At 40.3% G+C, this 59,436-nt stretch overlaps 1 protein-coding gene across 1 annotated transcript; it reads left to right on the forward strand.

The window, feature by feature from the left end:
• The first annotated feature begins 428 nt into the window (after positions 1–428).
• IL31RA (interleukin 31 receptor A) lies at positions 429–58,760 on the forward strand. The gene is given in 9 exon segments (XM_060146305.1): positions 429–741; positions 45,321–45,503; positions 46,494–46,595; positions 47,541–47,610; positions 47,612–47,685; positions 49,693–49,833; positions 55,643–55,736; positions 56,920–57,001; positions 58,311–58,760. Coding segments are annotated over 9 exon segments (1,509 nt in total).
• Positions 58,761–59,436: the final 676 nt, after the last annotated feature.

Here is a 59,436-nt window from a genome sequence, read left to right on the forward strand (position 1 = left end):
AAGAATGGTCCTGATTTCGTATTGGGTACATGACTTACTGCATCTGTCTGTTAGGGTCTTGGGGTAAAATAGTCCTCGTTTTCTGGTTTAACTTTTCAGCATTGATAACATTTCATCATAGGGCAGCAGCATAAGTTTACCCTCCCACATTTCCCCTAGCTTTACACTTTGAGCTGTTTTTATAATCTCTTTATTGGTCCCCTAATTCGGGAGAAGACAGCTCTTCATGTTGTTTGGTTTGTGTGCTCTTTATAGATTTTTAAATATGTTTAAAATGGCACTATTAAAATTTCAGCCACACAACAGCGTGCATGATGGTCGACAGGGGTTGTCTGTGTTCAATGTCGGCTTTAGATTTCCCCGCTGTATCCCAAGCAGAACAGGAAACCTAGTACCTCCTTTGTAAAAGTCCAGAATGGACTCGTATTATGTCCCAGGGTGCTGGTGGTGAGATAAGGCGCTCGTTTTACGATCCGGCCAGCAGAGAGCCAAGCCTCGGCGGCCAGACGGCTGTGTGCGGCCGTGGCCACCTCGAAGCAGCCAGTGCTGGAAAGCAGCTTCGTCTGCATCCCGCCTCCGGTTTGTGGAGGCGGCCCCCGGGGGCGGCCCTGACCTGGTGGTCCTTCCTCTCCCGGACCTGGCAGCGTTCTCTCCGTTCTCTCCGCGGCCTCGGCTGGGGAATGCCAACTAGTACTGGGGGCGTGGGGCGGCAGGAGCCTTCCCCCCGGGGCGGAGCCGGAGGTTGGCCTCAAGGGATCTGAGGGACTGCGATGAGCAGCTGTTAGGAAGGCGTCCCTGCCGCCGGGAGCTCTGGCTGACCAAGTCCAGGTGAGTGTGGGGCGTGCGCGCGTGGTGGGCTGGCACCGCGGGGCTTTCCTCCGGCCTTCCCTTTAGAATCGCAGCTCCTAAATCACTTTGGACCGCGTAGGTTATCGACCCAAGTTTTACTTCAAATCTCGGGGGATTTATCAACCTATGTAAAACCCATTCGTAGACCCAGCGAAAGGCCCCAGAACCGAAGATTAAATGACTCCTGCTTTAGAGACAGTTGGTGGTGCCCCGAGGAATTCCTCGTGAAGAGAGAATGGGGGTGGGTGGGTGTGGGTTGGAGTGGGGGAAACAGCAGGGTTAGTGTGCTGAAACACTGCGGAGGCTGGAAATTGCGGTGAGCAAATGATTTGTCTTAGAGCTTGGGGTCTGGCGATTCAGGTTAATCCTTTAAGCGACTCATTACTTGTTTTACTGTAATTTAGGAGACTGCCAAATTGTCAGCGTAGGGCATTGAAATCTTTTCTGTGGGGGATTTTGCATGTGAGAATTCCTTGAAAGATTTTTTTCTGCTGTCAGTATTTTCTGGATTTGGAGTCTCATGTGTTTGTAGAATTCTTTTTCAGCATTCAGGAACAAAACCCAACTTTTTCTCCCCTTCTTTGTATATGAACTTGTTAATTCTCCTAAAGTCTTGGCTATATCTATTTAACCTGATTTTCTCCTTAGTTTTGGGAGGGGGTTACCATGTGGGGGGTAAATTCTCAACAGAGGTAAGAGCAGTTTAAAATACTCAAAAAGTTGTATGTGTAGGATGAGAAGCTCCTGTGTGACAAGGTAGGTATGATGCTTTATTATAAAGAACTAGTTGGAGTAACCTTAACACTGGCTTTAATGTTGACTTGGTGTTGCCTAGCACTATCAGTGATCTGCTTTATGCCTCAGTTTGCTTTTATGTAAAAGAAAGACAGTAACTGGATTTTTCTTCATTTGGTGTTCACCCAGTGAAGATGCACACAGTCAGTGCATGCAGTTACAATAAAATACTTTTAAAGAGGCAGCTTTGTGTAAGAATGCAGGGTATCATAGCCAAATGCTGGTGCACTTGTATTTTTATGTTCATATTCTAATATTGAATTAGCTGATATATCTTTTTAAAAAATTTTTTTTAAAAATTTATTTTTTGGCTGCGTTGGGTCTTCATTGCAGCATGTGGGCTACTCTTTGTTGCAGTGTGCGGGCTTCTCATTGCGGTGGCTTCTCTTGTTGCAGAGCACGGGCTCTAGGTGCATGGGCTTCAGTAGTTGTGGTGCACGGGCTCAGTAGTTGTGGCTCACGTCAGTAGTTGTGGCGCATGGGCTTACTTGCTCTGCCACATGTGGGGTCTTCCCAGACCAGGGATCGAACCCATGTCCCCTGCATTGGCAGGCAGATTCTTAACCACTGCGCCACCAGGGAAGTCCCTAGTTGATATATCAACGTTCAATAAATAGTTGATTCTCGAGAAATATGTCAGAGATCACATTTGCAACTATAGTGCTTGAATTGCTTATAAATATCACAGGGGCATGAGTGACGCTTGTTAATTGACTATTTCTGCATCTTACTATATATCTCATCTATCGATTGTTTCATCAGTCATAGGATGCTCCACCACCGGAGCATCTACAGATACTAATCAACTAATGCATTTGTACCAGTTAAATGCAGTGCAGGTTCTGACAATTTTAACATGTTTGTTCTTCAGCTGAATTATCTTACTATATTACTAGTCATGGGGGATGGTGGAAAGTTTGGATTCAGTCATTTATTTCAATTCTGTAGACAGAATTACTGCTGCTATAGTGCAACAAAGTTAAAACCAGCATTTGAAGTACAGAATGTTTTGGTGCCAAAATAAGTACAGTTTATCATAATATGGATATTATGAATGAAATATGTAGAGAGAATGATGCTAATCACATTTAAAATAAGTAGTAACAGTCTTCTTGTAGTTTTCTCTGTATATAATTGGGTAGGAAAGTGAACCCTACTCAAGTCAGAAGACGCAGATTGACCTAAGTTTGAACCCGAGCTCAACATCTTACTATTTGTGTGCTTTGGGACAGGTTAACTTTTTAATCTTTTTATTTGAAATAAGATTTTCATATTATAAAATGCACAGATATTTAGTGTATGGCTTAAATTTTTACCTACATATACTTAAAACCATTGTGTGAATCAAGGTGGGTAACATTTCTATCACCTTCTTGTCCCTTTGCACTCAACTCCCTTGCCCAGAGGTAACCACTATTCTGATTTTTATAACCATAAATTATATTTGTTCCTGAATTCTATATAAATGGAATCATAGAGTACGCTCTCTTTTGTGTTTGGTTTTGTTTAGGATAGTATTTGTGAGATTCATCCATGTTGTGTGTATCAGTAGGTCTCTTTTATTGTGTGGTGTTCTGTCATGTGAATATACTATAAATTGTTTTTCCAGTTTCTTGTTGATGAGCATTTGAGTTGTTCCCAGTTTTTAACTACTATAAATAAAGCTTCTGTGAGTATTCTACTACAAGTCTTTCGGTGAACACAGCCCTCAGTTCTCTTAGGCATGTACCTAGGAGTGGAATTGCTGGATCATGGGGTAGGTATGTGTTTAACTTTATTAGAAACAGACAAAGACTTTTCCAAAATGGTTGAATCATTTATTATAGCTACCAGCATTGTAAGAGTGTTCCATTTGCTTCACATCCTCACCATTTTTTGGTATTGCTGGCTTTTAAAATTCTAACCGTTTACTGTGGTTTTAATTTATGTTTACCTGATGATTAGTGATGTCGAGCACCTTTTCATGTGTCGGTCATTTATTTCATTCTTTCTTCACCTGTTTACATGTCTACCTGGTCACAGTCTTGGCAACAGTACACCTGGGAGTGGTAAAAGGGGTGGAGAAAAGGTGGAATCAAGGGGTGGGGTGCTATCTTGCTGCTTGGTGGTGACACCAAGAATTGTGAAATGGTTTATCTTTTTTTGAGTCACTGATTATATCTACTAGAATGACACTAGCTGCTTTTACAACTCCCAAAACTTCAGTGACTTAATAAGATAGAAGGAGGTTTTTGCTCACCTAACTATCCAAGGAGGGTGTTCCTGCAAGGTAGGTGGCCTCTCAAATTGTTACTTAGGACTTCAGGCTTCTTCCATCATGTGGCTCTGTGATCTTTGGTACATGACTTCCAAGGTCTTTATGCTTCTCTTCATCAAACCAGGAAAAGGGGAAGAGGTGGGTGGGGGAAGGCAGAGGTGCACATACGGAAGATATTTATGGATTAGGCAAGGAAATGGCATATACACCTCTTCTCACATTCCACTGTTGAGAATTTAGTCACATCTAATTGTAAGGGAGACTAGGTAAAGTAGCCTTTTCTGTACACCCAGGAAACTGGGAATCAGCTAGCAGTCTCTGCCAATACTGGTGAAATGGGATGTTCTTAGGAAAAGTCACTGGATTTCTGTACTAAACTCAGGACAAAGACTAAATTCTTGATTTGTTTCAAGTAGCAAAGAACCTGTGTAAACTGCTAAGAAGATATTAAATAAGATACCTCCCCATTCTGTGTTTTTGCAACCTGCCTGTGCTGTAGGAGTTGGAGAGTGACCATAAAAGATAATGATAACTTAATAAATCCACTTTGTGCTGGCTTAAAATGCTTTGGTGAAAGCTGTTATCCAGTGTAATTTTATTTATGTAATATCTTACATTTATGAAATGTAATTTAGGATAAGGTAATAAAATGTATCTTTCATTAATATTTCAGGACTTTTTGATATTAAAACTTTAAAAAAGTGTTTAAGTATTTTTTAGTGACTTATTAGAACACTACTTCTAAGACTGTCCATGGGGAAATGCGAAGTTGTTTCTTTCACACCTTTCCCTTGAGCTACTAAGATACTCCTAATATATTGTAGTTGCCAAGTCATTCCACTGATCTTTTGTAATTAAAATCGTCAACGAATAAGCAGTTGCCTTGAATTATTTAAACCTTGGGTCAGCAATCTTTCTAGCTCTTGAGTCCAGTGCACATCATTGTTAGAAGGAAGAGAGGGAGAAGAAAACAAAGGAAGAAAGAAGGGAACAGAAAGAAAATGAGTGTGAGGTGAGGTGCAGTAGAGCTTCCTAAGTAGCCCTGCTTTTAAGCCTTCCTTGGGCAAATCATTGCTCTAGAGCAGTACTGTCTGATAGAAGTATATTGTGAGCTACATATGTGATCAGTATATCCCAAATATCATTTCAGTATGTAATCAATATAAAAATTAAGGTACTTTACATTTTTGTACTAAATCTTTGAAATCCAGTATATATTTTATAATTACCTCATATCTCAATTTGGATGCTGTTTTCATTGCAAATACTTAGGATCGATATTTAGATTTTATAAACTATACTGAATATAGCAAATTATGATTCATGTACCCAATATAGATTCACATACTCAAGTTGTTCCAGACATACTTAAGTTTTCCAGTAGCTGAATCATGTCTCAGGTTTTAAATTTAGATTAAGTAAAATAAAATTTTTAAAAATTCAGTTTTTCAGTTGCACTAGCTGTGTTTCAAGTGCTTAGTAGCCATATGTGGTTAGTGGCTATGGCTACTTTAGTGACAGTGCAACTCTAAAGTCTAGACTAAGTTAACTGTAAGCTCTAGGAAGGCAGGGACTTCTGCCTGGCACTGAGAAAGTGCTCAGGAAATATTTGTGGTTTGCAAATAATATCCTATTTTAAAGTTGGTAGAGTTGAAAGTGAGACTTAATAAATAAACTAATTTAATTAATTGAATAGCTGGAGGGAAGCCAGGCTTCCAAAGCTATGTCTTTGTTTCCAAAATTTAATTATTCCTAATAAGCATTTAGTGTGGAGCTATTTAGGCCAGAATGGCTATACATTTTTGGAGCATGCCTCTTTCCACTCCAGTGGCTGACAACTCTGGTCAAATTGCATATTAACTGCCACATAGTGGATTAGCTAAACAACTATGAGGGAAAGTAGTCAGTCTGATCTTTCTGTACTTCACTGGTTTGAATTTGGGGAATATGAACTAAAGGAAAATGAATGAAGTCAAAATAATTAAGGTTTTAATTCTGAAAAATAATCATACATCCTATTCTATGTTGCTCGGCAGAGGAAACTATTTTGTTGTTACGGGGCAGACACATCTAATTTAACAACAACAACAACAAAAATCTAACTTACACAATGTTCCATAGTGTGAAAAAAGGACTATATTCTTTGAGAATGGGAGTTTTATGTTTTAACATCCCTATGTTTTTTCCCACTAATTACGCAAATTTTACTAGTTTGGTGCTCTACTCACACTTCTTCCACAAAGCCTTCCTTGGTTACTATAGTTCATAATGCTTCCTCCCATTCCTGGATTCTTTTCTCATAGACCCCAATATTTTGTCATCCAAATATATATCTATAGTGTTGTGAATTGTTTCCCATTTGACTCATGTCATATCATATCTAGCCATGCCAACTCAGTGTTCTCAGTGTTTAATGAGTAGCAGTTCCTCAACATTTGCTTGAGTACACAGAAAACAAGTGGAAATCCTGGCTGATAGACTTCTTTTTTTTTTTTTTTTTTTTGATAGACTTCTTAAGAACCTGACTGTTCCCATGGTTTGTGTTCAAATTGCTTTACCGCATTCTGTTTGACTTGAGTAGTGGCAGCAGCTTGGCTGAGATGGAGAGAGAGAGCTGAACTGCCAGGTATTGGGAGTACTGGATTAAACAACAAGCCAAAGTGAAAGTGACAGTCAAGTCATTAATCACTTACTGAGTTTGTATAAACAAGGGTCTAAACTAAAGAAAGACTCCCTCTGTTCCACTTTTCCCTATGGAATGGCCTACTGGTTGAGGGTCAGGTGGATCAGCACAGATGTTGGGGGTTGTTTCACTCTTCAGGGAGCCCTGAACAAAAGGCACCTGCAGATTTATGGACCTAGGGGCTGGGAGAAGGAAGAAGGAAGAGCTAGGAGTGGGAAAGTACTGAGTCGGGTGAAGAAAATTGTCTTCAAGTTTTCCACCATAGGAAGACTTCCAAATAGAGACGCCTGGGCCAGGAATGCAGATGTGTGTAAGAGCATGGCCATCCATGGGGACCTGAGTCCTTGTATGCAACAACTTTCAGAAATGGCAATGCATTGTGTATTGATTTTGTACCAAATCTGATATGGAGAAGGCCTCTTTCTCCTGTGAAGCCTGCCAGGGAAAGCCTTTGTAATTGCCTATGGTCAGCCTGAAAAGTCAGGTTTTTTGGGCTGGGAGGTGGACTCCTTACATATGAAATCTAAATACTTCTATTCTCAGGACCTGAAACTACTCTCATCTATTCTAGGATGGACATTTCCTCACGTTTTAATATCTTTGAAATCAGAATGCATTTTACAGTTGACATCATCCAGGTAACAGCTGTGATCTAACTGATGCTTTTGGATAAAAATCAAGAAAAGTACCAGCAGATAGAGAGCAAGAAGGCCAAGAAGGAGAATATGGAGCTCACCTCCCCTGATGAACACATAGAAATACATCTACATGTGGAGCAATTCTCATAGAAAACAAACTGGAGACTGGCAGACTTACGTAACCAAGGCTGTAAGATCCACATGGAGTTGAGTAGGAAGGAAAGAAAAGTGGTCAGGTCAGGACCTGTGTCCCTGGGAGGAGAGACAGAAGAGGAGCAGGATTATGTGGGCTCAGATCCTCCCTGGGGAGTGAACAGTTCAAACCGTGTATTGGGTGCCTTAGCCCTGAGGTCTGACACTGGGAAGACAAGTCCTTTTAGCTGGTGTGAAAACCAGTGGGACTAACAATAGAACTCTTAGGAAACTAGACTTGGCTCACGAAGAGCATGCACATGCTTGCTTACTCCTGAAACAGGGCAGAGGACGTAGACTGAAACTGCCTGGGACTTAGGCTGGTTTCCCTCGACCACTCAGTGCATGCCCCGGCCGATGCCAAGCACCTGCTCCAGCTCCTCTTGCTCTGCAGTGCAGCTTCCCACTAGGGTGAAGGCTGCTGTTTCTGAGGAGAGTACACAGTTGTGGGGGATGGAGTGGCTCAGACCCAGCACAGCACCCATATAGGGTGAGGGCAGGCATTACTGGCATTTATGGGGGCAACAGATCGGGAGTGGTGTGGAACTCTGGTGTGCTGGGACTGCCCCAGTGTGCACCCTGGCCTGCACCAGTCACCAACTCCCATCACTCACTTGAGTCCCTCTTGCTCCAGCACTGCTCCCCTCTGGGGTAAAGGTGCTGATGCTGGGAGGAGGAAAGCACAGACTTAGAAGGAACAGAAACAGCTCAGACCTGACCCTCAGGCCTTTCGTTCCAGCAGTTTGGGACCTGCCCCTGACCCCAATAGAATGATGTTGGTCATTGAGCAGAGGAGATACCCTGGCTCACACCTGGCTCTGACTCTAACCCCTCCATCTCCAGCCCCACCTCCCACCAAGGTTATAGCTGCCAGCACACCCTGGGGTAAGACGTGACTCATGATCACTTCAGGTCCAGCTCTCCCAGGAAAGGCACCGGGCACATGCAGACAGTATAGGCATGCTCCCACACAAGGACACCCTTGCAAGACTGGGATAGGTAACTGGTTCACCTAATTTCAAAAGAGAAAGTTAAGCAAAATGAGAAAGAGGCTTTTTTTTTTTTCAAATGAAAGAACAAGAACAAGAAAAAACCCTGAAAAAACTAATGAAAACGATAATTTATCAGGTAAAGAGTTAAAAGCATTAGTAATAAATGCTAACTGAATTAGGCAAAAGAATAGATGAACACAGTGAGAATTTTAATAAGGAAGTAGAAATGTAAAAAAGAACCAGTCAAAACTGAAGAATACAATAACAAATGAAAAACACACTTGAAGAAATGAACAGCAGACTAAAGTGATACAGAAGGACACATAATTGATCTGGAAGATAGAATAAGGGAAATCACCCAATCAGAACAGCAAAAAGAAAAAAAATGAGAACAGATTAAGGGACCTGTGGGAAAACACCAAGTATACTAATAGTCACATTATAGGCATCTCAGAAGAGAGAGAAAAAGGTACTGAAAATGTAACTTGATTAAACTGTGGCTGAAAAATTCCTGAAACTGAAGAAGGAAATAGATATCCAGATATAGGAAGCACAGAGTCCCCCAAAAGATATGAACACAAAGAGACCCACAATAAGACATAATTAAAATGGCAAAAAGTTAGAATTCTAAAGGCAGCAAGAGAAAAACAAGAGTCACTTAAAAGGGAGCTCCCATAAGGCCATCAGCTGATTTTTCTGCAGAAACTTTGCAGGCCAGAGGGGAGTGGCATGATTTATTTAAAGTGCTGAAGGGAAAAAGCCTGAAACTTAGGATACTCTACTGCGTAAGGTTATAATTCAGAATTGGAAGATAGATAAAGAACTTCTTAGACAAGTAAAAAAATGAAAAGAATTCATCAACACTAAACCAACCCTAAAAGAAATGTTGAAGGATTTTCTATAAGTGGAAAAGAAGGCTACAACAAGAAGTAAGAATTTATAGGAAAGGAAAAATCCAATTAGTAAAGGCAAATACATAGTAAAGGCTGTGAATCACTTTAAATAACCTAATACAAAGATTAAAAGATAAAAAAATTGTAAAATCAACTATAACTACTAAAAAGGGATAAACATGAATATGTAAAATATGACATCAAAAATACAAAAATGCAGGGGTGGGGAGTAAAAAAATGTAAGTCTTTTAGAATGTGTGTGAACTTAATGACTACCAGTTTAATTAAAACAGGTAGATATAGGTCAACATATGAACTCCATGGTAACTGCAAATCAAAAACCTACAATAGATACACAAAAGCTAGAGAAAAAAGAACAAGCATACCACTAAAGCAAATAATCAAACCACAAGGGAAGAAACTAAAAAAGAAGAAAACAGAACTACAAAACAACCAGAAAACAAGTAGCAAAATGGAAATAAGTATATTTAAATGTCCGTGGACCAAATGTTCCAATCAAAAGACATAGAGTGCCTAATTGGATAAAACAGTAAGACCCATGTATATGCTGCTTACAAGATACTCACTTCAGAGCTAAAGACACACATGGAATTAAAGTGAGGGTATGGAAAAGAATATTTCATGCAAGTAGAAACGACAAGAAAGCTGGGGTAGCAATACTCATATAAGACAAGATAGACTTTAATTTTTGAATTTTACTTTATTTACTTTTTTATACAGTAGGTTCTTCTTAGTCATCAATTTTATACACATTAGTGTATACATGTCAATCCCAATTGCCCAATTCATCACACCACCATCCCCACCCCACTGTGGCTTTCCCCCCTTGGTGCCCATACATTTGTTCTCTATGTCTGTGTCTCAAGTTCTGCCCTGCAAACCAGTTCATCTGTACCATTTTTCTAGGTTCCACATACATGCGTTAATATACGATATTTGTTTTTCTCTTTCTGACTTACTTCACTCTGTATACAGTCTCTAGATCGATCCACGTCTCAACAAATGACCCAATTTCGTTCCTTTTTATGGCTGAGTAATATTCCATTATATATATGTACATCTTCTTTATCCATTCGTCTGTCGATGGGCATTTATGTTGCTTCCATGACCTGGCTGTTGTAAATAGTGCTGCAATGAACATTGGGGTGCGTGTGTCTTTTTGAATTATGGTTTTCTCTGGGTATATGCCCAGTAGTGGGATTGCTGGATCATATGGAAATTCTATTTTTAATTTTTTAAGGAACCTCCATACTGTTCTCCACAGTGGCTGTATCAATTTACACCCCCACCAACAGTGCAAGAAGGTTCCCTTTTCTCCACACCCTCTTCAGCATTTGTTGTTTGTAGATTTTCTGATGATGCCCATTCTAATTGGTGTGAGGTGGTATCTCATTGTAGTTTTGGTTTGCATTTCTCTAATAATTAGTGATGTTGAGCAGCTTTTCATGTGCTTCTTGGCCATCTGTATGTCTTCTTTGGAGAAATGTCTATTTAGGTCTTCTGCCCATTTTTGGATTGGGTTGTTTGTTTTGTAAATATTGAGCTGCATGAGCTGTTTATATATTTTGGAGATTAATCCTTTGTCCGTTGATTCATTTGCAAATATTTTCTCCCATTCTGAGGGTTGTCTTTTTGTCTTGTTTATGGTTTCCTTTGCTGTGCAAAAGCTTTTGAGTTTCATTAGGTCCCATTTGTTTATTTTTGTTTTTATTTCCATTACTCTAGGAGGTAGATCAAAAAAGATCTTGCTGTGATTTATGTCAAAGGGTGTTCTTCCTATGTTTTCCTCTAAGTGTTTTATAGTGTCTGGTCTTACATTTAGGTCTGTAATCCATTTTGATTTTATTTTTGTGTTTGGTGTTAGGGAGTATTCTAATTCCATTCTTTTACATGTAGCTGTCCAGTTTTCCAAGCACCACTTATTGAAGAGACTGTCTTTTCTCCATTGTATATCCTTGCCTCCTTTGTCATAGATTAGTTGACCATAGGTGCGTGGGTTTATCTCTGGGCTTTCTATCTTCTTACATTGATCTGTGTTTCTGTTTTTGTAAGATAAGATAGACTTTAAAACAAAGTCTATAACAAAAGACAAATAAGGTCATTATATATTGATAAAGGGATCAATACAATAAGAGGATATAACATTTGTTAACATGTATGCACCTTACATAGGAGCACCAAAATGTATAAAGCAAATGTTAACAGATGTAAAGGGAGAAATTAACATTAATAATAGGTGACTTTAACACCCCACTTACATCAGTGGACAGATCATCCAGACAGAAAATCAACAAGGAAACAGTAGTATTAAGTGATACATTAGATCAGTTGGACTTAATAGATATCTATAGGATATTCCACCCCAAACCAGCAGAATACACGTTCTTTTCAAGTGCACATGGAACCTTCTCCAAGGTAGATCATATGCTAGGCCACAACACAAGTCTCAACAAATTTAAGAGGATAGAAATTATATCAAGCATTTTTTCTGACCACAACAGTATGAAACTAGAGATCAGCTACAATAAGAAAAATAGGGAAAAAACCCCAAACACATGGAGACTAAACAACAAGCTACTAAAAAACCAATGGGCCAATGAAGAAATAAAAAGAAAATCAGAAAATACCTTGAGACAAAATAAAAGCACAACTTTCCAAAATCTATGGGACACAGCAAAAACAGGTCTATAAAGGGAAGCTTATAGCGATACAGGTCTACCTCAGGAAACAAGAAAAATCTCAAACAACCTAACCTACCATCTAAAGGAATTAGAAAAAGAAGAACAAACAAAGCCCAAACTCAGTAGAAGGAAGGAAATAGTAAAGATCAACAAGGAGGGCTTCCCTGGTGACGCAGTGGTTGAGAGTCCGCCTGCTGATGCAGGGGACACGGGTTCGTGCTCTGGTACAGGAAGATCCCACATGCTGTGGAGCGGCCAGGCCCATGAGCCATAGCTGCTGAGCCTGCACGTCCGGAGCCTGTGCTCCACAACAGGAGAGGCCACAACAGTGAGAGGCCCACGTATCGCAAAAAAAAAAAAAAAAAAAAGATCAACAAGGAAATGAAAAAGAGCCCCTCCCCCCCCCAAAAAAAACCAATGGAAAAGATCAGTGAAGCCAAGAGCTGTTTTTTTGAAAAACAAAACAAAACAAAATTGATAAGTCTTTAGCCAGGCCCATCAAGAAAAAAATAGAGGACCCAAATAAAATAAGAAGTGAAAGAGGAGAAATAACAGCTGGTACCACAGAGCTACAAAAAATCGTAAGAGAATACTATGAACAGTTATACACCAACAAATTGGACAAGCTAGAAGAAATGGACACATTTCTTTAAGCATACAGTCTTCCAAGACTGAATCAGGAAGAAATAGACAATCTGAACAGACCAATCACTAGTGAAATTGAATTTGTAATTTTAAAAACTTCCAGTAAACAAAAGTCCAGGACTGGAAGACTTCACAGGGGAATTCTATCAAACACATAAAGAAGCACTAATACCTGTACTTCTCAAACTATTCCAAAAAAGTTGAAGAGGAGGGAACACCCCCCAATTCATTTCTGTGAGGCTTGTATTACTCTGATACCAAAACCAGACAAAGACACTACAGAAAAAAAACAAAATCACAAGCCAGCATCTCTGCTGAACATAGATGCAAAAATCCTCAACAAAATATTAGCAAACCAAATCCAACAATATATAAAAAGGATCATACACAATGATCAGGTAGGATTTATTCCAGGGCTGCAAGGATGGTTCAATATTTGCAAATCAATCAGTGTGATACACCACCTTAACAAAAGGAAGGATAAAAAAATCACATGATCATCTCAATAGACTCAGAAAAAGCATTTGACAAAATTCACCATCCAATCACAATAAAAAAACCTCTCATTGAAGTTGGTATATAGGGAACATACCTCAACATAATAAAGGGCATTTATGACAAACTCATAGCTAACATCATTCTCAATAGTGAAAAGCTGAAAGCTTTTCCTCTCAAATCTGGAATAAGACAAGAATGTCCACTCTCGCCACTTTAATTTAACATAGTATTGGAAGTCCTAGCCACAGCAAACAAGAAAAAGAAAAGTCATCCAAATTGGAAGGGAAGAAGTAAAACTGTCTCTATTTGCAGATGATGTGATACTATATATGTAGAAAACCCTAAAGTCTCCACCAAACTCTATCAGGAGTAATAAATGAATTCATTAAAGTTGCAAGATACAAGATTACTATACAGAAATCTGTTGTTTTTCTAGCCACTAGTAATGAACTTTCAGAAAGAGAAAGCAAGAAATCAATTCTATTTAAAATCACATCAAAAGAATAAAATACCTAATAATAAACATAACCAAGGAGGTGAAAGACCTGTGCTCTGAAAACTTTTTTTTTTAGGCCATGTGTGAGGGCATGTGGGATCTTAGTTCCCTGACCAGGAATTGAAACTGCATACTCTGCATTGGAAGCGTGGAGTCTTAACCACTGGACCGCCAGGGAAGTCCCTGAATACTATGAAACATTGATGAAGGAAATTGAAGATGATACAAAGAAATGGAAAGGTATCCCATGTTCATGGATTGGAATAATTTTGTTAACATACCCATACTACCCAAAGCAATCTACAGATTTAATGCAATCCTTGTTTAAAATACTCATGACATTTTTCACAGTAGAACAAATAATCCTAAAATATATATGGGACCACAAAAGACTCTGAATACCCAAAGCAATCTTGAGAAAAAAAGAACAAAGCTGTAGGTGTTACGCTTCCTGACTTCAGACTGTACTACAAATCTACAGTAATCAAAACAGTATGGTACTTGCACAAAAACAGACTCACAGATCAATGGGACAGAATAGAGAGCCCAGAAATAAACCCACACACTTATGATCAATTAGTCTTTGACAAAGGAGGCAAGAATATACAATGGAGAAAAGATAATCACTTCAACAAGTGGTGCTGGGAAAACTGGACAGCTACATGTAAAGCAATGAGATTAGAACATTTCCTCACACCATATGTAAAAATAAACTCAAAATGGGTTAAAGACCTAAATATAAAACTTGAAGCCTTAGAACTCCTAGAGGAAAACAAAAGCAGAACACCATTTGACATAAAGTGTAGCAATATTCTTTTGGATCTGTTTCCTAAGGCAAAAGAAATAAAAGCAAAAATAAACAAATGGGGCCTAATTAGACTAAAAGCTTTTGCACAACAAAGGAACCCATCAACAAAGAAAAGACAACCTACTGAATGGGAGAAAATATTTGCAAATGATATGACCAACAAGGAGTTAATATCCAATATATATAAATAGCTCATACAACTTAGCATCAGAAAAACCCAATAGCCCAATTAAAAAATGGGCAGAAGACCTGAATAGACATTTTTCCAAAGAAGACATACAGATGGTCAACAGGCACAAGAAAAGATGTTCAGCGTTGCTAATCATTAGGGAAATGCAAATCAAAACCCAGTGAGATATCACCTCACACATGTCATGGCTATCATTAAAAAGTCTACAAATAACAAGTGTTGGTGAGGATGTGGAGAAAAGGGAACCCTCCTATGCTGTTGGTGGGAATGTAAATTGGTGCAGCCACTATGGAAAACAGTATGTAAGTTCCTCAAAAAACTAAAAACTAGAGATACCATATGATCCAGCAATTCCACTCCTGGGTATGTAAAAGGAAAACACTAATTTGAAAAGACATATGCACTCCAGTGTTCAAAGCAGCATTATTTGCAGTAACCGAGTTATGGAAACAACCTAATTGTCCATCAACAGCTGTGTGGATAAAGAAGTTGTGGTATATATATACAATGGGATATCACTTGGCCATAAAAAAGAATGAAATTATGCCATTTGCAACAACATATATGGACCTGGAATATATTATGCTTAGTGAAATAATTGAAACAGAGAAAGACAAATACTGTATGTTATCATTTATATGTGGAATCTGAAAAATAAATGAACGAATATAACAAAACAGACTCACAGTTATAGAGAACAAATTAGTGATTACCAGTGGGGAGAGACGGGGGTAGAAGATTAAGAAATACAAACTATTATGTATAAAATAAGCTACAAGGTTATATTGTACAGCACAGGGAACATAGCCAATATTTTGTAATAACTTTAAATGGAGTATAATCTATAAAAATGTTAATCACTATGTTGTACACCTGAAACTAATATAATCGTGTAAATCAACTATACTTCAATTTTAAAAAAAAGCAAGTACAGAATCAAAAAGTCTTAATCTTGGTGAGATACAATATCTTTTTATATTTTCTTACCTATCTTTCTTTTAAACATTTCCTACATAAGATCTTGAATTTGGCAGTTTATGTCTTTGGCATCTGTGTTGTAGACTGTCCTAACATGTTCTGTTGAGATAGATTGAGGTGTAGGGTATAGAATCAGAAGGGAATACAGTGGACATTCTGAAGCAGAGAGGCCAATGTCTAATTTTTCTTTGATGATTGTTCCTCCGTATTTAATTATGAGAGCTTCCCATGGCTAAGTAAATTATTTCTCAGTCACCTGAGAAGAGTAAGTTTTCCTTTTTCTTTTTTTGGCCCAAAGTCCTTATCTTGTAAAGGTCAAAGTAGTAAAACACCTAACTGTCAAATCTTATGTCCTCTTTTTTCCCCCACTCACTAGTGTTTTCTAGGGATTGTTAGCACCTCTAACCACGCCAAGGTTTTCTGGGAATGACTTGAAATCTTGCTTAGTAGTTTTGGGAAACATGATATGACTGAAAATGAGACTTTACTAATTTCAGTAGCTCATGGGTCTCACTAACTGGAGGGAGTCCTGAAGAGACTACACATATGAAAGGAAACTTTCACTTTACTCTGTGTCAGGACTGCCATGAGCTGTTTCACAACCTCTGCCAGGGCAGAACAAACTAATTAAACTGTGGAATGTTGTAAGGATCCAACTGGAGCCATTTCCCCAAATCTGACTGCTAAGCCTGTCTAGGAATAAGGACTGGGGATAAGATTCTGATGATATCACAACAGTGTTCCTCTTCACTTGCATTTATCTTTTTTTAATTTTTTAAAATTTTTATTTATTTTTGGCTGCATTGGGTCTTTGTTGCTGCGCATGGGCTTTCTCTAATTGTGGCGAGCGGGGGCTACTCTTCATTGTGGTGCTCGGGCTTCTCATTGTGGTGGCTTCTCTTGCTGCGGAGCATGGGCTCTAGGCGTGCAGGCTTCAGCAGTTGTGGCATGTGGGCTTCAGTAGCTGTGGCATGCAGTCTTCAGTAGTTGTGGCTCGCGGGCTCTAGAGTGCAGGCTCAGTAGTTGCGGTGCATGGGCTTAGTTGCTACGCGGCATGTGGGATCTTCCCAGGCCAGGGATTGAACCCCTGTCCCCTGCAAGGGCAGGCAGATTCTTAACTACTGCTCCACCAGGGAAGCCCTTGCATTTATCTTTAATGCAATTTGGAAACCAAATTCAACTGGTAGATAGCAGGAAGCCAAAGGATCCTGAAAGACCACATAAGAAATGTGGTGAACCAAAGCCCTTTTGTAACAAGGAGAGCAAATCCTGAGACAGTGGCTCTGACAGCCTCACCTGCTATGGACTGAACCAGAGGCTTGGGCAGTGGAATCTCATTGGAAAAAAATGGACTTCATTTTCCTTATTTTTTATTACCCCATTTTACCTTTTCTGTATACTTCTGTCTTCTAACACTCCTCTTAGCCCTGAGTTATTCTGATGTGCACCCCTGCTTAAGAAGCACTGGCTAGATTTTACTTTCTATAGAAATATCACCTATAGGTAAATGTATATTAGCACATTCTCTTTTCTACTTTTTCTCTTGAAATCTGTTTTAGTTATCTATTGCTGCATAATAAATTAGCCCCAAACTGAGAGGCATAAATCAACATTTATTATCTCACCATTTCTGTGGGTTAGGAATCTGGGCATGACTTAGCTGGGTCCTCTTGTTCTGTGTGTCTCACAAAGCTGCAATGAAGGTGTTGGCTGGGATGGGCATCTCAGGACTTGGTTAGTAAGGATCTGCTTCCAAGCTCACTCAAGTGGTTGTTGGCAAGATTTAGTTCCTCTCAGGTTGTTGGACTTAAGACCTCAGTTTCTCACGAGCTGTTATCAAAGGTTGCCCTGTGAGTTCCTTGCCATATGTGCCTCTCCATAGCACAGTTTACAATGTGACCACTAGTGTCATCAGGGTGAGCAAGTGAGAGGGCAGGAGAGAGTTGAGAAAGAAAAAAGTTAAAATTTTATAAACTGATCACAGAAGTGACATCCCATCACTTTTGCTGTGTTCTGTTAATTAGAAGTGACTCACCAATTCCAACCTACACTCAAGAGAGCATTACACAGAGCATGAATAACAAAAGGCAAGATGATTGGCAGACATTTTTATTTTTTTAATTGAAGTCTGATTGACATACAACAGTATATTAGTTTCAGGTGTACAACATAATGATACGGTATTTGTATACATTAAGAAATTATCACAATCTGTCTAGTTATGCTCTGTCACCATACAAAGTTATAAGAATTTTTTCTTATAATGAGAAATTTTAAGATTTATTTTCTTAGCAACTTTCAGACTTGCAGCACAATATTGACTATAGTCACTATTCTGTACATTACATTCTCATGACTCATTTTTTTTTTTAAATGTTGAGCCTTCTTTTAATTTATTTATTTTTATTTTTGGCTGTGTTGGGTCTTCGTTTCTGTGCGGGGGCTTTCTCTAGTTGTGGCAAGCGGAGGCCACTCTTCATCGTGGTGCGTGGGCCTCTCACTGTCGTGGCCTCTCTTGTTGCGGAGCACAGGCTCCAGACGTGCAGGCTCAGTAGTTGTGGCTCACGGGCCTAGTTGCTCCGTGGCATGTGGGATCTTCCCAGACCAGGGCTCGAACCCGTGTCCCCTGCATTGGCAGGCAGATTCTCAACCACTGCACCACCAGGGAAACCCGACTCCTTTCTTTTATAACTTGAAGTTTGTACCTTTTGATCCCCTTCTCCCATTTTGCCCTCCCCTTAACTCCTCTCCACTCTGGCAACCATCAGTCTGTTCTCTGTATCTGTGAATTTTGTTTGTTTTGTTTTTAGATTTCACGTGCAAGTGAAATCATGCAGTATGTATCTTTCTTTGTCTGACATATTTCACTTAGCATGGTACCCTCAAGGTCCATCCATGTTGTCTCAAATGACAGAATTTCATTCTTTTTCTATGGCTGAGTAGTATTTTACTGTATATTTATACCACATCTTCTTTAACCATTCATCCATTGATGGACACTTAGGGTGCTTCCATATCTTGGCTATTGTAAATAATCCTGCAGTGAACATAGGTGTGCATGTATCCTTTCGAAATACTGTTTTTGTTTTCTCTGGATAAATACTCAGAAGTGGAATTGCTGGATCATATGGTAGTTTTATTTTTAGTTTTTTGAGGAATCTCCATACTGTTTTCCATAGTGGCTGCATCAATTTAAATTCCAATGGGAGACGTTTGAGAATCTGTCTACCACAGAATGTAAATTATTACATGAATGATATACAGTTTGGAAATTGGAACACATAGGGGTGTGACTCCTATTCCATAACTCTTGAAAGTAATATAACAACTTTAAAAATTCAGCCTGAATCTGATAGTCCCTATCCTGTTGGAATGGCAGGAAATTTGATCTCAGGCATTATTAGGGATCACCTTCACCCCAACACATAAACTCATAGTTATGCTGAGGTTCCAGGTTCATGAGCACCACCAAAGTCCTGGGGAAGCCCTTCAGATCAAACTCTTGAAACCTAGAAAATCCTTTACCTCTCCATGGTCTGGGGCTGGGTGGGGGTTTTCTTCCTCTTATTCTCTGCTGCCTCTCTAGACACTCTCTTCTCCCTTCCTTGAGGTACCTCTCCCATTAATCTGAGCCCTCCCTAAAGACTGGAAGAGTCATTGACTTCAAGTGGACATTTCCAGCCTGTTCACATTCCCGAGTAAAAGAAATAACAAGGGTCCTGTCTTCTTGCTTATAATGGGGAAGGAAGGAAACATAAGAGAGTGGAACATTAACATCTCAAAATTAGCCTGTTGGACAAGATGAAACCTCTTAGATACTGTTGAAATATTGTTTCACCAAACTATTAATATGGTTGTTATTTTTAAATCTTTTTATTTTATATTGGAGTATAGTTGATTAACAATGTTGTGTTAGTTTCAGGTATACAGAGAAGTGATTCAGTTATACATATACCTGAATCTATTCTTCTTCAAATTCTTTTCCCATTTAGGTTGCTACCTAATATTGAGCAGAGTTCCCTGTGCTATACAGTAGGTCCTTGTTGGTTATCCATTTTAAATATAGCAGTGTGTATATGTCAATCCCAAACTCCCTAACTATCCCTCCCCTCCCCCCACTTTCCCCCTGGTAACCATAAGTTCATTCTCTAAGTCTGTGAGTCTGTTTCCGTTTTGTAAATAAGTTCATTTGTATCATTTTTTAAGATTATGCATATAAGTGATATCATACAGTATTTCTGTTTCTCTGACTGACTTCACTCAATATGACAATCTCTAGGTCCATCCATGTTGCTGCAAATGGCACTATTTCATTCTTTTTAATGGCTGACTAATATTCCATTGTATATATGTACCACATCTTCTTTATCCATTCCTCTGTCGATAGACATTTAAGTTACTTCCATGTCTTGGGTATTGTAAACAGTGCTGCAGTGAACATTGAGGAGCATGTATTCTTTCAGACTGTGTTTTTCTCCAAATATATGCCCAAGAGTGGGATTGCTGGATCATATGATAGCTCTATTTTAAGTTTTTAAGGAACCTCCATGCTGTTCTCCACAGTGGCTATACCAATTTACATTCCCACTAACAGTGTAGGAGGGTTCCCTTCTCTCCACACCCTGTCCAGGATTTATTGCTTGTGGATTTTTTGATGGTAGCCATGCTGACTGGTGTGAGGTAATATCTCATAGTAGTTTTGATTAGCATTTCTCTAATAATTGGTGATGTTGAACATCTTTTCATGTGCCCCTTGGCCATCTGTATGTTTTCTTTGGAGAAATGTCTATTTAGGTCTTCTGTCATGTTTTGATTGGGTTGTTTGTTTTGATGATATTAAGCCGCATGAGCTGTGTGTAAATTTTAGAGACTAATCCCTCGTCGTTCACATCATTTGCAAGTATTTTCTCCCATTCTGTGGATTCTCTTTTCGTTTTGTTTATGGTTTTCTTTGCTGTGCAAAAGCTTTTGAGTTTAATTAGGTCCCATTTGTTTATTTTTGTTTTTATTTCCATTACTCTGGGAGACAGATTGAAAAAGATATTGCTGTGATTTATGTCAGAGAGTGTTCTGCCTGTTTTACTGTAAGAGTTTATAGTGTCCAGTCTCAAATTTAGGTCTTTAATCCATTTTGAATTTATTTTTGTGTATGGTGTTAAAGAATGTTCTAATTTCATTTTTCTACATGTAGCGGTCAAGTTTTCCCAGCACCATTTATTGAAGAGGCTGTCTTTCCTCCATTGTACAGTCTAGCCTCCATTGTTGTAAATTAATTGACCATAGATTCATGGGTTTATTTCTGGGCTTTGTATCCTGTTCCACTGATCTATATTTCTATTTTTGTGCCAGTAGCATACTGTTTTGTTGACTATAGCTTTGTAGTATAGTCTGAAGCCAGGCATCCTGATTCCTCCTGCTGCATTTTTTTTTTTTTTTTTTTTTACCTCTAGGTTGCTTTGGGTGTTCAGGGTCTTTTGTGTCTACATACAGATTTTATGATTTTTTTTGTTCTAGTTCCATGGAAAATGCCATTGGTAATTTGATAGGGATTGCATTGAATTTGTAGATTGCCTTGGGTAGTATAGTCATTGATTCTGCCAATCCAAGAACATGGTATATCTTTCCATTTGTTTGTGTCATCTTCAATTTCTTTCATCAGTATCTTGTACTTTTCAGAGTACAGGTCTTTTGTCTCTGTAGGTAGGTTTATTCCTAGGTATTTTATTCTTTTTGATGGGATTGTTTCTTTAATTTCTCTTTCTGATCTTTCATTGTTAGTGTATAGAAATGCAAGAGATTTCTGTGTATTAATTTTGTAACCTGCAACTTTACCAGATTCATTGATGAGCTCTGGTAGTTTTCTGGTAGTGTCTTTAGGGTTTTCTATATATAGTATCATGTCTTCTGCAAACAGTGATGGTTTAACTTCTTCTTTTCCAATTTGTATTCCTTTTATTTATTTTTCTTCTCTGATTGCTGTAGCTAGGACTTCCAAAACTATGTTGAATAAAAGTGGTGAGAGTGGGTATCCTTGTCTTGTTCCTGATCTTAGAGGAAATACTTTCAGCTTTTCACCATTGAGTATGATGTTAGCTGTAGGTTTGTCATATATGGCCTTTATTATGTTGAGGTATATTCCCTCTATGCTCACTTTCTGGAGAGTTTTTATCATAAGTGGGTGTTGAATTTTGTCAAAAGCTTTTTCTGCATCCATTAGATGATCATATGGTATGTATTCCTCAATTTGTTGTTGTGGTGTATCTCACTGATTGATTTGCAGATATTGAAAAATCCTCGCATCCCTGGGATAAATCCCACTTGATCATGGTGTATGATCCTTTTAATGTGTTTTTGGATTCTATTTGCTAGTATTTTGTTGAGGATTTTTGCATCTATGTTCATCAGTGATATTGGCCTGTAATTTTCTTTTTGTGGTATCTTTGTCTGGTTTTGGTATCAGGGTGATAGTGGACCCATAGAATAAATTTGGGAGTTTTCTGTCCTCTGCAATTATTTTGGAACAGTTTCAGAAGGATAGTTAGCTCTTCCCTAAATGTTTGATAGAATTCACCTGTGAAGCCATCTGATCCTGGACTTTTGTTTGTTGGGAGTTTAAAACTCAGTTTCAATTTCAGTGCTTGTGATTGGTCTGTTCATATTTTCTATTTCTTCCTGGTTCACTCTTCAGAGATTGTACCTTTCTAAGAATTTGTCCATTTCTTCTAGGTTGTCCATTTTATTGGCATACACTTGCTTGTAGTAGTCTCTCATGGTCCTTTGTATTTCTCTGGTGTCCATTGTAACTTCACCTTTTTCATTTCTAATTTTATTGATTTGAGTCTTCTCCCTTTTTTTCTTCATGAGACTGGCTAAAGTTTTATCAATTTTGTTTATCTTTTCAAAGAACCAGCTTTTAGTTTCATTCGTCTTTGCTATTGTTTTCTTCGTCTCTATTTCATTTGTTTCTGCTCTGATCTTTGTGATTTCTTTCCCTCTACTAACTTTTGGTTTTGCTTGTTCTTCTTTCTCTAGTTGCTTTAGGTGTAAGGTTAGGTTGTTTATCTGAGATTTTTCATGCTTCCTGAGGTAAGATTGAATTGCTATAAACTTCCCTCTTAGAACTTGTTTTGCTGCATCCCATAGGTTTTGGATCATTGTGCCTTTGTTTTCATTTGTCTCTAGGTATTTTTTTATTTCTTCTTTGATTTCTTTAGTGATCCATTGGTTGTTTAGTAGCATAGTGTTTAGCTTCCACATGTTTGTGTTATACAGTTTTTTTCTTGTAGTTTACTTCTTTTTTTAATTTCTTGTAGTTTACTTCTAATCTCATAGTGTTGTTGTCAGAAAAGATGCTTGATATGATATCAGTTTTCTTAAATTTATCAAGCCTCGCTTTGTGGCCCAGCATGTGGTCAATCCTGGAAAATGTTCCACGTGTACACAAGAGGAATGTGTATTCTGCTGCTTTTGGATGGAATGCTGTATAAATATCAGTTAAGTCTATCTGGTCTAATGTATCATTTGAGGTCTGTGTTTCATTACTGATTGTCTGTCTGGATGATCTGTCCATTGATGAAAGTGGGGGTTAAAGTCCCTCACTATTATTGTGTTACTGTCGATTTCTCCCTTTATGGCTATTAGTATTTGCCCTATATATAGAGGTGCTCCTATGTTGGGTACATATACATTTACAATTGTTATGTCTTCTTGGATTGATCCCTTGATAATTATGTAGTGTCCTTCTTCGTCTCTTATAACAGTCTTTATTTTAAAGCTTATTTTATCTGCTATGAGTATTGCTACTCCAGCTTTCTTTTGATTTCTATTTGCATGAAATACCTTTTTCCATCCCTTCACTTTCAGTCTGTATGTGTCCTTAGGTCTGAAGTGGGTCTCTTGTAGACAGTGGGTCTTGTTTTTGTATCCATTCAGCCAGTCTGTGTCTTTTGGTTGGAGCATTTAATCCATTTATATTTAAGGTAGTTATCGATATGTATGTTCCTATTTACATTTTCTTAATTGTTTTGGGTTTGTTTTCATAGGTCCTTTTTCTTCCCTTCTTTTGTTCTCTTGTGGTTTGATGACCATCTTTAGTGTTGTTTGGGTTGCTTTTTCTCTTTTGTGTGTGTATCTATTGTAGCTTTTGGCTTTGCTGTTCCCACTAGCTTTTGATATAGCAATCTTTCTATGTGCAATATTGTTTTAAGTTGCTAGTCTCTTTCTCCCCTAGAGAAGTTTCTTTAACATTTGTTTCAAAGCTGGTCTGGTGGTGCTGAATTCTCTTAGCTTTTGCTTGTCTGTAAAGCTCTTGATCTCTCTGTCAAATCTGAATGAGCGCCTTGCTGGGTAGAGTATTCTTGGTTGTAGGTTCTTCCCTTTCATCACTTTAAATATGTTGTGCCACTCCCTTCTGGCCTGTAGAGTTTTTGCTGAGAAATCAGCTGATAACCTTATGGGAGTTCCCTTGTATATTATTTGTCATTTTTCCCTTGTTGCTTTTAATATTTTTTCTTTGTCTTTAATTTTTGTCAATTTGATTACTATGTCTCTTGGCATGTTCCTCCTTGGGTTTATCCTGCCTGGGACTCTCTGTGCTTCCTGGACTTGAGTGACTGTTTCCTTTCCCATGTTAGGGAAGTTTTCTGCTATTATCTTTTCAAATATTTTCTCAGGTCCCCTCTCTCTTTTCCTTCTGGGACCCCTATAATGCAAGTGTTGATGTGTTTAATGTTGTCCCAGAGGTCTCTTAAACTGTCTTCATTTCTTTTCATTCTTTATTCTGCTCTGCAGCAGTGATTTCCACTATTCTGTTTTTCAGGTCACTTATCTGTTCTTCTGCCTCAGTCATTCTGCTATTGATTCCTTCTAGTGTATTTTTCATTTTAGTTATTGTTTTGTTCATCTCTGTTTGTTCTTTAGTTCTTCTAGGTCTTTGTTAAACATTTCTTGCATCTTCTTGATCCTTGCCTCCATTCTTTTTTCACGGTTCTGGATCATCTTCACTCTCATTATTCTGAATTCTTTTTCTGGAAGGTTGCCTACCTTCACTTCACTTCGTTGTTTTTCTGGGGTTTTATTTTGTTCCTTCATCTGGGACGTATTCCTCTGCTGTTTCATTTTGTCTAACTTTCTGTGATTGTGGTTTCCATTCCACAGTCTTCAGGACTGTAGTTCTTCTTGCTTCTGCTGTGTGCCCTCTGGTGGATAAGGCTGTCTAAGAGGCTTGTGCAAGTTTCCTGTGGGAGGGACTGGTGATGGGTGGAGCTGGGTCTAGTCCCTCTGGTGGGCAGGGCTGTGCTCAGTACAGTTTTAATCTGCTTGTCTGCTGATGGGTGGGGTTGTGTTCCTGCCCTGTTGGTTGTTTGGTCTGAGGTGACCCAGCACTGGAGCCTACAGGCTGTTTGGTGGGGCTGATGGTGGCCTCCAGGAGGGCTCACACCAGTGAGTACTTTCCAGAACTGCTGCTGCCAGTGTCTTTGTCCCCACAGTGAGCCACAGCCACCCCTCACCTCTGCAGGAAAACCTCCAATACTATCAGGTACGTCTGGCCCAGTCTCTTATGGGGTCACTGCTTTTTCCCCCTGGGTCCTGGTGCAGATGAGACTTTGTGTGCACCCTCTAGGAGAGAATTTCTCTTTCCCCCAGTCCTGTGGAAGTCCTGCGATCAAACCCCGCTGGCTTTCAAAGCCAGATTCTCTGGGGACTCCTCCTCTCATTGCTGGACCCCCAGGCTGGGAAGCCTGATGTGGGTCTCAGAACTTTCACTCCTGTGGGATAACTTCTGTGGTGTAATTGCTTTCCAGTTTGTGGGTCGCCAACCCAGTGGATATGGGATTTGATTTGATCATAATTGTGCCCTTCCTACTATGTTGTGTGGCTTCTTCTTTGTCTTTGGATGTAGCGTATCTTTTTTTGGTAGGTTCCAGCATTTTTTTTTTTTTTTTTTTTTTTTTTTGCGGTACGTGGGCCTCTCACTGTTGTAGCCTCTCCCGTTGCTGAGCACAGGCTCCAGACGCGCAGGCTCAACAGCCATGGTTCACGGGCCTAGCTGCTCTGCGGCATGTGGGATCCTCCCAGACCGGGGCATGAACCCACGTCCCCTGCATCGGCAGGCGGACTCTCAACCACTGCGCCACCAGGGAAGCCCAGGTTCCAGCATTTTTTTGGTCAGTGGTTGTTTGGCAGTTAGTTGTGATTTTGGTGTTTTCGTAAGAAGGGGATGAGCTCATGTCCTTCTACTCCTCCATCTTGAGCTAATCCTGGTTGTTATTTTAAAGTTCCTGTTTGATAGTTCAGTATCTAAGTCATCTCTGAGTTTGATTCTGTTAACTATCTCTTGACAAGTTTTGCTCAAATGCTAGTCATGTGTAGAGACTCAGGTAAATAGTATTACCCCTGGAAATAAGTATGCCTGTTCTGGCAGGCTGTTAATGGGATTTTTATGTTTATCAAAATTGAGAGTGGATTTTTAAAAGTTGAGAAATATGACTATAGAAGACACATAATTTGGATATGAAAGATTGCTGTGAGATTTGCAAGACATGGAGACTGGTCTATTCATTCACTTGAGAGATATTTATGGAGTGCCTAATATACTGACATATGCTGATCTGCACAAAAACATGGCAGGCTTTCTCTTGTATTGTGGGAATTTACTGTGGTTGCTTTACTTTGGGGCATAGCATATTTATCAATGCCTGTGAAAGGGAGGGGTAGGAATCAGGATTGGGCAGAGGGAGAACTCAAACTGAGATGCAGTTCCAACAAACTTAAGAATCTGTGTTTCTAAACAAGTTCCTAGTTAATGTTCACGTGGCTGATCCATGGACCATACTTTGAAAAGTCAAGTTCTGGGGCAATTTGACTGGTTCTCAGCTGATAATAAAACAATGAAAGAAGAAATGAGCGATGACTATCTGTGTACATCTGTTTCCCATTTCTTTTTTTTTTTAGTTATAATGATGTGGGAAAAAGCCATTTGGTATTTGTGGGAGGTGCTTAGTTATATGAAAATGCAAATGTTTTCCATTCATGTGTCTTAAACATGTTTTGAATTAATTAATGAGGTAAATGCTTAAAAGGCTTATAAAGTTTCCCGGAGAGCATGGTACATCATTAGTGTTTGGCATAATAATGTAATGGAGTCTACTTGTGAGAGTTTGCTTGGAAGGTTGTTATTTGATTCTATTATATTTCAAGAAAGTAGATTTCAGAAAACCACTTTAAATTGCCTCATTCACATCATTGTTCAAATTGAAGTGGAACTGTGTGCACAGTGGTTTTGCAGTTTTACTGCAGTTTTTCTTTTGTAATTAGTGGAAGTGCAGAAGTGGAATTTTGAGTTAGTGGAATCACAACCACATTCCTTGATTAGCCTATTAAAATCCCAAGCCCTAGAAATGGGGTCATTGCTTCTTGCAGGTATAGAGTTGGGAGTAAGAATTACAGAGGATATAACTATAATAGTTTAGAAATTTGTTTTGGAAATAAGCCAGAATTTGTTAATCTAAAGGAGTGTTATCTTTTACAAGTCAGTTTACAGGATCACAGATGTATTTCAAGGATATTGTAACTGCTCAAAATTCAGTAATTCCAACTACTTTTTGGATATCTACCTCAACTCGCCTTTTTCAGCTGAAGTTATATGAGAGATTTAAGCTTAATGCCCTAAAGGCATCCATTGTATATAATATTGATATTATATTGTATATGATATGAATGAACTTCTGTGCATCTGGATTGGTACTAATTATGTTGCATTCTTTGTAAAATGAAATAGGCATTTAAATTCTTCTCTGTTTGTGGTTCAGATGAGGAACCCAGATGAGAAAGGTTACCAGTGATTCTTATAGTGAATAAGATTATAATGATTAATTAATTTGCAGATATCTATGTAATTGCCTTCCAGTATAATTATTAAAGGAGGAAGAGGGAGAGAGTTAGGAGTTTAAAGAAATGGTAACAGGTTTATAACCTCTTTATGTGCTGTGCCAGGAAAATATTCTTTGATTTAACACCATAGTTCTTGTCTCTTGAGATAATATCAAAGAGCTGAAGTTTTTAGATGAGTGCCATAGAAATATGAAGTTATTTTTTAGCAATGAGTATCTGAGAATAAGAATGTTTCATTTCTCAGTTACGTAGGACCCTGGATGCCACTCAGCTGTCCTTATCCTCAGCAAGATCTAGTCCCTAGTACGTTCTTCTCATTAGCTATTCCAAATGTAATTACTGTCCTTAGATACATTCTCTTAGCAGGTGGCCATTTCTCCTATTTAAGTGGGGCTGTCAGGTGGAAAGGGCTCCAATCTACAAATACATCTACTTTCAAGCCCATTCTTAATTCTAAGAGGACAAATAGACACATCCACAGCACTCTGCTGTGCATACCACAAATGTATCCTTTTTTTTTTTGCAACCTTCATTTCAGAGTTAAGCTTCTTTCAAGAGTCATGCTGCTTCCTCATTTCCCATATACTCCTCCTGTTGCACATAACTCCATTTCAGCCTGCTCCGAGAAGACTCTTCAAAGAGAAAATGAATTTACTTTAAGAAAATGTGTGATGAAGAATTTGAACGATTTTAGTATTAGATGAAAGTATAGGCCCCTCATGTCAGCAAGAAAATAGAAAACAAAAACTTCAGGAAAAATAAAAAGTTCTACTAGAGAGTCATTGTCCAAATAGGAAGAAAAAAGTGGCATAGTTTTGAGGAATCATTAGAGTTTAGAAAAAGATAATCCAATTGACTTTCATTCTTGAAACATAATCTAGCGTTATAGTTCGAGGGACATGGGGTTACATTTCTTTTTCTATGTGTGCAAAGCACTATTTGATTTTGCTGTGGTTACTGATTATATCATCAATATTGTAAATACTATTTATTGATGTTTAAGTTTTAGAATTGAGTACATAGTAGATGCTAATAGATGTTTAGAGATCGAAAGAATCGAGTAATTAATCTGGCATGTAAGATATTCAGTCCTGATCCAAGGCAGAGGGACCACAAGACCTACCCCATGGAGACATGTAAATGGGGGTCAGGAGAGCTGTGCTTGTTAAGTCTCCAGAGCATTTGATACTCTCTCCTTTTTCATCTTCTCCCCTGATGTGAATATCTAGTCTAGGGCCTGAAACAATCATGCTATATTATAAAAGAAAATGTGTTTGCTTTCTATTCAGAGAGCCTTTTTACTGCTAACATTTCCCAACTGTTACCTTTTCTTTCCTGATCAGTTTACACTTTGAATCCATCGGTTTAGATATTACGATTTTATTTCCACCACCTTATATTTTCTTAAAACCAAATTACTCCAAGCATCATTGTTAAATTGGGGCTCATTTGGTTGCAAGGAAAAAAAACTGGTTCAATCTAACTTCAGTCAGTAGCAGATTATTTCAGTTACATAACAGGAAATGTCAGGGACGTCCACAGGCAGGGAATACACCAGGTCTCATGTGTTCCACACAAGCAGCTGGGAAGTCGGTTATCGATCTGTCTTTTATCACATGGACTCTCACCTTTGCTTCTCTCTTTGCTTTTCTTCACTCCCTTCTTAACCTTTCTTTCTTACACATATAAAACATGGCTGCCAGCACCCATATGACCCTGACAGTCCCATTGTCCACCACCATCTAGCTCACTCAGTTCCACATTCCCAGAGGGGAGAATCTGATGGGTCAGCCTGGTCTATGAATCACATGTAACCTGAGATAGGAAGGTATATTCATTTCTTTGAGCTATTGTAACAAACTAGCCCAAACTTGGTGGGTAACAACAATAGATATTTATTCTCTCACAGTCTGGAGGCCAAAAATCCAAAATTGAGCTTTCAGCAGGATTGGTTCCCTCTGCAGGCTCTGAGGGAGAATCTGTTCCATACCTCTTTCTTAGCTTCTGGTGGCTTCGCAATCCTTGGTGTCCTTTGACTTGCAGATGCATCACTCCAATCTCTGCTTCTGTAGTCACATAGCTTTCCTCTTGTGTCTCTCTGTGTTTGACTCTCCTTTTCTGCCTCTTATAAAGATACTGGTCACTGGCGTTAGGGCCCACCTAATCCAGAATAGTCACTTTTAGAGATCCTTACCTTAATTACATCTGCAAAGACCCTTATTCCAAATAAGGTCATATTGCGAGTTCTGGGTGGACTTAACTTCTGAGGGTCCGCTGTTTGACTCACTGAAGGAGGTATAGTCAAGGGCTACCATTGGGTCTTCTAGACCCCATCCCAGGTGCCGTAAATGTCAGGCTCTTAAACATCTCTACCAGGAATATTTATTTTATAATTTTGTACATTTACCTTGAATGTACTGCTAAAATTTCCCTTTCTCTTAATTACTTTCTGGTGTACATTTCCCATAGAGCAGAATTAATGGCTCCTCTTTCTCATTTCCTGTAGCACTTTATACACACCTTTGACAGCACTTGCTACTTTGCTTTATAGCACCTTGTTTACAATTCTGTTTTCCTACCTAAGTTGTGAAGTTTTCCTGGTTGGGGCCTCTGCTTTTCTCAACTTTGTTTCCACAGAGTCAAGCACAGGACCTAACATTGAATTATGTTTGTGGAATCGAGTTGAAAGGCTGCAAGGCATGGACTTCTTCTCTCCCCCTCCAACCTCAGTGTTACTTTCTTCAAGTATATTAATTACCCATTCTAGCCAGCGCTATCTGATATGTGCTCTGTCCCATGCTCTGTTACATGCTCAGATCTGCTTTAGCCCTTATCAACAAATTCCTGCTGACATAGCTTCAGTGGCCCCTGCAGGTCCAATTTGCCCTCCTCCTTCAGTTCACATTTATCTTCCCTATTGTACATGTTATTTGCAGTAATTGTATTCTATGAAGTCACTGTGAGCACTGAATTAGTGAATACTGAACACTTCTCCCTAGGGGAAGCACAGGGTTGAGTTCCTGTGAGACTCTGTTTGCCAGCTATTCAGTACATAACCTTGTTTCATACGTGTTTCCATTTAAAGACACCTAGCTTAATATATATTGTTGGTGCATCAACCTTGAAGTCACAGCCAACAGCAGTGTATGTGTTGTGTAAGTTTTACACTCTGTAAGCAGTGTAAGCTTTGTCAGTGTCTCATGCCTGACAAAGCTTATCTAACACATATATGTTCTGTCAGGCACATCACAGCCTTCTGCTTAGGACCACAGACAGCACTTCAGCGCTATGCTTGGGGGCCATTTTAAACAGAATCACCATCAAAAAGCGCAAAAATGCGAAAACTGTGGCACTAAGTAGACCATGAAAAGGACGTGTGTACAGTACGAGAATAGTGTTGCCTTGTTCAACCTCAGCTGGGAATGTGTACTTCCAGCGACTCAAGGTTTTCAACACGGCTCATGTCTGTGAATGACCACGATACAGCTCAGGTGTTCATTTTGGGGACACAAAGTAAATTTTAGAGAGTAGGCGAATTTGCAGATATGAATCCATGGATAATGAGGGTCGATTGTACCCATCTGGTGTCTCAATTGACCGTTATGAAACTTACAGCATAGGTCTTCTTGGTGGCCTCCCTTTTAGGAGTTTTTAGGTTTCAGCTTTCTCATCTTTCCCAATTCAGTTGCCACTTGATTCACTTCTCATACTCCAAAAGTTTGTTGACCTCTCTTATTGCCGCGACTTGTTGTCTCTCCTCCCATTTGTTTTGTTTTGTGGTTCTGTAGCTTTCCCCTACCTTTACCATAATTTTTGTGGAGTTACCTGATAGAACAGAGATAAATACATACATTCAGTCAACAATGTGGTAACCAGAATTTTATTTCATACATAGATACCATTAGTCAGGTGTTATAATAGGTTTACTAAGTATTGGTTGAATAAATTAAGAAGTGCTATTTTTATGCAAAAATTTAGCTATCCTAGTTAGTACATTATAATGGATGTTTAGTATCTCATACTTATAGTTTACTAGGTAAAAGACCACCTCTCTTTCCCCTCCTTATTTCTGCTAAACTTTCCTACTTAGTAGAACATTGCTTAAGGAAGATGGGAAATAGGTTTAAAATAAGACATATGACGGTGGAGAGCATACCTTGTTTTAAAGCTTAGGTTGGGTTTCTTTCCTTTTGCATCATAATCTCTTCCCTAGAGAAAGATTTCTTTATGATTTTGTCAGTCAGTTACAAAAGGTTGTACAATTATAATGCCCAAAGTGACCCCAGAAATCATCAGATTTAACCCTTTGATTTATAGGAAACTGAGAATCAGGCTGTCTTGGTTCAATTCCTGGCTCTACTACTCGCTTTGTACATTTCTTAATTGTTTGGCCTCAGTTTCCTCATCTGTAAAATGGGAATAAAAATACCACCGATATCATAGAATTGTTGTGAGGATTGAGATAATTAATTTCAAGTTCTTAGTACAGTGCCTGACACATAGTAAGAACTCCATATATTTTTATTTATCATAATAAGCCACTAAGTTAGTAGTTTAGCTGGGCTCTGGCCTCTCAGTTTAGTATGCTTAATACATACTTAGGAATTATAAAACTTTTTCCAAGTTAGCTACCATTATTTTCTCTCCTTCATCTCCTCCTTTGTTTAAAGATGATTGCATGATGATATATAGTCCTCTTTCAAGCTAAATGTACTCTTAGCATTTCACCCATTACCACATTTGTAAGGACTTCCCCTGAATAGAAAATTTTAAATTTAGTCATTCCTTTTAGTTTTTTTATGGCACGTTCAGGTGTCACTTTTCCTGTAAAGTTGAGTGGTCTCACAGAAGTGAATTTTTTTAAGTTACAATAATGCACTCTGCTTCCCAGCATAAGTGGGTTAAGTGCCACCCTGGCTTGGGCTGGGCTTAAAAGCAAAAGAAAAGCCCCTGGACAACCAGAGAGGAAATATTCACATAGCTCTATGTGGATAAATTACAGACTACCCTCCCTGTTCTCACTTGTGCTGTAGGGGACAGAGACGTTTGATTCAGATCCTTTGAACCAGCTGGACATCTGTGGGACACCATCTGATACAGGGAGGTGAGTGCTGCAGAGTTTGATAACCCAAACACTTGCAGATTAGGTCTCTTCTTCTATTATGTAAGGGTGTTTTTCTGCTTTCTTCAGTAAAATTATGGGTCAGAATTAACCTTAGAATTGCTCCTTAGACTGGTTGTTGATGGTTACAGGGAATCTAATCTTTTGGCAGTAAATATTTTAAAATGCTGGGACTGGAGTGGGAAATCATGGAGGACAGTGGTCAGGGGCTGCAGAAAATATATGAACATAATGGATTTAACTTTCTGGAAACTCTAGGCTATAGAAAATTAGACCTAGGAGGTTCAGAGGAAAATCCTTGTGTGTATTGGTGTTTTGTGGCAGGAGGACTGAGGGAGAGTAAATCACTAATAGTTACTGCTTAATTTTGATGGAAAGAGTCTAGGCTTTGGAATAAGACAATCATAGGTTCAAATCCAGCTAAGCCATTTACAAACTATAAGATTTTTGGACTGATTACATAATATTGCTGAGCTTCAACTTCCATATCTGTAAAGTGGAGGTAATAATACCAACTCTGCAGAGATTTTAAGAGGGACAGATGTAATTTGTAATGTAATCAGCACTTTGTAGACTCTCACTATCGTCATGGTTGTGTTTTTGCCAATCTTGCTGTTGGCTGTCTCAAAATGTTCATTGTATGAAAGCACCCTGAACCTCAAATGGGTTTATAGACTTTGAAATTGAATGTAGTTATCTGACAGTTCTTTTAAAAAATAGTTGAGATATAATTGACTTATTATATTAGTTTCAGATGTACAACATGATTTGATATCTGTATGTATTGTGAAATGATCACCACAATAAGTCTAGTTAACATCCATCACTATACATAGTTACAGAATTTTTTTCTTGTAATGAGAACTTTTAAGATCTACTGTCATGGGACTTCCCTGGCAGTCCAGTGGTTAAGACTTCACCTTCTAAGGCGGGGGGTGTGGGTTCAATCCCTGGTCGGGGAGCTAAGATCCCACATGCCTCACAGCCAAAACCAAAACATAAAACAGAAGCAATATTGTAACAAATTCAATAAAGACTTTAAAGATGGTCCACATCAAAAAAAAAAAATCTGTTGTAGCAACTTTCAAATATACGATACAGTATTGCCAACTATCGTCACCATGTTGATAGCTCTTAATCTCATTTTGGGCAAGGTACATAATCCAAAAAGAAAGGATAGTATTATTTATTAGGCTGAAATTGCCAATATTTGACTGTTTTAGACTTATGAAAAGAGCAGTTTTGTATGATTCAACGTAAAAGTGTATTGCTCTCCCTAGAATTTACTACTCCTTTGCTCATCCTTTAAAGACCAATCCCACACTCTGCATAGTTTGTGGCACAGTATGAGTATCAACATACATTAATTGAGTGAATGTATGAATGAATGAATGAATGAGTGAAAGTAAGGTCAGCCCTGGGAAAAATCACATAGTGATACATTTTTATACAAGTGAAATAAGATAAAACAGCATCCAGGACACAGCCTTGAGCGGGAACTGAATTGCCAAAGGACAGCCGAGGTAGGGGGGGTGTTTGTGTGTGTAATGGGAGCCTGCTAGAGAGTGGAACAGCCATTCCATTGCTTTTGCTTCGGTCATATGAGACAGGATGTTGGGAGGCAGGGATAATTTAACATCAACGGGCAGGGGCAGTGTCTCTTCCTTTGTTTTCTCCCTCCTACCTTGTCTCCAGCCACTGCTATAGTCAGCAGTAATTACTTGGATTTATTTCCAGTCATTCTACTCCAAACAGTAGCTCCGACTTTGAAGATAAGACACCACAAATTACTTAAGTGGCATCACTTTATATTCTAAGAGTCCTTTGATTCAGCATGGAATATTCATAGCGTTGTTTGAGAATTCCAGGACTCCATTAAATGCTGTATTCAAATGAGGCACCACTAATGAGAAACTGTATATTTCTAGGAAGTGCCCTCTTAGTGAAGACCAGTCATTCACAGCTGCTGCATTTTAAAAGTTTAGGGCTGATAACCCAGGCAATGAAGGAAATGGTTTGATGGTTCTCCTTAAGAGCACAGGATAATCTTTGTGAATTTTCTGCAGCCCGTAGTCTCGCTGCACCCAGAATTGCTCAGATTTGGGAGGGTTGATTCACCTCATGTAAGACTTCATGATACTGATATATTTAAACAAAGGCGGGATAGTCTTTTCTAATGACTAGAAGAAGGCTTATATCCCTTTTTCAGGGTCTCCCCTTCTGCTAAATTAGTAACCAGAAAGGGCTTCATAGAATCAGAGCAATCATGGAGATTTTGGGTTTTGAGGTATATTTCATCAAGGCCGTGGTGAAGTTTGAGGTCCATAAAGTTGCCCTCTTATAGAGTATAGCTGACGCTTGAACAGCATGGATTTGAAATGTGTGGGTCCACTTATATGTGGACTTTTTTTCAATGGTAAATACTATAGTACTACACTATTCGTGGTTGGTTGAATCCACGAATGCGGAACCTTGGATGGCGAGGAACCACATATATGGACGGAAGTTATGTGAGTGGATTTCTGACTGTGTGGAGAGCCAGCACCCCTAAAGCCCACATTTTTCAAGGTCAACTGTATATTGCTCCAGCAACAGAAAACTTCATCATTTCCTCCCACGGATCATACTGGATGAACACTGCCAACTTTTGTCTTCTTTAACCATCAATGTTTTACATTCTGTGGTGACCTCTCTTTTCTGTTCCCAAAATCTCCTTCCATTTAGGATACAATTAGTTGAATAGATTCATGCAGCTAAATGGCAATGTTGATTTTCCAGATCCAACTCTCTTGAGTTTATTCCCAGGCTTCCTTGGATGGAGTTTGGAGAGAATTCAAGTTCTTCAATTACCCTTTTACCAGTACATTCTTGATTTACTCCCACAGTTAACTAGGATAGCCTCTGTGCACAGATTTTGCTGGTTGAACTCTCAATTGAACTTATTTCTGAGTTCCTGGGAGGCACCTCACATTTGTTCGCACTTACTACCAACAAGCAGTCACATGTGGTGGTTCTCTGCTGTGTGAGGGGAAGTGGAAAAGGCACTGGAGGACAAACAGGCATTATCATCATCCTAGCAACGCTTGTTGGCTTTCCCCAGTCGTCAGCTCTTTCCTCTCCATGGACACTCTGTGCTCTCCTTGTACTACTGTAATTACAACACTTACCAGGTGATATTTTCTATTACTGTCCATGCTTCTGTCTCTGCAAGTAGATCACTGGTCCTCAAGCCTTTTATCTTCTGCAATTTTTCCAGCTTTGTCTCTGGGTATAACTTAGTACTGTTGCTTTTTCTTTTTTCCTTTAAATTTATTTATTTATTTATTTTTGGCTGCGTTGGGTCTTTGTTGCTGCATGTGCGCTTTCTCTAGTTGCGGTGAGCGGGGGCTACTCTTCCTTGTGGTGCGCGGGCTTCTCATTGCGGTGGCTTCTCTTGTCGTGGAACATGGGCTCTAGGTGCGTGGGCTTCAGTAGTTGTGGCACATGGGCTTCAGGAGTTGTGGTGTGTAGGCTTAATAGTTGTGGCTCGCGGGCTCTAGAGCGCAGGCTCAGTAGTTGTGGCGCATGGGCTTAGTTGCTCTGTGGCACATGGGATCTTCCCGGACCAGGGCTCGGACCCGTGTCCCCTGCATTGGCAGGTGGATTCCTAACCACTGAGTCACCAAGGAAACCCTGTTGCTTTTTCTTAAGGCCTAAAAAAAATTCACAAATAATAGGTTAGTGTTCTCACTATAAAGGAAGAAAGCAATAGCTACAATTAATTAAAATATTTTATATACATAAAATATTCAATATTTAATATTGATAAGATTTTTAAATGCAAAATCCTGTATTGGAATAACAGTTTGAGCTTTAGCACCTGTAATTATTTATTCAATTACTGAGAATGTCAGCCTACATGGTTGGGCCTCCCTACCTTTCCAGTATGCTTTTAGATCTTGTAAAGGCATGTCTTTTGGCTAAGAATTAGAGAAAATTAAGACAACATTGTGAATAGTTAGACGTTAAAAATACTATTACTGGGATTTCCCTGGCGATCCAGTGGTTAGGACTCTGCACTTCCATTGCAGGGGGCACGGGTTCGATTCCCTACTTGGGGAACTAAGGTCCCACATGCCGTGTGGCCAAAAAATAATGCTATTACCGTTATAATTAATTTTCAAAGAACACGTTTATTCTTCACTGAAAAACTTAAAAATTTTTCCCTTTAAGTTTTATACTCATTTCAATCAAAATAGTTATTTTTGGAGAGATTAGCTATAGCTCTTGAATAACGGGCATTAACTATTGCTGTTATGTAACCAGTCTCTTACTGTTTCATGATGGTATTTTTATTATTATGGATCCAAGTTCTCATTCTGCTTTATTTTGCCTTAGGCATTTTCAGTTAGGTATTTCACTTGGTTTGTGTGTGAGAAAATGTTATCCCTGTGGTTTTGTCCAGAAATGCTGCATGGGATTTTTTCTAAAATGATTTATTTTGTTGAGCACTCTCCTTTTCCCCGCCCCATGATGATATGTCAGCTGAAAATGTAGCATTTATTTCTTCCTGAAAGGGAGGTATTGCTTTTACATTTGCTATATCCTGAGACTATCTCACCATCTCATCTGGGATGAGATGAGGAGCCAGTGCCAATAGTCTTTTATTCTAATTATTCCACGAACAGTAGTGAATGTCTACCATATACCAGGCACTGCCTTCAACACTAAGGCTTCATAGAGGCATTAGAGAAGCTCCACTCTTCAGAAGCTCCCTATCTGTAGAGAAGCCAACAGATAAACTACTAAACGCCATTCTGTGTGCCGTGTGCCACAGTACAGATGGCATGGAGAGTGGGTGGGACACGGGAGGACTGGCTGGCCGAGTCCATCTGGGAGTTGAGGGAAGGCATTTAGAGGTTAGCCTTGAGCTGAGTCTGGAAGGATGGATTAATTTTCAGGAATAAGGAGGAAATGACATTCTAGGCAGAAGGAGCCACATGGACAAAGTGTGGAGATGCGAAATCGCAGGGTGCTTTTGGGAAATTATGAGATGTCCCATTTGGCTGGAGTGCTCAGGAACTGAAGCAGAAACTCGAGGACTGTACTCTTTCTGGAGTATATTCTTGGTGGCTGGTGCACTTCCTGTATTATATAGTAGAATGACTTGTGGACAAAATAAAATGTTGACTGAGGTTAATGGAGTAATTATGAAGGGATCTGGGTGATGATAACCTAATAAATAAATAAAACAAAATAAAATATAATATAAAATATATAAAATAAAATACCTTTCCTCAAAATTCCCAGAATCTGTTTGTCACTGGAAATAGAGTTGTTGAAAAGAGATAGGAAGCAAACTCATTCTTTTTTTTTTTTTTCATTTTAACATCTTTATTGGAGTATAATTGCTTTACAATGGTATGTTAGTTTCAGCTTCACAACAAAATGAATCAGCTATATATATACATATGTTCCCATATCTCTTCCCGCTTGCGTCTCCCTCCCTCCCACCCTCCCTATCCCACCCCTCCAGGCGGTCACAAAGCACCGAGCTGATCTCCCTGTGCTATGCGGCTGCTTCCCACTAGCTATCTACCTTACGTTTGGTAGTGTATATATGTCCATGCCTCTCTCTCGCACTGTCACCGTTTACCCTTCCCCCTCCCCATAGCCTCAAGTCCATTCTCTAGTAAGTCTGTGTCTTTATTCCTGTTTCACCCCTAGGTTTTTCATGACATTTTTTCCCCTTAAATTCCATATATATGTGTTAGCATACGGTATTTGTCTCTCTCTTTCTGACTTACTTCACTCTGTATGACAGACTCTAGGTCTATCCACCTCATTACAAATAGCTCAATTTCGTTTCTTTTTATGGCTGAGTAATATTCCATTGTATATATGTGCCACATCTTTATCCATTCATCCGATGATGGACACTTAGGTTGTTTCCATCTCCTGGCTGTTGTAAATAGAGCTGCAATGAACATTTTGGTACATGACTCTTTTTGAATTATGGTTTTCTCAGGGTATATGCCCAGTAGTGGGATTGCTGGGTCATATGGTAGTTCTATTTGTAGTTTTTTAAGGAACCTCCATACTGTTCTCCACAGTGGCTGTATCAATTTACATTCCCACCAACAGTGCAAGAGGGTCCCCTTTTCTCCCCACCCTCTCCAGCATTTATTGTTTCTAGATTTTTTGATGCTGGCCATTCTGACTGCTGTGAGATGATATCTCATTGTAGTTTTGATTTGCATTTCTCTAATGATTAATGATGTTGAGCATTCTTTCACGTGTTTGTTGGCACTCTGTATATCTTCTTTGGAGAAATGTCTATTTAGGTCTTCTGCCCATTTTTGGATTGGGTTGTTTGTTTTTTTGTTATTAAGCTGCATGAGCTGCTTATAAATTGTGGAGATTAATCCTTTGTCAGTTGCTTCATTTGCAAATATTTTCTCCCATTCTGAGGGTTGTCTTTTGGTCTTCTTTATGGTTTCCTTTGCCGCTCAAAAGCTTTTAAGTTTCATTAGGTCCCATTTGTTTACTTTTGTTTTTATTTCCATTTCTCTAGGAGGTGGGTCAAAAAGGACCTTGCTGTGTTTTATGTCATAGAGTGTCCTGCCTATGTTTTCCTCTAAGAGTTTGATAGTTTCTGGCCTTACATTTAGGTCTTTAATCCATTTTGAGCTTATTTTTGTGTATGGTGTTAGGGAGTGATCTAATCTCATACTTTGACATGTAGCTGTCCAGTTTTCCCAGCAGCACTTATTGAAGAGGCTGTCCTTTCTCCACTGTACATTCCTGCCTCCTTTGTCAAAGATAAGGTGACCATATGTGCGTGGGTTTATCTCTGGGCTTTCTATCCTGTTCCATTGATCTATATTTCTGTTTTTGTGCCAGTACCATACTGTCTTGATTACTGTAGCTTTGTAGTATAGTCTGAAGTCAGGAAGCCTGATTCCTCCAGCTCCGTTTTTCGTTCTCAAGATTGCTTTGGCTCTTCGGGGTCTTTTGTGTTTCCATACAAATTGTGAAATTTTTTGTTCTAGTTCTGTGAAAAATGCCAGGGGTAGTTTGATAGGGATTGCATTGAATCTGTAGATTGCTTTGGGTTGTAGAGTCATTTTCACAATGTTGATTCTTCTAATCCAAGAACATGGTATATTTCTCCATCTATTTGTATCATCTTTAATTTCTTTCATCAGTGTCTTATAATTTTCTGCATACAGGTCTTTTGTCTCCTTAGGTAGGTTTATTCCTAGATATTTTATTCTTTTTGTTGCAATGGTAAATGGGAGTGTTTTCTTGATTTCACTTTCAGATTTTTCATCCTTAGTGTATAGGAATGCCAGAGATTTCTGTGCATTAATTTTGTATCCTGCTACTTTACCAAATTCATTGATTAGCTCTAGTAGTTTTCTGGTAGCATCTTTAGGATTCTCTATGTATAGTATCATGTCATTTGCAAAGAGTGACAGCTTTACTTCTTCTTTTCCAATTTGGATTCCTTTTATTTCCTTTTCTTCTCTGATTTCTGTGGCTAAAACTTCCAAAACTATGTTGAATAAGAGTGGTGAGAGTGGGCAACCTTGTCTTGTTCCTGATCTTAGTGGAAATGCTTTCAGTTTTTCACCATTGAGGACAATGTTGGCTGTGGGTTTGTCATATATGGCCTTTATTATGTTGAGGAAAGTTCCCTCTATGCCTACTTTCTCCAGGGTTTTTATCATAAATGGGTGTTGAATTTTGTCAAAAGCTTTCTCTGCATCTATTGAGATGATCATATGGTTTTTCTCCTTCAATTTATTAATATGGTGTATCATGTTGATTGATTTGCGTATATTGAAGAATCCTTGCATTTCTGGAATAAACCCCACTTGATCATGGTGTATGATCCGTTTAATGTGCTGTTGGATTCTGTTTGCTAGTATTTTGTTGAGGATTTTTGCATCTATGTTCATCAGTGATATTGGCCTGTAGTTTTCTTTGTGACATCCTTGTCTGGTTTTGGTATCAGGGTGATGGGGGCCTCGTAGAATGAGTTGGGGAGTGTTCCTCCCTCTGCTATATTTTGGAAGAGTTTGAGAAGGATAGGTGACAGCTCTTCTCTAAATGTTTGATAGAATTCGCCTGTGAAGCCATCTGGTCCTGGGCTTTTGTTTGTTGGAAGATTTTTAATCACAGTTTCAATTTCAGTGCTTGTGATTGGTCTGTTCATATTTTCTATTTCTTCCTGATTCAGTCTTGGCAGGTTGTGCCTTTCTAAGAATTTGTCCATTTCTTCCAGGTTGTCCATTTTATTGGCATTGCTTGTAGTAATCTCTCATGATGTTTTGTACTTCTGCAGTGTCATCTGTTACTTCTCCTTTTTCATTTCTAATTCTATTGATTTGAGTCTTCTCCCTGTTTTTCTTGATGAGTCTGGCTAATGGTTTATCAATTTTGTTTATCCTTTCAAAGAACCAGCTTTTAGTTTTATTGATCTTTGCTATCGTTTCCTTCATTTCTTTTTCATTTATTTCTGATCTGATTTTTATGATTTCTTTCCTTCTGCTAACTTTGGGGTTTTTTTGTTCTTCTTTCTCTAATTGCTTGAGGTGCAAGGTTAGGTTGTTTATTCGAGATGTTTCCTGTTTCTTAAGGTAGGATTGTATTGCTATCAACTTCCCTCTTAGAACTGCTTTTGCTGCATCCCATAGATTTTGACTCGTCGTGTCTCCATTGTCATTTGTTTCTAGGTATTTTTTGATTTCCTCTTTGATTTCTTCAGTGATCACTTCGTTATTAAGTAGTGTATTGTTTAGCCTCCATGTGTTTGTATTTTTTACAGATCTTTTCCTGTAATTGATATCTAGTCTCATAGCGTTGTGGTCGGAAAAGATACTTGATACAATTTCAATATTCTTAAATTTACCAAGGCTTGATTTGTGACCCAAGATATAATCTATCCTGGAGAATGTTCCATGAGCACTTGAGAAAAATGTGTATTCTGTTGTTTTTGGATGGAATGTCCTATAAATATCAATTAAGTCCATCTTGTTTAATGTATCATTTAAAGCTTGTGTTTCCTTATTTATTTTCATTTTGGATGATGTGTCCATTTGTGAAAGTGGGGTGTTAAAGTCCCCTACTATGAATGTGTTACTGTCGATTTCCCCTTTTATGGCTGTCAGTATTTGCCTTATGTATTGAGGTGCTCCTATGTCGGGTGCATAAATATTTACAATTGTTATATCTTCTTCTTGGATCGATCCCTTGAGCATTATGTAGTGTCCTTCTTTGTCTCTTCTAATAGTCTTTATTTTAGAGTCCATTTTGTCTGATATGAGAATTGCTACTCCAGCTTTCATTTGGTTTCCATTTGCATGAAATACCTTTTTCTATCCCCTTACTTTCAGTCTGTATGTGTCTCTAGGTCTGAAGTGGGTCTCTTGTAGACAGCATATATATGGGTCTTGTTTTTGTATCCATTCAGCCAATCTGTGTCTTTTGGTGGGAGCATTTAGTCCATTTACATTTAAGGTAATTATTGATATGTGTGTTCCCATTCCCATTTTCTTAATTGTTTTGGGTTTGTTATTGTAGGTCTTTTCCTTCTTTTGTGTTTCTTGCCTAGAGAAGTTCCTTTAGCAGTTGTTGTAAAGCTGGTTTGTTGGTGCTGAACTCTCTCAGCTTTTGCTTGTCTGTAAAGGTTTTATTTTCTCCATCAAATCTGAATGAGATCCTTGCTGGGTAGAGTAATCTTGGTTGCAGGTTTTTCTCCTTCAACACTTTCAATATGTCCTGCCACTCCCTTCTGGCTTGCAGAGTTTCTGCTGAAAGATCAGCTGTTAACCTTATGGGGATTCCCTTGTGTGTTATTTGTTGTTTTTCCCTTGCTGCTTTTAATATGTTTTCTTTGTATTTAATTTTTGACAGTTTGATTAATATGTGTCTTGGCGTATTTCTCCTTGGATTTATCCTGTATGGGACTCTCTGTGCTTCCTGGACTTGATTAACTATTTCCTTTCCCATATTAGGGAAGTTTTCAACTATAATCTCTTCAAATATTTTCTCAGTCCCTTTCTTTTTCTCTTCTTCTTCTGGAACCCCTATAATTCGAATGTTGGTGCGTTTAATGTTGTCCCAGAGGTCTCTGAGACTGTCCTCAGTTCTTTTCATTCTTTTTTCTTTATTCTGCTCTGCAGTAGTTATTTCCACTATTTTATCTTCCAGGTCACTTATCCGTTCTTCTGCCTCAGTTATTCTGCTATTGATCCCATCTAGAGTATTTTTCATTTCATTTATTGTGTTGTTCATCATTGTTTGTTTCATCTTTATTTCTTCTAGGTCCTTGTTAACTGATTCTTGCATTTTGTCCATTCTATTTCCAAGATTTTGGATCATCTTTACTATCATTATTCTGAATTCTTTTTCAGATAGACTGCCTATTTCCTCTTTATTTGTTAGGTCTGGTGGGTTTTTATCTTGCTCCTTCATCTGCTGTGTGTTTTTCTGTCTTTTCATTTTGCTTATCTTACTGTGTTTGGGGTCTCCTTTTTGCAGGCTGAAGGTTCATAGTTCCTGTTGTTTTTTGTGTCTGTCCCCAGTGGCTAAGGTTGGTTCAGTGGGTTGTGTAGGCTTCCTGGTGGAGGGTACTAGTGCCTGTGTTCTGGTGGATGAGGCTGGATCTTTTCTTTCTGGTGGGCAGGTCCACGTCTGGTGGTGTGTTTTGGGGTGTCTGTAGACTTATTATGATTTTGGGCAGCCTCTCTGCTAATGGGTGGGGTTGTGTTCCTGTCTTGCTAGTTGTTTGGCATAGGATATCCAGCACTGTAGCTTGCTGGTCGTTGAGTGAAGCTGGGTGCTGGCGTTGAGATGGAGATCTCTGGGAGATTTTCACCGTTTGATATTATGTGCAGCTGGGAGGCCTCTTGTGGACCAGTGTCCTGAAGTTGGCTCTCCCACCTCAGAGGCACAGCACTGACTCCTGGCTGCAGCACCAAGAGACTTTCATCCACAGGGCTCCTTAATTTGGGATGATTCGTTGTCTATTCATGTATTCCACAGATGCAGGGTACATCAAGTTGATTGTAGAGCTTTAATCCGCTGCTTCTGAGGCTGCTGGGAGAGATTTCCCTTTCTCTTCTTTGTTTTCACAGCTCCCAGGGGCTCAGCTTTGGATTTGGCCCCGCCTGTGCGTGTAGGTTGCCGGAGGGCGTCTGTTCTTTGCTCAGACAGGACGGGGTTAAAGGAGCCGCTGATTCGGAGGCTCTGGCTCACTCAGGGCGGGGGGGGGGGGGGGGGGGGGGGAGGGCGGTAGGGGGGGACGGTAGGGAGGGTCACGGAGTGCGGGGCGGGCCTGCAGCTGCAGAGGCCGGCTTGACGTTGCTAGCCTGAGGCGCGCCGTTCGTTCTCCCGGGGGAGTTGTCCCTGGATCCCAGGACCCTGGCAGTGGCGGGCTGCACAGGCTCCCCGGAAGGGGGTGTGGATAGTGACCTGTGTTCGCACACAGGCTTCTTGGTGGCGGCAGCAGCGGCCTTAGCGTCTCATGTCTGTCTCTGGGCTCCGCACTTTTAGCCGCGGCTCGCGCCCGTCTCTGGAGCTCCTTTAAGCAGCGCTCTTAATCCCCTCTCCTCGTGCACCAGGAAACAAAGAGGGAAGAAAAAGTCTCTTGCCTCTTCGGCAGGTCCAGACTCCCCCCCCCCCCCCACTCCCTCCCAGCTAGCCACGGTGCACTAACGCCCTGCAGGCTGTGTTCACCAACCTCAGTCCTCTCCCGGCGCTCCGACAGAAGCCGGAGCCTCAGCTCCCAGCCCCGCCCGCCCCGGCGGGTGAGCAGACAAGCCTCTCGGCTGGTGAGTGCCGGTCGGCCCCGATCCTCTGTGCTGGAATCTCTCCGCTTTGCCCTCCGCACCCCTGTTGCTGTGCTCTCCTCCGCGGCTCTGAAGCTCCCCCACTCCGCCACCCGCAGTCTCCGCCTCCGAAGCTCCCCCACTCCGCCACCCGCAGTCTCCGCCCGCGAAGGGGCTTCCTAGTGTGTGGACACTTTTCCTTCTTCACAGCTCTCTCCCGCTGGTGCAGGACCCGTCCCTATCCTTTTGTCTCTGTTTATTTTTTTCTTTTGCCCTAACCAGGTACGTGGGGGGTTCCTTGCCTTTTGGGAGGTCTGAGGTCTTCTGCCAGCGTTCAGTAGGTGCTCCGTAGGAGTTGTTCCACGCGTAGATGTATTTCTGGTGTATCTGTGGGGAGGAAGGTGATCTCCGAGTCTTACTCTTCCGCCATCTTCCCGGAAGTCCTCTGTACTTTTTCTGGTATGATTTTAGCGTCACCATCTTCCAGCTTCCCAGCCACAGAATTACAGGTGCCTGAAATTCTACCTTTAGAGATTCATTCTTTGTCTCAGGCTTGCTTTCCTTTTGACTTGCACAGACACCAGAGCTACCCTGTAAGTCGTCTTAGTCATCAACCTTCTAGTAAGATTCTTTGCTGGAAATAGGTGAAATTGGGGAAGATAACAAAATGTGAAGAAGGCAGTTCATCAAATATTGAGGGTAAGGAAAAGGGACACAATAAAAGCAGTAATAACAGTATCATAGGGGAAGGCTGCAGTGGGGATCCTGAACTTTGACCTTCTTTACACTTTGGGCAATGAATGGTTGTTAATGTTGTTGGTGCACTTGGAGGATGAGTTGGGTGTTGTGAAGCAGTCCTCTTTTCTCCTTTCAGCATTTCAGTGCATTGAGGCCATGCAGACCTGCTTCACTCAGGACCAGCTGGTGGTGGAGTGGCAAAGCTCTGCTCTGGAGGTGGATACATGGATGATTGAGTGGGTCCCAGATTTGGACTCAGAGTCCTCAACCATTTCCTGGGAATCTGTGTCTCAGACCAGGAACTGGGCAATCCAGCAGGGTAGCCAGTGCAGAGCCCACAAATTCCCTCTGTGTAGGATTCCGTTTCATTTTCATCAGTTTTTAAATCCTTAACTTTGGCTTCAAAACTGTAAATGTGAGTAATAGAATTTGACAAGCTAGGGCAAGCTTAAGGAAGTGTACTTCTTGGCATTTCCCAGCAATACTAGAATAGGAAGCCATAGGTATCAGACCAGGCATCTGGCATGTTTCCAGGTGGGAAACACCATCTTGACACCCACCATCAGAGAGCTCTTCCCAGATATATTGATCACATGGATAACACCAGAGTTTGTATCCCATCTGTCCTACCCAGGGCACCTCCTTCAGTTCTGGTTGCCTGTTTCAGATCTAGGCCCCTTCCCCAGGTGATTGATACAGGGAATAGCCTTCTTTTCAAGAAAGCCCCTGCTCCATGTAAGACACATAAGTGAGGCTTTACTCTCCAACCATTTCTTAATACTTAATAGCATCCACATGAAGAGTTATGCTTATGTAGGGATGCAGACAGAAGAGGTACAATTTATGGTACCTGAGTTCTCTAGGGTGATACGCTATTGAAGAAGGGTTAAGTTTATTCTGTAGTGCCCCCAAATCATGTAACAAAATCAGTGATGGAGGAGAGACTGGAGCTCTTACTTCTCCTTTCCTGGGTGGCTCTGTCATTTTGTCAGAGTGGTGCAGGTTTAGTTCTAATAATTAATTTAAAAATGTTAGAAATGGAATAGACATTAGAGACCATCCAACCTAACTTCCTTATTTTCCATATGTGGAAACTATAGAAAAATAAAATATCTTCTGTAAGTCATAGGACATAAGTCTTAGTCTAGCTTTCCTTCTTCTATGCCATGCTCTGCACCTAATGCTTGTTTCTCTCTCTTCCCACTCTCTCTGTCCCCATCTCTCTCTCTTTCTCCCTCTCCTTTCCTCTCCGTCTCCCTCCCTCCCCAACCTTCCCTCTCTCTCTCTCCCCCCTCCCCTTTTTCCACAGATGAACTAAAACCTTTCCGGTGCTATAACATCTCTGTGTATCCAATATTGCAAGACCGAGTGGGTGAGCCATATTCTATCCAGGCTTATGTCAAAGAAGGTGGTATGTATGGACAAGTTTCTGTTGAGGAAAGGAAGCACTGGGGCCTGTCCAACATTTACACAAGGCTGTGAAGGCCTGTAGCTTGTTCACAGTTGCTTTAGTGCCCATCCGTGCTGCACCTTAGCTCGTAGTAAGCTATGTATGTTTGACCCAGTTGTGGTCACGGTATGGATTCACTGAATTTTTTTTTTTTGGCTGTGCTGTGTGGCATGTGGGATCTTAGTTCCCCGACCAGGGATCGAACCTGCACCCCCTGCATTGGAAGCGTGGAGTCTCAACTACTGGACCACCAGGGAAGTCCCTGGATTCACTGAATTTTAAAGCTGGAGTAGACATTAGAGATCAAGTCCAAGCCCTTCATCTCACAAATGGAAAATTGAGGCTCAGAGAGGTGAAATAACTTGCCCAAGTCACAAAGAAACTCAGTGCAGATAGCGCTGTAAGCAGAAACAACATTTAGCTAAGACCAAGTTAGGAACCCTAAGAGTTATTCGTAACTTGGAGATGCTAAAACATTATTTATTTTTAATTATATAGTGATAAGCCAGGGTTTTATTGGCAAACCACTCAGACTGTATCTTTTTGAAAGTTAACATCTTCCAGATTCAACCTTAGGAAATATATCCTGTCACTCAGAGGTAGCCCATGGAGGCATACTCTTTAATTGTTTGATAATAGCTATTACAGGTATGAATGAAAGAGCTGGGCTCCAAATCAGAGTGAGAGGTCTTGTTCTCTGGTCTTGGACACTGCTTCCCTTCCTGTTCAAGATGGATGATTCTAGACAACAATTTTCTCAAACAAACTGATTCATCAGTTCCCTACTCTGCCCCCACCTCCCACCCCCAGCACTGATTAGTCTGAGGACTGGCCAGAGATTTTGTGGGGCAAGGATCTGCTGGGGTGTAATTCGGTGTTTATTATTTATCTCCCTGTCCTATAAAGGTCCATCAGCAGGTCCCATGACAAAGGCGGAGAACATTGGTGTGGAGACAGTCACAATTACATGGAAGGAGTCCCAAGAGTCAGAGAAACGGTTTCATCAACAACTGTACCATATTTTACCAAGCTGAAGATGGAAAGGAATTCTGTAAATGAGCTTATCGACAAGTTGAAAGAACCCCAAGCCCCAGATAGATGCTATGAATACACCTGCTATAGGGGTGACTCCCATGGCTGGTGCCCTGCCACCTTGCAGGAATCACTCAGCTTCTTTGAGCTTCTCTGAAAATGGGGCCAAGGGCACCCACCTCTTGAGTTTTTTAGAGTCAGGTGAGAGTGAAATGACTGTACCTGAGAGTCCGGTAGGAACCAGAGGGCTTGATATAATTTGTGCCTATCAGGCCGTGAACAGGTGGGCCTTCTGGGAGCTTCCTGACCTCTATTCCAGAGTGGGGCATAACCTGGATTAAAGGCTGGAGGGGGACAGACCCTGTTTCGTGGCACTTACTTCAGTGCAGGACCCTTTACCATGACTCCTACCGCCCAATGCTTTTTTCTTGCGTCTACAATATTGCCTAACATCCTGAGTTCTGGGCTGGGCTTGGATTCCCATTTAGGCTAATTTGTTGTTGTTGTTGTTACAGTAGAATACATATAACACAAAACTGACCACTTTAAACATTTGAAAGTGTACAATTTAGTGGCATTAAGTACATCCATAATGTTGTGCAACCATCACCACTACCTATTTCCGCCCCAGATAGAAACCCTGTACCCATTCAGTCGCTACCTTACCCTTGTCCCACAGTCCCTAGCAACCACAAAATTGCTTTCTGCTTCTGTGGATTTACCTATTCTGGATATTTCATATAAACAGAATCATACAATATGGGGCCTTTTTTTGCCTGGCTTCTTTCACTTAGCATAATGTGTTCAAAGTTCAGCCATGTTATAGCATGTATTAGCACTGCATTCCTTTTCATGGCTAAATAATTTTCTATTATATGGATAAACAGTTTGTTTATCCATTCATCAGTTGATGGGACATTTGGGTTGTTTTCATCTTTTAGCCAGTGTGATTAATGCTGCTATGAACATTGGTGTACAACTATCTGTTTGAATCTCTGCTTTTTATTCTTTGGGGTGTATTACTAGGAGTAGAATTGCTGGGTCATATGGTAATACTAATTTAACTTATTTAGGAACCACCAAACTCTTTTCAAAGCAGCTACACCAATTTACATTTCTACCAGCAATATATATGAGAATTCTAATTTCTCCATATCCTTACCAACACTTGATATTTTCCATTTAAAAAAAAAGTGTGGCTATCCTAGTGGGTGTAAAGTGCTATTTCAATGTGGTTTTGATTTGTACTTCCTTAATAACTAATGATGTAGAGCATCTTTGTACTTGCTCTTTGGCCATTTGTGTATCTTCTTTGGAGAAAGTCTTTTCAGACTCTTTGCCATTTTTTTTATTTTTATTTTTTTTGCGGTATGCGGGCCTCTCACTGCTGTGGCCTCACCCGTTGCGGAGCACAGGCTCCGGACGTGCAGGCCCAGCGGCCATGGCTCATGGGCCCAGCTGTTCCACGGCATGTGGGATCCTCCCGGACCGGGGCACGAACCCGTGTCCCCTGCATCGGCAGGTGGACTCTCAACCACTGCGCCACCAGGGAAGCCCTGCCATTTTTAAATTGGGTTGTTTGTCTTCCGGTGTTGAGCTGTTAGAGTTTTGTGGGGTTTTTTTAAACATATTCTGGATACAGATTCCTTATCAAATATATGATTTGCAAATATTTTCCCATTCTGTAAGTTGTTTTTTCACGCTCTTGATAGTGTCTTTTGATGAAGTTCAGTTTAATCTTTTTGCTGCTTGTGTGTTTGGTGTCATATTTAAGAAATCATTGCCAAATTCAAGGACATATAGATTTATCCTATGTTTTCTAAGCGTCGTATAGATTTAACTCTTATATTTAGGTCTTTGATCCATCTTGATAGGCTAATTTTAATCAGAACATGAATAAAGAGATTGGGGTATGAGGTGGCCAAGTTTGGAAGCCCAGGTTCCAATGCTTTTATATCAGTGCCACTAAAGCACAGTTTTCACTTGGGTTTGGCTGTGGTGTTTGACTTTTATATTTTTCCTTTAGCCAAGACAGTCAACTCCAGCATCTTGCAGTATAGCCTGGAGTCCCTGACACGAAAGACCTCTTACACTGTTCAGGTCATGGCCAGCACCAGTGCTGGGGGAACTAGTGGCACCAGGATAAACTTCAAGACATTGTCAATTAGTGAGTACTCCTTCAGTCCCTGGGAATGTCTCCTTGGCATTTCCTTTAGGCTAGTCACAGATGATGTTTCCCAAAGGCAGGGGGAGGGCAAATGAAAGGGAGAAGTGAGAAGAACCATTTGCTCTCTGACTCATTGGCCTTCCTGGAAAGCATATGGGTGAGGAGGGAGGAGGGAGAGCAGGAAAATTGAGAGCTGAATTTGGAAAGATGGGTCATTTTTCTTCTTCCTGGGTAGCCCCGAATCTTCTTAGGGAGGAGGGATCAAGTGAATGCCAACTTCACTGTCACTCCAAACCAGCTCCCACCTCAAGGCTATCCCCAAGTTCATAGTCACCAGTCCCTGTGTGTCAAACAAGGGAAAGCCTTGGTTGATCAAGCACCATTGGCCCACTTAACCTCATTGTTTGTGGAGTTTTTTGAGTAAAAAAGTGTATAATATGTTCTACTAATCAGCTTTTATATTAAAAAATGAGAGCAAGAGGGCTTCCCTGGTGGCGCAGTGGTTGAGAGTCCGCCTGCCGATGCAGGGGACACGGGTTCGTGCCCCGGTCCGGGAAGATCCCACATGCCGCAGAGCGGCTGGGCCCGTGAGCCATGGCCACTGAGCCTGCACGTCCAGAGCCTATGCTCCGCAACGGGAGAGGCCACAACAGCGAGAGGCCCATGTACCGCCAAAAAAAAAAAAAAAAAATGGGAGCAAGAAAAATTTAATAAATACAACAATAATGTAAAATATAATGTGATTCATACGATGGTTATGGGGAATATTCAAGAGGGAAAGAAGACAGGCTAAAGAGGGAGATGAGGAAGAAAGAAGGAAGGAGAATGGGAGAAAACAGAGAAATAGAATGGGAGAAACAGAAATCTCTGTCTTTGAATGACAGAGGTTTGATTTTAAGGATATACTAACACTTTAAAAAAAATGAAGCTTAAAAGTGAAGGAACATTGCAAAATTTTCAATAAAAGCTATAAATAGTCTAAGTATTCTTGAAATTCTCCTGTTCATCATCACGCATCCAAAAGAATAAAAATAGCTTATGGTTCTGGAAAATGTGAGTTAAACGTGTTTTTACACAGAAAACATGTTCTGTTTTTATTGACTAACATTGTCTTTTGGGAGTTCTTTTTGATATTGCTCTTTAAAGTCTTTTAAAATCATGTTATATTTTCACAACACTAGGCACAAATTGCATTATCTGATGGAATTTTCTCTACGGGTCAGATTGAAGGCAAGAGCCTGCCTTGGAGACTAGAAGTTTCTTACCCTTGGTTCTTTTGTTTGTTTGCTTTTCATTTTTTTATTGGAGTATAATTGCTTTACAATGTTGTGTTAGTTTCTGCTGTACAATGAAGTGAACCAACTATATATATACCTATTTCCCCTCCCTCTTGGACCTCCCTCCAACCCCACCCCCCCAATCCCACCCATCTAGGTCGTCACAGAGCACCGAGCTGAGCTTCCTGTGCATGTTCCTGCTAGCTATCTGTTTTACACATGGTAGTGTATATATGTCAGTCCTAATCTCCCAGTTAGTCCCACCCTCCCCTTCCCGCCCTGTGTCCATATGTCCATTCTCTACATCTGCATCTCTATTCCTGCCCTGCAAATAGGTTCATCTGTACCATTTTTCTAGATTTCACATCTATGCATTAATATGCGATATTTGTTTTTCTTTTTCTGGCTTACTTCACTTTGTATGACAGACTCTAGGTCCATCCACCTCACTACAAATACCCAATAAAACCTTCCTATAGGAGTTCACTGTGGTTTAAGCGGGTGTGCTTAATTGTTCTGGAATTTCTGATCAATTGAAATTAAAAAATCTTGTTGCAATAATAGTGGTTTTGCCACTCCCGGTTGTTTGAGATGGATCTGTCCCGTGTTTGGTTGGGGTCTGATTCAGTGTGTGTGGCCACCGGCTGCTCACAGGTAAAGCAGAAATTCTCTTTTACCAGCAAGTTTCTGCTTTTTATTTTTAGAATAAATCATCAGGGAAATGAAGAGAGGATGCTTTTGCTTTGGGTTGTGGTCAAGAACTGATTAAATAATTTAGTGTCCCCGGCACACACTAAAAATCACACACTTCGGTTGTGATCTCAGTGGCATATTTGTTTGCTTATGTTTTATTACGTTTATTATTGCAGATGTTCAGTAGTTCATTACTTTCTCTTATTTTTTTTCTGAAAATTTAATTTGCAGTTGTAACTACAGTATTTGAGAACTCAGCATCCTTGTTTTCTACAAATACTGATTAAAACAAAATGCTGTAAAATGTAAAACATTGTAATTACCTTCCCATGTCTTTGTTGTATTTGTGCTGAAATGTTTTCACATTCCTTTGTCTGGAAGAAATTCTTTGCTTTCGTTTTGATTATGTTGCTTACCTTGAAATCAATAGGTTTTGATATTTTCTCTTGGAAGATTTTATATATTTGGGGGAATATGTAATATATCTAATAAAAGATAAATATTATCATGTAAACAACAACAACAAAAACCCTCATACCTTTTTATGGCTGAGTGACATTCCATTGTATATATGTACCACATCTTTATCCTTTCATCTGTTGTTGGACATTTAGGTTGTTTCCATGTTCTGGCTATTGTAAATAGAGCTGCAATGAACATTGAGGTACATGTGTCCTTTTGCATTATGGTTTCCTCAGGGTATAGTGGGATTGCTGGGTCATATACTAGTTCTATTTTTAGTTTTTTAAGGAACCTCCATACTGTTTTCCATAGTAGTTGTATCAATTTATGTTCCCACCAACAGTGCAAGAGGGTTCCCTTTTCTCCACACCCTCTCCAGCATTTACTGTTTGTAGATTTTTTGATGATGGCCATTCTGACCAGTGTGAGGTGACACCTCATTGCAGTTTTGATTTGCATTTCTCTGATAATTAGTGATGTTGAGCAGCTTTTCATGCGCCTCTTGGCCATCTGTATGTCTTCTTTGGTGAAATATCTATTTAGGTCTTCCACCCATTTTTTAATTGGGTTGTTTGTTTTTTTGATATTGAGCTCCATGAGCTGTTTATATATTTTGGAGATGAATCCTTTGTCTGTTGCTTCGTTTGCACATATTTTCTCCCATTCTGAAGGTTCTGTCTTTTCATCTTATTTATGGTTTCCTTTGCTGTGCAAAAGCTTTTAAGTTTAATTACGTCCCATTTGTTTATTTTTGTTTTTATTTTCATTACTCTAGGAGGTGGGTCAAAAAAAGTCTTGCTGTGGTTTATATCAAAGAGTGTTCTGCCTATGTTTTTGTCTAAGAGTTTTATAGTATCTGGTCTTACATTTAGGTCTCTAATCCATTTTGAGTTTATTTTTGTGTATGCTGTGAGGGAATGTTCTAATTTCATTCTTTTACATGTAACTGTCCAGTTTTCCCAGCACCACTTATTGAAGAGGCTGTCTTTTCTCCATTGTATGTTCTTGCCTCCTGTGTCATAAATTAGGTGACCATATGTGTGTGGGTTTCTCTCTGGGCTTTCTATCCTGTTCCATTGATCTATCTTTCTGTTTTTGTGCCAGTACCATACTGTCTTGATTACTGTAGCTTTGTAGTGTAGATTAGTCAGGGAGCCTGATTCCTCCAGCTCCATTTCTTTTTCAAGATTGCTTTGCTATTCAGGGTCTTTTGTGTTTCCATACAAATTGTGAATTTTTTTTTTCTAATTCTGTGAAGAATGCCATTGGTAATTTAATAGGGATTGCATTGAATCTGTAGATTGCTTTGGGTAGTAGAGTCAGTTTCACAATATTGATTCTTCCAATCTAAGAACATGGTATATTTCTCCATCTGTTGTCATCTTTGATTTCTTTCATCAGTGCTTTATAGTTTTCTGAGTACAGATCTTTTGCCTCCTTAGGTAGGTTTATTCCTAGGTATTTTATTCTTTTTGTTGCGATGGTGAAAGGGATTGTTTCCTTAAGTTCTCTTTCTGATTTTTCATTGTTAGTGTATAGGAATGCAAGAGATTTCTGTGCATTAATTTGTATCCTGCCACCTTACCAAATTCATTGATTAGTTCTAGTAATTTTCTGGTGGCATCTTTAGGATTTTCTATGTATAGTATCATGTCATTTGCAAACAGTGACAGTTTTACTTCTTCTTTTCCAATTTATATTCCTTTTATTTCTTTTTATTCTCTGATTGCCATGGCTAGGACTTCCAAAACTGTGTTGAATAGGAGGGGCAAGTGTGGACACCCTTGTCTTGTTCCTGATCTTAGAGGAAATGCTTTCAGTTTTTCACCATTGAGAATGATGTTTGCTGTGGGTTTGTCACATATGGCCTTTATTATGTTGAGGTAGGTTCCCTCTATGCCCATTTTCTGGAGAGTTTTTATCAAAAATGGGTGCTGAATTTTGTCAAAAGCTTTTTCTGCATCTATTGAGGTGATCATATGGGTTTTATTCCTTAATCTGTTAATATGGTGTATCACATTGATTGATTTGCATATATTGAAGAATCCTTGCATTCCTGGAATAAACCCCACTTGATCATGGTGTATGATCCTTTTAATGTGCTATTGGATTCTGTTTGCTAGTATTTTGTTGAGGATTTTTGCATCTATATTCATCGGTGATATTGGCCTATAGTTTTCTTTCTTTGTGACATCTTTGTCTGGTTTTGGTATCAGGGTGATGGTGGCCTCGCAGAATGATTTTGGGAGTGTTTCTCCATCTGCAGTTTTTTGGAAGAGTTTGAGAAGAATAGGTGTTAGCTCTTCTCTAAATGTTTGATAGATTTCACCTGTGAAGCCATCTGGTCCTGGTCCTTTGTTTGTTGGAAGAGTTTTTTTTTTTTTTTTTTTGGCGGTACGCGGGCCTCTCACTGCTGTGGCCTCTCCCGTTGCAGAGCACAGGCTCCGGATGCGCAGGCTCAGCGGCCATGGCTCACGGGCCCAGCTGCTCCGCGACATGTGGGATCTTCCCGGACCGGGGCACAAACCCGTGTCCCCTGCATCGGCAGGCGGACTCTCAACCACTGCTACACCAGGGAGGCCCCTGTTGGAAGATTTTTAATCACGGTTTCAATTTCATTACTCGTGATGGGTCTGTTACTCTTGGTTCTTATAGATCTCCCTGCTTCTGTCTTTGATCCTCTACCATCTGTTTTCCACACAGCAGCCAGAGTTTAAAATCCTAGACCCCCTGCCTAAAACCCACCAGTGGCTTCTGTTGTATTTTGAATTCAATCCAAACTCCTTCCCATTGCTTTCAGGACCCTTCCTCATCTGTCCCTTCCTGACCTCACCTCCCACCACTTCCCGTTTATGTTCTCATTTATGCTTTTCCTTCTGCCTGGAATGCGTTCCCCAGCATGAATGTGGGCAGTTCCTTCTCATTATTCACATTAGCTCAGATTTCTTCCTTTGCCACCCTATCTAAAGGTGCTAACCCCCTACCCACTTTACCCTACTCTCTATCACCCCATTTTATCTGAAATAGGTTATTTATTGTCTGAATTCTTGAGCCAGAAGGTAAGCGCCACGAAAGTAGGGATCTTGTGTTTCTTGCTTCTTGCTATTTATTTTATTACCCAGAAGAGTGTTTGGCAAATTGTAAGTGCTCAGAAAATGTTTACTAGATGAATGAAGTTGGAGGATGAATGTGGGGAACACAATTTCTGTCAGTATTATTCAGGGAGAAGAGAAATTGAATGAATTTGAATTAAATTGAAAGAAAACGTTTAGGGTATATGTTGCTGAAGCTACTGGAAGAAAACATTAATCTTTGATTTTTGTCAAGAAAGTAAGGGGCTCAACCTGCTACTGACTTTTGTTCTCCTTTTCTCAAAGGTGTCTTTGAGATTTTTGTTATAACTTCCCTGGTTGGAGGTGGCCTTCTTATTCTCATCATCCTGACGGTGGCATATGATCTCAAAAAACCCAAGTGAGTTTGTAGACAACAGTGTGGGCCCTCAAAATCGGGAGTGGAAAGGGGTGGAAGACACCATGGGTGGAAGAGGGCACACTGCCGTTAAGGGGTGTCCATTCATTTATTGAGTTGGTACATATGTATTGAATTTATTGTATGCCTTTCACTGTGGCACATCAGAATTCTAACCAAACAGGAGGACTTGTACCCCCGACAGCGCTGTGCACCGGGCCTAGGACTTTTTGAAGCCGGGGAAATGCCAGCTGCCCCACAGGCCTTGTCTTCTGTGTTCGGCATCTGAGACTAGAGTTGGGGAGAAGATCCTCTCTCTGTGTGTCTAGAGGGGACCTGTGGCAGCAGCAAGGGCCCTCAAGGCCACCAGCCTCTCTCCCAGGCAGAGCAGGGAGCAGGGTGGCCATGGAGTTAGAGCACTGGCCAGCGTATGCCCAGCACAGGCAGGTCCTTGCTTGTGGTGCAGTGTCAGAGGGCTCGCTGAGGGCCATTTGTCCTGCCTGCTCTGGCCACTGTAGGGAAGGAAGCTTGTCTTCAGGGTCTTGTGCTTTCTCTCTCCAGAGAGCCTCATTCTACCCTGAGGGTCAAGGGCTCTCTCCCCATTAGACCTCTCTCTCCAGAGTTACACAGTCGTGGGCCTTCTCTGCCAAGCAGCTGTGCTTAGTTATGGCCAAGCTAATGTCAACCTGAGTCAGCTTTGGGTTGTAAGCAAGTCATCAGCACATGTTCTCGTACATTTTGCATGTCCGACAAGCTCCCAGGTGGTACTGATGCTGCTGGTTGGGACCACACTTTGAGAATCACTGCTCTGAAGTGTGGGTGTCTTGTAAGGCTTAGAGTGTTACCTTTCCTGGGGAATAAATCTCAAGGAAATGGCTCTGTGATGGTGTGATTTTCGGCATCAGGACCAGGGGGTGGAGATGTAGGGTGGGAGAGCAGGGAAGAGTAAGAAAAGCTTTGCCTGGGGAAAGGTCTCCTCCCATCACGTCCCATAGTTGACTTGCAATTTCACTCCCCAAAGTACTTTGCTTTCCCAGTTTCTGTCAGGAGGCTGTGAGCTTGCCCTTATTCAATAGGGAGCCATACGATTCCCTGCATCGAAGCCCTGCTCTTTGGCTTGGCCATGCAGTAGAAGTAAAATTCTTCTTGGACTCACTTCCTATTTTAAAATCTTATCTCTTATTAGCAAATGAAAGCACCTATGTTGGCCCAGTGTCCCCAACCCTGCTGAAAGCAGTATAGCCACGTGGCGTGGAGATGATTTAAAGGTAAACTCTCCTGTTTTTGTTAAGGAGATTGTTGAGCAGGCTGGTTGTGGGAGGTGGACGGGGTGATGGACTGAGGTTTGCATAGGGTTCACATAAAGAGAACTTGAGGTTAAAAAGTCCCAGGGAATGGCTGGCAGGACAGGTGGAATCAGCCTTCCTGGAATGACTTTGACCTCATTCTTTGGACAAGAGGAAAGGGCTTTACCAGGCTCATAGGACGCAGTGTTTACTGGGCATAAAACCTATAAAGGGTGCCACGGAAGAGACACTGGCCCTACCCTTAAGGACCTGACTGTCTAATTAGAAAGCAGGAGAACCCAGCTATAAGATTGGAGACCATTTAAAAAGCAGCCAAGAGCAAGTTAATCTAGAGACCACCTGGGGACCCGAGGGGCCGCTAATGTGCATTTCTGTCCAGAGGCTGGGGCAGGCTGCATCAGATTGTTTTTCTCAGATTGGAGACATTGGCAATGGGGTTTTCTAGGGAGTTATCCATAATAGAAACCTCCCATTTTCATACATTTTTAAATTGAAAACTGTTCTGAAATTTTAAGGTTTAATTTCTCGGTTAAGTAGAAAGAAGCCCAATCAAATATAACCTTTAAATCCTTGTTATTGAAAGACTGTTTCCAGTATTCCTTGATAAGGAATTTTTAATATTAGCCCCTGTTTCAACTCAGAAGTCTTTTTTTAACACGGACGTGAAAATTATTTTTATTATTTATTTAATTAAATTTTGGTTGTTTCTATTTTCTTCTCTATCATTCATGTGTTACCTTATTTCATTTCCTGCTTACCAAAAATTATTAAGAGAGTGAACTAATTCATAGGCAGTCTTGTCTGATGTCTAAAATGTTTTTTGAATCATCTGTAGGTCTGGCCTCTGTAGCAGTCACTTATTAATCACTCACTATACGCCAGGCAGTGAGCTAGGCTCTGGGGATACAAAGATGTCGGACACCACACCCACCAGGAGGCCACCTTTGATTTTCTGGTGATGTTGGACAAGTTATTTGTCTTTGTGATAATTCTAATTTTGATGCTTCCATCTTCACTGGGATTTTATGAGCATATGATTATGTGGAAAATAGCCTTGAGCTCTCTAGAAGAAGAAATTGTTTGAATACACTGCATTCTTCTCAGGAAATGGACCACTCTTGCTAACCTCCCATGGAAGGGCACCACTTCTGGCCTCTAAGAGGGGGGCTGGTCCAGAGGTGGGGCTTTGGGTGTCCCAAGCCTAATAGCTTTTGGCTACATCATATGTGGCCCCCAAATGACCATTGGGGTGTCCCTTTCTCTTTTCCAGGATAAGCTAAATCTGAAGGAGTTTGATGACTCTGTGAACACAGAAGAAGATGGGATTCTAAAACCATGTTCTGCCCCCAGTGACCTTATTGACAGGTTGGTGGTAAATTTTGAGAATTTTCTGGAAGTGGTTTCCACAGAGGAACCTGAAAAGGGTCAGGAAAATATCTTGGGAGGGGAAAAGAATGAGTACATGACCTCCCCATATGGGACTTATTGTCCCGCAGTTTCAGTCAAGATTCCACCGAGAGAATCGCAACACCTATGTTCTGGAACGCCAGAGGGGATCTGCTCAGAAGCCAAAGAGCATCCTCTCCCTCCTACCCAAGGTTTAGGGCCAGACCATCTCTGTGGGGAAGGAGTACCAAACCCATACTTGAAAAATTCAGTGACAACCAGAGAATTTCTCATGTCTGAAAAACTTCTAGACCAAACCCAAAGAGAAGTCTAAATGCCGCCACGGCTTGAATCCCCCTACGTCTCAGTGTGCATGACTCACAGAGAGAAGACTTGGCTACAAGAGCTTCCTTGGCGTCTCCCCATCCCGCTCGTGTTAGAGAAAGTTTCGCACACCCCCGAGTGACGCGTTGAGCTTGGTTGGCCCAGACGTGTAGCTTGCTTGAGAAGAAAGGATGGTGGACTTCCCTGGTGGCGCAGTGGTTAAGAATCCGCCTGCCAATGCAGGGGAAACGGGTTCGAGCCCTGGGTCTGGGAGGATCCCACATGCCGTGGAGTAACTAAGTCTGTGCGCCACAACTACTGAGCCCACGTGCCACAACTACTGAAGTCCACATGCCTAGAGCCCGTGCTCTGCAACAAGAGAAGCCACCGCAATGAGAAGCCTGCGCACTGCAATGAAGAGTAGCCCCCGCTCTCCGCCCGTGCACAGCAATGAAGACCCAACGCAGCCAAACATAAATTAATTAATTAATTAATTAAAAATAAAGATTTAAGGGCTTCCCTGGTGGCACAGTGGTTGAGAGTCCGTCTGCCGATGCAGGGGACACGGGTTCGTGCCCCGGTCCAGGAAGATCCCACATGCCGCAGAGCCTCTGGGTCCGTGAGCCGTGGCCAGTGAGCCTGCGCGTCCGGAGCCTGTGCTCCGCAACGGGAGAGGTCACAACAGT

Source organism: Lagenorhynchus albirostris, chromosome 3, assembly GCF_949774975.1.
Source record: "Lagenorhynchus albirostris chromosome 3, mLagAlb1.1, whole genome shotgun sequence".
Classification (NCBI taxonomy): Eukaryota; Metazoa; Chordata; class Mammalia; order Artiodactyla; family Delphinidae; genus Lagenorhynchus; species Lagenorhynchus albirostris.